Source organism: Tachysurus vachellii, chromosome 3 (genome assembly GCF_030014155.1).
Source record: "Tachysurus vachellii isolate PV-2020 chromosome 3, HZAU_Pvac_v1, whole genome shotgun sequence".
Classification (NCBI taxonomy): domain Eukaryota; kingdom Metazoa; phylum Chordata; class Actinopteri; order Siluriformes; family Bagridae; genus Tachysurus; species Tachysurus vachellii.
In genome coordinates, this window is record NC_083462.1 from 23,960,302 (window position 1) to 24,032,390 (window position 72,089).

Genomic DNA, 72,089 nt, shown 5'->3' on the forward strand with positions numbered 1-72,089 from the left:
TAAAAAACAACAACAATATTTTAACATTTTCTATGTAATAAAACATTGTTCTATAAAAGGTAGATATTTTTATAGGAAAAAAAATAAGAAAACAAACATTTAAATAAATTTCACTGGACATTTGTATATTTTGAAAACATCACCTGGTTGTTTTTCCAATAATCAACTGTATAGTTATGATCATATGTCGAGCTTAGAGAGTCTTGAGTTCTACCAGGCCATGAGGTGCAGCAATCCAGAGAGAAACCTTCCTCACTCAGCATAGTGAGACCTAGAAGCCTGAGCATCAACTGCTAAAGAAGTGGCTATGGTAAGACAATACAATTTGCCTACACACACACACCTAGGGTGCAATACAAATAGAAGACAGATCTGCATATTTTATTTTATACTGCTACAGCTATTTCATACTATATTGTTATTACAGCTACATATCAAATTATATGTTCATACAGTTCATACAAAAACCCTTTGCTGATCAAGCTGTTATTCTGACCAAACGTATTTAATGACGTTTGTGTCCATCAAATACCCACAAAACACGTCTAAGATTAGTTTGTGATTTGTACTATGCTCAGTGGGAAAACCTGTGTGTGTTGAGGTGCTTCGGCCTACTGTTAGCCTTGAGGTGCACTTTTATGCATTCTGTTACCGAGTGAGTCTGAAAGAGATGTCAATAGGGCCACAGTTTTCTGTCAGTAAGGCCTGTTCAGGTGAAGTAGTTGGGATGCAGAGATAATAGTTTGACCTTGAGATGTGCCTCTAAGGATATCAGTGGGGAGAATGTGCAGGAAGAGCGCTGAACCTTGTACGTGTAAGGTGTGCATTATAAATCTAGCTGTACTGACAATAAAAAGAATGACTCATGTAAGCAGGCACATGCCTCGAGATGTCTGGGAAACGCTATTTTGCCATCAGATTCACAATGCAACAGTACCAAGTACCTTCTAGTAGATTGAGTCTCACATAAACACACAATAGTTCATTGTCATTCCCATATATAAGAAAGAGAGAGAGAGAGAACTCACATACATTCATTCATTTTCTACCGCTTATCCGAACTACCTTGGGTCACGGGGAGCCTGTGCCTATCTCAGGCGTCATTGGGCATCAAGGCAGGATACACCCTGGACGGAGTGCCAACCCATCGCAGGGCACACACACACTCTCATTCACTCACACAATCACACACTAGGGACAATTTTCCAGAGATGCCAATCAACCTACCATGCATGTCTTTGGACCGGGGGAGGAAACCGGAGTACCCAGAGGAAACCCCCGAGGCACGGGGAGAACATGCAAACTCCACACACACAAGATGGAGGCAGGAATCGAACCCCGACCCAGGAGGTGTGAGGCAAACGTGCTAACCACTAAGCCACCGTGCCCCCCAACTCACATACATATGGACAGAATTTACATACACACTAATATTTTGTTTATATATTTTTATTATTTATACTTATTATTTATACTGTTTGTTTGTGCTACACTTTATTTTACACATTTCTTGATGTATATGTTTTTCTTTCAACTTGAATTAGCTTAATAAATCTACATTTCTCATCTCACCTCAGTAGATAATTAGTATGTACAGTATATTGTGTGGCCAAGTTTCTCAGAACCTACAACACAAAGCCCATGATGCAAATACTATGTGCACACAGGTCTTAAATCTTCCCTTTGTCTTGTTTTTCCAGTTTTCTTGTTTGTTTTTCAAATATCTGAAGCCAGAGATAGCTCAACTTTCTCACGGGAAATGCAATTTTTACTTCAATTACTATTCTATGGAAAATAGTACAATTAGAGTTGCTTTCATTACTCCTTATGTTTAAATGTTTTGTATTTTTGAATTTTACCTACTACATTTCCATAAGGAAAATCAGCCAATTCTTTTTTGTTTATTGCACACCTGATTTGTATTTTTCCGTGTTCCCTTCTTTGTTTGCTGGAGCATTACATTAATGTTCAGGTGAGTTTACGTTTGTGGTGAGCTTTTGTCATGTGTCCGGTTTGTTTTCATGCTTAAGCTTCTCTAGTCTAACCCTATTCCTTGAGCCTTAGTCGATTTGGTCTTCTCTGAGTATGTTGCTTTGTTTAGTCCTTATTTAAGAAGCTCTGCACTTTGCATCCACCTCCTTGGACTCCTGTTACTCCAACTACATTTCTCAATAACCATATATCTATGGGTGTTAATTGTTCACAAGTTTTGAAAAGAATGATCTGCAGTATCACCTGCTCATAAAACCTTCCAGTCTGCACCATTGTAGTCTTTGCCTGTTCCTGACTGTGTGAATGTCTGATCAAAAACACCTGCAGAGTGTCTTGACAGTGGGCAAGCTGCTTGAGTGGAGCAGTCAAGAAAAGATGTACAATAAGAGTGCCATTCATCTACTACAGCTGAAAGAGTAAGGAATTGTAAAATGGATTTTCATCTAATGTGATATAAATCCAAACAGGTCCACCTCAGGTCCTGGCTCCTATGATGTAAAACAGCAATTTCCTCAATCATAAACCATTGCTATTGCATATAGCTTAACATTCACACAGATGTCACTAAGGTATGCAAATCATCGTATGGGAAAAGGGGCAGGATAAAAAGTTTTGCATACAAGTGTTAATTCCTGCTTGAGATTTACAGTTGTGGCCTTAAGTTTATAAACGCCTTGCAGAATCCTGAAAATGTTATTATTATTTTTTATTTCAGGGATCATATATTGCATTATTGCATTTTTTATTATTTATTTAATACTATTCTACATGCTATAAGCTATTTCATATGACAAATGATTACATATAGTCCACAATTTAATATAATGAGCAAATTTACACCACTCATATGTCTGGACCTTCTGTAACGCTGCTCAGGACAAACAAGGGATTCACGAACATCGAAGGTCACTGATCATCCAGGTTCTACACGCAGTAATAAGAATGAAGTGTATGTAAGCTACATTTGTGTAAATTTAATTATTATTTTGTTTTTTGGAATAAAGGTAAACATCTGTTATATGAAATAGCTTATTCAGGGCTGTAATAAATAAATAACTTTTTTTGTTCTTCATGAAACACATCACCAGTACTAGTACGATATTCCACCTTTGTCGCAGGAGGTTCAAACATCCACAGTGGAGATCCTAGTGATTACAGGTCCTATTATACAGGTTACAGGTCCTAGTATTTCACTGTTTTCTGTGTCATTCAACTCATCAGCTAATTAACAGTTAAGCTGATACTGGGTTGAACTGATTGTGGCAGGTTAGGGACAATGCTAAGCTATAGGACTAAAAACATTATCTAATGTCTTTTAGACATAATTCATAAGTAAATGTGAAGGGAATGTGCCTTGCATTCAGTCTGACCAAAAATTAAGAAATGTACAATTAATTAAGAAAGATTAGTGTATGCACATATTGATGTCTAATGTATTTTAGCAAATGACAAAAAGGTTGGCCATACTTGATTTTCATGAATAACAAAACAATTATATAACACTAAGATACACAAAAATCAATGCATTTAATGCATCAAAAAATGGTTTAATATTACTGAATGACTTACTGAGATGTATGTTGTATATTATTGCTGCTTTTTTTCTTATGCCTACTCTTAAGGTGTATTGCTGCCATCTGCTGTGCACATTTGTATTTTTCATGGATAATGAATCCTACAGGATCACAATCTTTCCCGAGTCCCAGAGATGGACAACTGAACATAACCTTAATGGTTCTGGGTCGTAAGACCTCTGTTTATTTTATTTGTGTATGTGTATGTGTCAACAACATCACAGAGGCTATACAGCAAAAAGGATGCACAGTTAACACAAATGTATAAGGCAGTTAAACACAAAGCCAGGCATTGTGAACATCTTTGTAAAAACATCTGCTTTTTCACAATGCTTAAGCTTTTTTTTTTTCTTGACCAATAATATTAGGTGCCAGTGAGCAAAAGTTCAGATTAGTGTTAGTGTGTTTGACTTCAGTGGATAGCCCTTTTAAGACTGTCCTAATTAACCTGATCCATGCTGTATTAGTAATCTTTGACTTCTTGTAAATAATTTATTAATAATATATATGACCTGAACTGTATTCTTATTTACAGTACTACATCATATGCATTTATGCAACATAGGTATAAAATATTAGTTATTGGAAGAAAAAAAATCAATCATCTCATGCTGTTAAATTAAACTATCTAGGATTAAAATGTCTGGATTTTGTTTACATACAATCCCCCTTCCACTTCGAGTGCCTGCTGGTCAGCGCATGCGCATTTGATACAATAAACTTTTCTGGCTAATATGTGTAATTTTTTGACTACTTCGTTATCTGTATCTATATGTCATGCTATTTTAAACAACGATTTTCTACATCAAATACACTACCTGTACCGTCAGTGTAAAATCTTTGTTTTTTTTGTGTGTGTGTTTGTTTGTTTGTTTGTTTTGTTTTTCTTTGCTCTCACGTGCGCCTACAGTCGCGGTTGTTTACTGCATATTCCCAGACAGAGATAATTAAGACACGCACTATATACACCATATAATACCGAAGGTTCTGGCAATGAGCCGTATTGCTGAAATAAAATAGAAGTTCTGGAAACGCCTGTGTCTTAGTTTACGTAAGGAGTCCTTTGGCAAAGTCATACTGCGCATGCGTGAACTCTAGAAATCTCTCCATTGAACCACCTGTTCTCAAACTTGCACCATTCTTCTTGAACCTTAAGCCATAACATGTAGCATGGTTAATTCTTTAGTAACAGCAGTTATTACAGTCTTTTATTCCTCAATTTTTCAATTATGATCTTTCAAAATAACCCACCCGTAGAAAATATCACATGTAGTAACATTTAATGTTATAAAGCCACATGTTCCTGTCACACTTTCATTATAACAGCTATAATCATTAGCTATAAACATTCAGAGATAACAGCTGCATTCATTCCCTCACCTTTTTTTATCCCTTTGTCTTTTTTTTTTTTTTGAAGTAAAAAAATCAGCTCAGCATGTTACAGAGAATTCACAATCCATGTTAGAATGAACACATTGCTATAAATCTTGTAGACAGAACTTCTGACTGAGCCATGCTGTTATTGAACATTATTCTGAATGCTAGTTATAATACATTCTGTATTATACCATAGATGTGGTGTTTGATATAATTTATCTGATATAATGTAAAACTTCTATCGGCTATTATTTTTAACTATAATTAAAAATATAGATATATTTTTTCTTGTCAATATATACATCTTAAACAAATTGAATAATTCAAAGTTCTCAAAGTGTATGTTTGTGTATGTGAACGAGAGAGAGAGAGAGAGAGAGAGAGAGAGAGAGAGAGAGATCTATTTAATTGTAGAAAAACATCATTTTGCATTTCACTAAATTCTGTTGTTCAAAGGCCTCATCTGTCTTGTGTAGAGGAAAAAGGTCCTTGCTAAATGCTTTCTCGTTGTTGGCCCAAAGAATAAATATAGTAAAAAGACTGATTTTTAAAAACGTATTAAACAAGATTGACGTAGCAATTTAGCCAATAATGTGGTCACGAAGTAAGCTCTGCCTACAGCTGTGTCCCTCACAGGTCCATGTGCCACCAACTGTCATGAAAGTGCTTGCTGTGACTGACAGACACCCCCTGCAACTGCTTGACCCTAAATGGACACATGGTGTATGGACAGAGACCTCCCTCACACCTAAACCATTCAGTGCCTTCACTATCTACTACGGGGGTATAACTTCTGGAACTTTCGGGATGGGAGTTTCGAGAAACATTTCCGCGGTGTATAAAAAGACCAAAGCGGGCCTCCAGACTTGCAGATAGCACTCAAGAGAGAGCACAGAAAAGACAAGACACTAGAAGATACGCTACAAGCCGAGTGTACCTCCATACTCAAGAGGGTTCATATACCAAATCATATAGAAGACATTTACAAAGGTAAGAAGCTAAAGCAAGCTAAACTACAGTCCTCTGCATGTGTTTTAAGGTTATTTCATTAATGATCTATAGACCATTTTTAGATTTATCATAATCAAGAATGTATCAGATAATCAATTTAAATGATGTGGTTAGATTTGAATTCATTGAAATTTAAAGATTCAATATTGTAGTTAATATTTAACAGATTTCAGGTATTTTCTTATTTATTGTACTGAAAAAGACTTGTAAAAGACTTGAATTGTAGACTTTGGTATTAATAGAATGCTTTGTATTTTGGAATGCAATGGTGATGCAGTGTTTCTAACATATAATTAGAAACTTGTAATAATTAAATGGCTAAGGTCAGTCAGAGAGCACATGGCAGGGACCGTATGGCAAGATGGCTGCCTGACAGCTGCATCCAGTGTTGAAAAACTATAAAATGTGGATAAGACAAAATAGATGGATTGAATTACGGCATCTAGTAAATACATTTTGACACAAATGGTAGGTAATTCACATAATTTATAACTTTATTGCTGTTTAAGGAACTTTAGACACTTATCCTATATTCATAGGTGTTACATGCAAGTTGGTGTCAGATTTCTAGAGGAAATGTAACAGCTGCTTCTTTATTCCTCATTATCCTCTTCCTTCAACTTCTTTAAATAGAAATTTTATTTAAAGAAATGTTCAAATTTTTTTTATTTCATTTAAAAAGAACAATAACTATTGTAAACATGTTAAAATATTTTAGAAACAACATTTTATGTAATTATGAAATAATGAGGTAACTGAAATAGGTGAAAGCTATTTTTGAAACATATCTTCATAATAAAAGATGTCAAACAGAAATAATGTAAAACAATAACTGAATTACATGTTTGGTAGATTTTTAATAGTGATATATATTGTACATAATTTTATTGTTAGAATTGTTTCATGTATTACCATAGATGCCTGAGAAAGCTGCCCAACCCATGATGGAGGAGGATGTAGAGACTTTTGCCTTTCAGGCAGAAATTGCTCAGCTGATGTCACTGATCATCAATACCTTCTATTCTAACAAGGAAATCTTCCTCAGGGAACTTATCTCTAACTCCTCTGATGTAGGTTTAACACATACCAAACTTCAGATAAATGGTAGATGAAACAGATTAAATTTATTGGGGCACTTGACTGATTGTCTGAATTGATTGCAATTCTTTTGGGTTGTTTCATATTTACAGGCTTTGGACAAGATCAGATATGAGAGCTTGACAGATCCAAGCAAACTTGATACCTGCAAGGACCTGAAGATTGAAATCATTCCTGACCAGAAGGATCGTTCTCTGACCATCATTGACACTGGCATCGGTATGACCAAGGCTGATCTCATCAACAACCTGGGAACCATCGCCAAGTCTGGAACCAAGGCATTCATGGAGGCCCTGCAGGCTGGAGCTGACATCTCTATGATTGGCCAGTTTGGTGTGGGTTTCTACTCAGCCTACCTGGTAGCTGAGAAAGTCACAGTCATCACCAAACACAATGATGATGAGCAGTATATCTGGGAGTCAGCAGCAGGGGGTTCCTTTACAGTTAAGCCTGATAATGGTATGGCTTCATAAAATGTCACATAGTGTGTATATATATGTATATATATATATATATATATATATATATATATATATATATATATATATATATATATATAAACTCTGCAATGTAGAAACAAGAAACATTTCATTAAATTATATGTGATTTTTAAAACAAATTTATAGGCGAGCCTCTCGGCCGTGGCACAAAGGTGATTCTTCATTTGAAGGAGGACCAGTCAGAATACACTGAGGAGAAACGTATCAAGGAAGTTGTTAAGAAGCACTCTCAGTTCATTGGCTACCCAATCACTCTCTACGTAAGTGCTTCTTCATACTATAATGGTGTACTTTTGTTAGTACGTTTGTGTCCCTCCATTCACATTTCAGATGGATTTAATGCTGATCATTCGAATTATCCTTTGGTAGATTGAGAAGCAGAGAGAAAAGGAAGTTGATCTAGAAGAAGGAGAGAAGGAAGAGGAGGTTCCAGTTGGTGATGACAAAGATAAGCCAAAAATTGAGGATGTAGGATCTGATGAGGATGAAGACAGCAAAGATGGCAAAAACAAAAGGAAGAAGAAGGTCAAGGAAAAGTACATTGATGCTCAAGAGCTGAACAAGACCAAGCCTATCTGGACCCGTAACCCGGATGATATCACCAACGAGGAATATGGAGAGTTCTACAAAAGCCTTACTAATGACTGGGAAGATCACCTTGCAGTCAAGGTGATATAAGTTAATATAAATAAAAAACAAGGAATATTATCGGGTGTATTCTTTATATTGTTAGTGATGGTTTGATCAATTCTTGGTATTTTATATAGCACTTTTCAGTAGAGGGCCAACTGGAGTTCCGTGCTTTGCTTTTTGTCCCAAGAAGAGCAGCTTTTGACCTTTTCGAGAACAGGAAGAAGAAAAACAACATTAAGCTCTATGTGCGCAGAGTCTTCATTATGGATAACTGTGAAGAGCTAATGCCTGAATATCTTAGTAAGTGTGCCAATATATCATTTGTCATTTTGTCACAATCAGCATGAAATAACTGTAAGGTGATAACACAGAACATTTAATGACTTAACATTTTAATTAGATTTTATGAAGGGTGTGGTGGACTCTGAGGATCTGCCACTAAACATTTCAAGAGAGATGCTACAACAGAGCAAGATCCTTAAAGTCATCCGAAAGAACCTGGTCAAGAAATGTCTTGAGCTCTTCACTGAAATCTGTGAGGACAAAGACAACTACAAGAAGTTTTATGAGCAGTTCTCCAAAAATATCAAGGTAGATTTACATTAAATTTATGTTTGGAAGAGTTTAACACATAGAACACATTTATGAAATTACAACTTTTTCTATTCTATTTCAGCTCGGTATCCATGAAGATTCTCAGAACCGCAAAAAACTCTCAGAGTTTCTGCGTTACTACACGTCCAACTCTGCAGATGAAATGGTGTCTCTCAAGGACTATGTCTCTCGCATGAAGGAAAACCAGAATCACATCTACTACATCACTGGTTAGTATCATATGTTTATTTATATATAATACATAAACACTGTATCAGAAGTATAACTTATTTAAAAGATATTTTCCCACTTGCCTAAGGTGAGACAAAGGAACAAGTGGCCAATTCTGCCTTTGTGGAACGCCTGCGCAAAGCTGGCTTGGAGGTGATCTACATGATTGAGCCCATTGATGAGTACTGTGTTCAGCAGCTAAAGGAATATGATGGCAAAACCCTGGTGTCAGTGACCAAGGAGGGTCTGGAGCTCCCCGAGGATGAAGAGGAAAAGAAGAAGCAGGAAGAGCTTAAGGCCAAATTTGAGAACCTTTGCAAAATCATGAAGGACATATTAGATAAAAAGATAGAAAAGGTTAAAAAAAACAAAAAAAAACAATGTGATTTCATGTCATTCAAATATAGTGTTCATTATTCAGTTTTTCTCATGATAGATCTTTTTCCCTCCTAACAAGGTTGTTGTATCCAATCGCCTGGTTGCCTCCCCCTGCTGCATTGTGACCAGTACATATGGCTGGACAGCCAACATGGAGAGGATCATGAAGTCTCAGGCACTGAGGGACAACGCCACCATGGGCTACATGACAGCGAAAAAGCACCTGGAGATCAATCCCCTGCACCCAATTGTTGAGACCCTTAGAGAGAAGGCAGAGGCTGACAAGAATGACAAGGCTGTGAAAGACCTTGTGATTCTGCTATTTGAGACTGCCTTGCTGTCTTCTGGATTCACCCTAGAGGACCCACAGACACACGCTAACCGTATCTACAGGATGATCAAACTTGGTCTTGGTGAGTTATGACACTTGTTTAACAATATCCTTTAAAAAAATCCACAAACTGTAACAGTAACGATCAAATAAACAATATATTTTATTTAATATGCTCGTCATGATCTTTTAAAGGCATTGATGATGATGATTCGGCTGTGGAGGACATCGTCCAGCCAACTGAGGAGGACATGCCAGTTCTGGAGGGTGATGATGATGCATCCAGAATGGAAGAAGTTGACTGAGGTTTCGTAGCTCAAAAATATAAATGTATTTACCTGGAAACACACTCTTATGTCAATTGTTCTTTGTTATTTAACTTTGTTATTTTACTATTTTGTGCTTGTTTGACTTAGTCATTGAAAAATGTATTTTTTTCTGCTGTTTTTAATTTTAACCACTTTTTTTAAGAAACGTGGAACTGAATATTTCTAATAAAACATGTTTTATAAAGGAATAAAGTGGGTGTTTGGTATGAAATAATTCTTCATTTGAAACTAAGAAAAGAAACCGTTGGTTTTTTTTAAAAACGCCTGACTGACAGACTTTTAAAAACCCGCCTCGCGCACATAACGCCGCGAAGATTCGAGATGTTTCTCGACCGAGTCCGTTTCTCGAACACTCTGTGGAAGCGCTATATATAAAGCCGCCGCGCGCGCTGTTCCCTCATCATTGTACACGCGCGTCCGTAGAGACAGGCTTAAAGACGGTTGTTATAAAGTCTTTAGCTATTTCACGTTAAAAGACTCCAGTCGAGGTAAGTTGCTAAGATTACTGAGAATCCTGAGAAGAAAATAAAATAAAATATTAACTCGATTAACATTTGTACCTTGATGTTTTAACCATTTACCCATTTATAATGTTGTATTAAGTGACATATTTACACTAATAATAACATCAGTAAGACCTTTAATTCGACGTTAAACTATTAGCATGTAAATGCTGAGGTGATTTTACATGTAAATGTAGCGTTAGCTTCCTAGTTAGCTAACAGGTCTGGCAGTTGTTTTGCAATATCCTGTCATAATATCCTTTACCACAGGGTTATGAATGAAAAAAAAAACTGACTTTATCATCTGTCAAGAAATGGGACACAGGTCCTATGGGATGTCATTGTGCTAATGTTTTGCATTTATTGCATCTTAATGGAGGAAAGAACTGGGTAGAATCAGTATCAGAATCAGAATCGGGTTTATTGTCCAAGTGTGTTGACACACACAAAGAATTTGGTTCCAGCTGTTTGATGATAGTATTCATCATATATTATGTTTCAAAAGTGGTTTTTGATAGATTTCTTTCCTTTCATGGCTATAAAATGCAATTTAAGGAAAATAATAATCTCGAGGGATTAACAGAATACAGTTAATCTGATTATGCTGATTTAAGGTGTCTTGGTGTGTGTGTGTGTGTGTGTGTGTGTGTGTGTGTAGTTGGTTGTAGTCAGGTAGTCGTACTGTTTTTGATAGATTTCTTTCCTTTCATGGGTATAACATGCAGTTTTAGGAAAGACAATAATCTCGAGGGATTAACATAATACACAGTTAATCTGATTATGCTGATTTAAGGTGTCTTGTTGTGTATATATAGTTGGTCAAAGTCAGATAATTATTGTTGCTCAGATCCTGGTTCACCATGTGCTCGCTGCTGCTCATGGTGTTGTTGGCAGATGACGTGAGCCAGTGGAGCTTTCTAGAAGGCTGCAGTTAATCTCGGCATCCGGTTGGTGGCGCATGCGCACCGGTGCATCGCGTAATCATGTAGATTATTCCGGAAAATAATCCAATAATCGTTGGAATACTTAGCACTTCGAAATTAAAACCTTCACTGGACTCTCAGAGCTGTTTCTGTTTGCATTTACCAGTGAATAAACCATACGATCCATATGATTAAGCTGTTAAGTTCATAATGTAATAAGATTTATGGAAGAACAGAGATAAACTCATCTTAATCTGTACTCTATATTCATGCGCAAGAGATTTACAGCTGCATGATTTAGAAAATAGTGTATTGTGTTAAAATCTTGACGGACACATCGTCTTAAACTATATTACAAAATGCATAAAGGTTTTAATCCGTGATGAACAGTAAATACATGTACAATACATAAATACCTGAGTATTGAACCTGGTTCAGTGGTGTGTTGCACCTCAACTGTTGTCCTGTCTTATACAGATGCCAGAAGAACATGACCAACCAATGGAGGAGGAGTCAGAGACTTTTGCCTTCCAGGCAGAAATTGCCCAGTTGATGTCTCTGATCATCAATACCTTCTACTCAAACAAAGAAGTCTTCCTCAGGGAGCTAATCTCTAACTCCTCAGATGTAAGCAATGAGCCAAATATCATCATGTCATAAAATGTATAAATATAAGTTACATACAACTGAGAAGTATGTAGATATAGGTGAAATTATATATTTCGACAAAGTTATTTATTGTGCCTTTTTTTATGTTAATTTAGGCATTGGACAAAATTCGATACGAAAGTCTGACTGACCCAAGTAAGCTAGATTCTGGGAAAGACCTGAAGATTGAAATCATTCCAAACAAAGAGGATCGTACACTGACCATCATTGACACTGGCATCGGTATGACCAAGGCTGATCTCATCAACAACCTGGGAACAATCGCCAAGTCTGGAACCAAGGCGTTCATGGAGGCTCTGCAGGCCGGAGCTGACATCTCTATGATTGGTCAGTTTGGTGTGGGTTTCTACTCAGCCTACCTGGTAGCTGAGAAAGTCACAGTCATCACCAAACACAATGATGATGAGCAGTATGCCTGGGAGTCATCTGCTGGTGGCTCATTCACAGTGAAAGTGGAAAACTGTAAGTATTTAACACCTTATCATAATTATACAGTATATATCAATTATTAACCGCATGTCCTATATCTGGGCTGAAAAACAGTAGTAGGATGTAATTTATAGAAACCTGAGGGTTCAAGGGGAATCGCTACATTTAGCATTTTGTGGTGCAGTAATAATGATATAATAAGATTATTGATGGTTGTATGATTAGTATGATTGTCACATTATTAAATCAATTGTCATGTCTCTATAGCTGAACCAATTAACCGTGGAACAAAAGTTATTCTGCATTTGAAAGAGGATCAGACAGAATACATTGATGTGAAGCGTATTAAGGAGATTGTGAAGAAGCACTCACAGTTCATTGGCTATCCAATCACATTATATGTAAGTAGCTGTTATAATTGACTAAGATTTTTACATTTCATTTGGGGTTTAATTGTACTGGCACTTCTTGTGTCCTGATATTTGAGTTTAGTAGTTTTGTGCTTACCCTTACTTACTTTAATTTTGTGAAGGTGGAGAAAGAACGTGACAAGGAGGTGAGTGATGATGAATGTGAGGAGGAAAAAGAGAAGGACAAAAGTGAGGAGGAAGGAGAGAAAGATGATGATAAGCCAGAGATTGAAGATGTTGGCTCTGATGAAGAAGACCATGACAAGAGCACAGATAAAAAGAAGAAGAAGACAATCAAGGAGAAGTATATTGACCAAGAAGAGCTCAATAAGACCAAGCCTTTGTGGACCCGCAACCCTGATGACATCACTAATGAGGAGTATGGAGAGTTCTACAAGAGCCTGACGAATGATTGGGAGGATCACCTTGCTGTTAAAGTGAGTCTATAAAACAGATCTTTACCATGAAAGGAGTATGCTGGTCATCAAACACAAGGGTGTTTGTTAAATGAATAATTGTTGGAACAGCACTAACTTCTACTTGATCTTCTTTTAGCATTTCTCGGTGGAAGGACAGCTGGAGTTCCGTGCCCTGCTCTTTGTACCCCGCAGAGCTCCTTTTGATCTTTTTGAGAATAAGAAAAAGAAGAACAACATTAAGCTTTATGTGCGCAGAGTCTTTATCATGGACAACTGTGATGAACTTATTCCAGAGTATCTCAGTAAGTGAATCAGTAATCTCTAATTGTATAAATGTACTATTAAATACCCCCAAAGCACCTTGGAGAAGTAGAAATAGGTGCACTTTTTGTTAAAAAATTAATTTGTAATTATTTTTATTAATAATTTAAAATTTTTTTATTTAATTATAATTTTTTTTTTAATTGCTATATTTGAATTACTTTCTTTCAGACTTCATCAAGGGTGTGGTAGACTCTGAGGATTTACCCTTGAACATCTCCAGAGAGATGCTGCAACAGAGTAAGATCCTCAAAGTCATCCGAAAGAACCTGGTGAAGAAGTGCCTTGAGCTCTTCACAGAACTTGCAGAGGACAAGGACAACTACAAGAAGTATTATGAACAGTTTTCCAAGAATATCAAGGTATTTTGCTAGGTTAATCAATTGGATTTCTTTTCTTACGATTGCTAAAATGTGAAACAATGAATTTGTTGATTTAAAATTGTACAGTATATGAAACTCTATAATCTGTGTTCTTTCATCCCTCTGTTATAAAGCACTGTAGAAATATTGTTTATTTACATGATTATGGCGTACCAGTTTCAAAGCATCAAAATATAAACTTTTTTATTGTGTAATAGAAAGATATCAGCTCTAAACCATTCTGCAATTGCTTATAACTAAATGGAGAAGGCTACCATATGCCCCACTCATTGCATGTCATCTGATTGCCATCTGTTTCCTGGTTTGAGCCTGTAAACCTGCCCAAAGCTGATTAGTGTTTGTGCACTCTTCTAATACGCAAAGTGCTTGTGGCATTTTTAAAACATCTAAACAATCCTTAATGTTTGTGTACCTTCTACCCAATAGCTTGGTATCCATGAGGACTCCCAGAATAGGAAAAAACTCTCTGAGCTGCTGCGTTACTACACCTCTGCCTCTGGGGATGAGATGGTGTCCCTTAAAGATTATGTCACCCGCATGAAGGACACTCAGAAGCAAATCTACTACATTACTGGTAAGAACTCTATCAGTAACTTTATAAATAAAATTTAGTTAGTTGGACTGTTTAGATCTTTATTTAAAATATTTGTATCAAATTTGTTGCAGGTGAGACCAAAGAACAGGTGGCCAACTCTGCCTTTGTGGAACGGCTGCGCAAAGCTGGCTTGGAGGTGATCTACATGATTGAGCCTATTGATGAATACTGTGTTCAGCAGCTGAAGGAATTTGAGGGAAAGAACCTGGTGTCGGTGACCAAGGAGGGTCTGGAGCTGCCCGAGGACGAAGAGGAAAAGAAGAAGCAAGAGGAGAAGAAGGCACGGTTTGAGAACCTGTGCAAGATCATGAAGGACATCCTTGAAAAGAAGGTTGAGAAGGTAATAAAAAAATTTTTCATATGGATTTTTAGAACTAAAATCAGTAGGCCTTTCTTGGCACATTCTCTGATTTTTTTTGTTCTTTCCAGGTCACTGTCTCCAATCGCCTGGTTGCCTCCCCCTGCTGCATTGTGACCAGTACATATGGCTGGACAGCCAACATGGAGAGGATCATGAAGGCCCAAGCTCTGAGGGACAACTCCACCATGGGCTACATGGCTGCCAAGAAGCACCTAGAGATCAATCCTGATCACCCTATTGTTGAAACCCTGCGGCAAAAAGCAGAAGCTGACAAGAATGACAAATCAGTAAAGGACCTGGTAATCTTGCTATTTGAGACTGCCCTGCTCTCTTCAGGCTTCACCCTTGATGATCCTCAGACACATTCAAACCGCATCTACAGAATGATCAAGCTGGGCTTGGGTAAGAGTACAGCACATGTCAAAAACACCAGTTTGTTTTCCAGAGAACAAGCAGATAATGGATATGTAGTGTATGGCCTCCTCAAGTTTCTGTTTTTGATCAATTTTTAGGCATTGATGAGGAGGACCTGTCAACCGAAGAGCCTAGTTCTGCTCCCACTGAGGACATGCCACCCTTGGAAGAGGATGATGACGCATCCCGCATGGAGGAGGTTGATTAAAACTGCTGTATATGTATTTCAGTTCATAATTCTGTAAATAGTACAGGTTGTAAATGGGTGGGCTCCTTGAGTTGTGCCTGGGTGACTGCAGTTGTGTAAGCAGTGACTGCCACCAGGAATAAAAAATAAAATGATGCATGTACTTATCAGTAAGACTGTATTTTTTATAAGTTTTCCAGATACAGTTTTTCTGCCACTGTTCTAAATTTAAAACTTTAGAACGGTGTTAGACTTACTCTGTGTCTGGAAACCTACATCTCAGTGTATGTACAATGACCTAGTGATGGTTACATGCAACACTCTAACACTTGGAATACCAAGTTATGTCAGAGACTGCTTCTTAGTTGTGCAGCTGTACCTGGCTAAGTGCCTGGGTGCTAATTGAGCCCACTTGGTATTGATTTTAGTTATTTATGTTCTTGTTCTTTCATGACCTTTCAAATCAGGATTGCTGTGTTAAGTGCGCCTGGTCCCTTTTTTCCCCAGTTATGATTTTTTTTGTATTTTGTGTGGTATATGCATTTTTGTCTTTATTTACATTTCACAAACCTTTATTTTGACAAGTGTAATAAACTTTCTCTGCTACTGTAAGTTTGCTGTTCAAATTTTAAAATAAATTTAAATTAAAATCATGAGTGGTTGATTCTTAAGTCCTGTGAAATCATGTAGATTTGTCTAACTGATGGAATTATTTAATACATTAAAATGATAAGTGCAGCTCACCTTCATGATAATACCATGTTTTATTGCTGTGCTAATAACTACAAAGTGGTGTCCATATGATGGTCCTTTTCCATTAATAGACAGAGTATGGTGGAGATTTAGTCTTGTGAGCCATACTAGTGGTGTACTCTGGGCAGAGCATCTGAGGCTGAGACTGGGGGTGCTACCTCATGCTGCCTAACAGATGGGCTACATTCAGTTCAGTGTATATATAACACAGTCTGCTGATGTGATATGTGGACGGGATTACAGAAGAAAATAAGGGCTGTTGGTATAAACCACATTGATGAACCTAATAAACTGGCAGCTGAGTTTATATCATAGATATATCACTAGATGTCGCCTTGTATACGCAGTACATTGGAACGAATGCATCAACTGAGCCGCCATCTTGGTACAGTGGACCCCCTCCTCTTAATGCATCAGCGTAAATGTAGGCAAAGACATAAAATCACCATAAATCGTCATGAATGCGATTTTCTAGTTTTTTTTTGGTTCCAAAGGTCAGGCATGTATTTATCATTAAGTCCAGAGTAAATTTAAGGTTTTGATATTTAAGATAATCTACTTTTTCACAATATAATGCATAGTGTTAGTATGTGTAAATTTATTACTTACATTCTTCCACTTTAGTAAACTTCAAATGAACAATCACTACTTACCTTATAACCTACTGCATGCAACACTGCTACAATGGTGTGACTATACATGTTCATTTAAACATTTAAAATGTATTGGTTTATTTTTATTGGTTTATATAGTATCCCTGCAACAACACAACCTTACACATTTTCTTCCTGACACGTTTGCTCTGCAGTTACAGAATATGAACCTTTGTGACATGGTGTTGTCTCAACTTATGAAAGTTACAGACAACCAGTGAAATTAAGCTAAAATGATGGTTGTCTATGCCATCTTGAGTCTCAACAGTGTGATCACAAAGACCAAATATGTCCTCAGAGCCTACTTCTGCTTTAGGTTCGGATTCAGATTATTTATTTAATACCATGTCAGCAATCAAAGCTATTTTCATGGCAAAAATTCAATTACGAAAACACAAATATAATATAAATACAATAAAAACAAAACAAATATAAACAGCAAGTAATGTTATACATTTTTTTTTTAATTAACATACGATAAAGAAAAATCCAAGTCCTTTTCAGGTATAATGTTATTAAATATGTCCTTAAGTGAAGTAACTTGATAAAAGAACATTTGTTAAGTCCAGGACAATCTAATAAAATATGTTTGACAGATAAGGGAATCTTACAGAACATACATAAAGTTGGGTCTTCACCTTTAAGCAAAAAAGCATGGGTCAATTTTTAATGTCCTTATTAAGAGCTTCGGAATCTACAAATATTGTCGGTTTTCCTAACTGTCAAAACTAATGGGTAACTAGCATGGATTAGCTGCGGTCGTTAACCAAGGACTAAAACAAACCAACAGAACCAGAAATATAATTTCCTAACGTTCAGTATCATAAAACACATTGTCACGTGTGAAATCTAATCCCTTGCTGTCTGGTTTTTAGATTTCTTTCGTTTGAACATCCAAACGCAACACAGAAGTCCGGCATCGTGCATGCATTTAAAGTACAAGTGCCCTGTACAAAGATGGCTGCGGTTTTGATGCATTTTTAGAACCCCGAGGCGACATCTATGGTATATATCTATGAGTTTATATACCATGTCTAAAGAATAGATGGCATGTCAGGACTTTTAGCAATTATTCTGTTCTTATTTTGAGCAGCAGATGGCACCAGAACACACTCTTATTTTTGTTTCAGTCCTAAGAAGATTTTGTCCAGGTATCATCAGAGCATGGCTATTCTACAGTAGAGATCGATTCTGTTTTTTTGCAGACAGAGGCCACTTTATAAAACAAATTCCATAGTATTTTGTTTAAGATCATGAACATTGTTATCAATCTGTGAGCATTACTTACATGTGTACAATAACATTTTGTATACTTATTTGAGCTGTAAATATTTTTTTATTCCAGAACATGTTCATGAAAGAATGCCTTAGGCCCAAGTAGAGGGCTTACTTATGTTTTAATTTTGGATTAATTCCATTCATTACAAGTGAGAGGTTAAAAATCTAAAAAAATATCACCAATGATTGTGATTTCCACCAGTGAAACTACATTTAGTTAAACATACATTTAGTATGTTTAAAAAAACATGGACCCATCCACTGTCAAAAAGTAATGTTAGTGTCGTGTTAAAGAAAATAACACTTAAAGAAAAGTAAATCATGAATCATTACAGCTTAATAAAATTATAATAAAATTCCTGGGATCCACCATGGACCATAAAACCTGTGAAAAGACTAGGATTGTTTTATCGCGATCACAGTGGAATAAAATAATATACAAATAAACTGAATATTTGAATAGTTGGAGGGAATCCGTGACATTTATTTTACAGTTAAGGTGTTATATTTTGCCTTTTTTACACAAGTTACTGCTGCATACTGTCTGTATCCGTGCGATGAAGATTTTGGACCTCCACTGAGATGAGGCCGACTCTGGGAGAATCCTGAGGCATCTAGAGATCTACTAGCTCCAGTTAGACTCTGCGATACTAAAGAGGAGATGTGAACTCCATGTGGTCTTTTGCATCAATACGACATTTATCAGACTGTATATTTATAATCACACCCTCCAGTGTCACCCATATGAGGATGAGGTTCCCCTTTGAGTCTGGTTCCTCTCAAGGTTTCTTCCTTTACCATTCAAGAGAGTTTTTCCTCCCCACAGTCACCTGAGTCGCCTCAGACTTGCTTATTGGGGATAAATACAAATACTTTTAAATATATTTAATATTAATCTTTATATTATACTTTATAATAACCTTTTGTTCTGTGTTTATGTTCTGTAAAGCTGCTTTAAGATGATGTCCATTGTAAAAAGCACCATACAAATAAATTTGAATTGAACTGATTTAAATGATATTTCACTAGTTTTCGTAATCAGGTTTAATCTTTGCCCAGACATAACTTTTTTGTTCTAATCTTCACTAACTGCTTTATTTGATTATTAAGATTTTTGGTGGACCCGTTGGGCAAAACATCTACAGGTCTAGTAGGTCACTAAACTGATGGAGAGAACCAGAGAACAGGGTAGTAACCCATGCAGAAACAGTCCAAGTAGTAGCCTGAGCTCAGGATTCAGGATTGAACCAAGGACACTGAAGTCTGCTGTAAATACAGTATGCACTAAAAGTACAGTTGAAAATGAAAGAGAGTTGCATGTGGGGGAAAAAAGTGCAGTTCCTCTTTAAGCAAAAGTTTGCTTGCTATGGTCAAGGAAATCAAAAACTTGTTAGTCACAAGGAACCATAATCATTGTGAAGTAGTTTGTGTATTTGTTGTAGAGATGTTTGACAGCACTGACAGTCTGAGGTGAACACGAGCCGCCTATCAGAGGAGATATGAGGGGGAAAGTGTGTGTGTAGCTCCAGTCAGGGATCTGAGTCTGAGGCTTGGGTTGGACATTTGAGTGCGATGCCGAACAAAACAAAAAAAGACAAGGTAATACGTGTTTCTCCTCACGGTTTCATGTTTGTTCCCGAGCTCTTATATCCTCCTTAACATATGTTTACAGAGCTAGAAAAACAAAGGCTCGCGCACTACTAAGCTTCCTGTTATTAATTCGATAGAGTATATGCTAACGCTGGCTAGCTAGACAACGCTAGCAAGATGATTATTTCAAATTAGCATGCCGTTTAAACGAATATTGTAACTTTTTTCTCTTTTAACGTGTTAATGAACTTGTTTGAGTTTATTCCAGATGTTAAAATATAAATTCTATATACAAGAACGTGATATTTCTGAAGCCAATTTAGGGTGGGTAGCTAGTTAGCCTGCGCTAAAACGGCTACATTTGTTTTAGCCGGCTGGTGCTAAATAGTTAGCAAGTGATAATTAGCTAGATAACGTTGTGTTTCTGCAAGAGAACTCTTTTATATGTATGTATAAATCCGAGTTTAGCGCATGCATGGCTTAAAATGATGCTAAATACGCATACTATCATTCAGAACCGAGCCTTGTAGCATTTATAACGTTAGTTATAAGTTTCCGGCTAGCTAGCTAGCTAAGTTAGCTAACCGTTAGCACTGGCTTCTGAAATAAAATGTTCGCCTGGTCTTAACTTTCCACTAAATATCTAGAAACATTTTTTAGATAAGTTGTTGAATAAAATGCAAGTGGGAAATAAATTCCCTATTTATTTATTTATTTATTTTTATTTATTTATTAGGAATCGCCGAAGTCTGGAAAAGTCAGCAAATCTGCAGCACAAGAAAATTCAGATCATGAGGTAACGCAATAGCTAATAAATATCCAGTGCTTCATAGAAACAAAATTTGGCAAACTTGTATACCTATAAATATGTGACTGTTATGACCACAACATCAATGTGCCTTCTTAGAAACAGCCCACTAACCACAGGCTGTATCTGAAATATTGTTAAAAGAAATACCTCGTGTTTTGCTCAATTCTCTATGACCAAATTCACTATATGTGTTAAATTTTGTGTTCATTTTCCTGAACTGTTTAATATTTAAATCTTCTTTGCTAAGTCACATCAAACATGTTATTGACAACCAATCTCATAGGTTTGGTTGGTCAAGTAATTCAAGTATAAAATATCACTCAAACAGTAATGTTATGAGCAAAATCTAGTTCCATTAGAATCATAGTACTGCACTTAAATACCACTGAACTAAAAATAGGTGTTTCAGATCTTTTTCTACATGCTCTTTAGTGTTAGGGACATCGGTATGGTAGTATGTCTAGGACAAAATACTTTTGGAGCTCACTTATTTTTATTTATATATATATATACATACATATATGTATGTGTGTATGTGTGTGTGTGTATATATATATATATATATATATATATATATATATATATATATATATATATATATATAGAGAGAGAGAGAGAGAGAGAGAGAGAGAGAGAGAGAGGTCATCTTTAGTTCCAAGAAAATGATTCACATTTTATAATGTTTTATCACATTTTGATGACTCATAGTAACCTTATGTTTGTCCAATTGAATAATCTCTATCACATATACATCATCAGTAGTTCGTGCTCTACATTAGGAGCTCTTTAACAGCAAGCATGATTTACTAGTGTGTATTTGGCTGTGTTTTCACACACATTGTTCCACTTGTGTACAAAAAAGGTTGTTATACAGAATACATGCATACAGAATCAGATCGTGCCAGACAGACGAGGAGGGGTACAAACTCAGTTAATGTAGGAAAACAGACTATATAATAACTTATGCTGTAAACTGTACAGTAAATACTAAGCTACACAGCAAACTATTTTGCACAGTAGTAATGTATGTGGACACCAGGGGTGTCTGATCTTATCCAGAAATGGCCGGTGTGGGTGCAAGTTTTCATTCCAACCATGCAGAAGCCACACCTCATAGTATTTTAAAAGACAAGGTCAACTGATTAAATGTGTGGAATCAGGTGTGGCTCCTGCTTGATTGGAAGGAAAGCCTGAACCCACACTGGTCCTTTGTGGATAAGCTTGTACACCCCGATGTAAACTGTTAATAGCCTTGAGAAGCAGTATGAACATGTTAAGTGATTTACGTGTAAATTCATTAGAATACAATAGAATACTGCAGTGGGGAGATTATGTAAGGTGGCAGACTGAAATTAAACCAGGTGGGCATTGGGTGGATCTGGTTAGGAGTCCTGTGGGAAGTAGCTGTTCTTGAAACTGGACTCAGCCCAGATTTTCATTATACTTCTTCCTTTGAACAGTGGGAGGGGTGTGAAGAGTCTATGGGAGGTGTGAGTAGGATCCCTCCTGATGTTTCTTTTTACACCGATCAGTATAAATTTCCTTAACAGCCGTAATATGTGATTGTGATCAGTCATCACCAGCTGCAGTGCTTTCCTGTTTGAGAAGAATGTTTCCATAGCAGACAGTAATTCTACAGACCAGAATGCTTTCTATGAAGCGCACGAAGGAACCTACTGTACTGTCCCTCTTCAGGCTTCTTATGATGTGGAGTTGATGTTATGCTTCTTCACCAATCATGAGGTTTTGAGGGACCATGTGAAGTTATCAGTGATGTGCACTCCCAGATAAATTCCATTGAGGAAGTTGCTTACTATTTCTGCTGTCAAACCACAGATGTGTAGAGGCTCGTGAGCTACTCAACGGTGTGAGCTTACTTCTCATTGTCCTTCTTATAATTTTTCTAAGCACAGACATTGGTGAAAAGTTGGTGTTTTTTATTTGTTTTTTTTCTTTCTGAGAATCACTGTTCTTATAAGCTGGAAAATAAAATATTAATCATTTTGGAACGTTAGATAATGGAATTGATGAATCAAATGGGGATGTATTCATATTTTTACAAATGATGTAGGTGTATTATGATGTAGGCCGACCACGTTGAATTCTTAAGTGTATATACTTTGTCTGTGAAGTAGAGAAATTAGGTTAACTGGATGCAAGTGTGGGATGATTATTTTATTTATTTATTTATTTTATCTGGATGACTATTCTTAACACTATTTATTTTAGTCTTTAGGTCAGAATTCAAATCAGTTTGACCTCTGAACTCATATAAAAATATTAAAAAAATATTAATTTGTAGCTTAATTTTTGAACTCTTAACAGTTTCCTGAAATTTCAAATGGTGAGTTAGATGTGAACATGTTAAAAATTTTTATACAAATCATCTTTTTTACTCCCTATAGGGGTCTAACCGGAAGGGCAGCAATAGTGTGCCACCCACCACACAGATGCTGAAGGGGAAACAGTCTGGATCTCAAGCTCCTGTCAAAAAGGAGAAGAGGCAAAGCTCCTCTCGCTTCAGTCTCAGCAATAATCGGGAGCTTCAGAAACTGCCTGCTTTCAAAGGTATGTTTATTTATTTATATATATTTATATTTATATATATATATACACACACACACACACACACACACACACATCAGTTCATGCGAAACATGACTATAACCATCAAATTCATAAAAGATGTTTTCTCAAGTGCTGCTTTTAACTTTTATGCATTTTACATTTAATTTCTCTGTGAACTTGTTGCATTTCAATGATTAAAAAAGTAATGTTACAGATTTAAAATATACTTCCTTAATTGTGCCTAAAATGTATATAAACCCCTTTATTATACTGAACTAATAACTAGCACACTTCTGTTTACTTGTATTCATTTCCATTTTTCATATGTAATGAAAAATATGTACAACTGAAAGCAAGGTAACATATTTCCAGTCAAGGACAGAAGAATAACTTCTGTTATGACAATTTTCTTAAATTATTTAACTTAATAGTTAACCAAATTGAGTTGTATTGGCATTCCTAATAGGGACATTTCTATGCCTTTTAGGAGTGGACAAGTCATAAATTCTGTAGCTAGCTTGCTGGGCAGTTAATGTTCTGCCCAGGCAAATGTTTTGGTTGCGAGGGAATCTAATTGATTAATCCAAAATATGGCAGCTAATTTAATGTAATAATGTATAATGTGCTAGTTGATTATGGAACACATGATGTTTGTGATCTTAAAAAAAATGTTAAGGTTATGAGATGCGATGCGATGCTCTGCTCTTGCAGGAAAACCTGTCTGGTTAACATCATTATGTTTATCTGAAAGTTAACTGGATGATACATTAGTTTAGTGTTATTACAGTTCAGCCTGTGTGTTTCCAAATCTGAAATAAATTCTACCATCACACAGACCACACCTAAGTCAGTGTGTTGACACTGGGTTTATTAAAATAGATAAAGCAATTCTTTGTAATTTGAGCTATATAGTATAAATCAAGAGACATTTCTTCCAGTTTGTCATTTACAACTGTTGGCAACCTACAATGATACACCAGTCATCCATAACATTAAAATCACCTACTGTATAATGTGTAGCTCCCGTTGTGCCATCAAAAATGTCTGTAGAAGCGTGGACTCAAGAAGCAAGACCTTTGAAGGTGTACTGTGGTATCTGGCACTAAGACTTAGTAGTACACTTTAGGTACTGTATGTTGTGAGGTTTGACCTTGACTGATTGGACCTTTTGCCCAGTCCATCCCACAGATGGGAATTTCAAGGCCAAGTCAACAGTTAAACTGTTTTGCTCCTGAAACTGTTCATGAACAATTTCCATCAATTTAACCTTTTCCCCAGTGATTTCTGGTACCATCTCTTCTCCAGGTAAGCAACGCACACACACTCGGACATCACCTTCATCTAGCTGTCCTGATATGGCTGTTCTCAAAGTGCCTCGGATCCTTTTGCTTGCCAATTTGCAACATCAAAATTATGAACTGACTTTTCACTTACTGCCCTTCCTCTGTTACTGTAAAAAAGATTATTAGTGTTAATCATTTCACTGGTCAGTGATTTTTATGTTATGGCAGATTGGTGTATATCTTTTACTAATTCTGCAGTTAAACAGCTTTTCCATCACATTTGCATTGGGGGGTTGTATTGTATCTAACCCTAACCCTCCCCCGGTCCAAAGACATGCATGGTAGGTTGATTGGCATCTCTGGAAAATTGTCTGTAGTGTGTGATTGTGTGAGTGAATGAGAGTGTGTGTGTGTGCCCTGTGATGGGTTGGCATTCCGTCCAGGGTGTATCCTGCCTTGATGCCCGATGACGCCTGAGATAGGCACAGGCTCCCCGTGACCCGAGGTAGTTCGGATAAGCGGTAGAAGATGAATGAATGAATGAATGAATGATTTCTGTAAATGAAAAAATAAATAATTGTGGCAGAAAAAATGATCTTATCTTATGACCTTTAAAAACAAATTAAATATGCAAATTCTGTAGGAAGTCACAGCAACGGGCACTACATGACTGTCTAGATGAGGATTTTCATCCCTGTCTGTGACTGATACTCACACTACATTGCAGAACAGGAACAAAACTATTTCTGTCAGGGACAGTCGTGAGAAATGCTGCACACCACACAAGTGTTTGGAGAAACTGCTACCTAAGGCTGTGTTCACACATAACATCTTTTTTGAAGCGGACAGTGGCTGCTTTACATAATATTCCTAGGAAGTCCAACCTGCTTTCAGAAACACCACGAGCTGCTTTTTGGATGCTCTCATCTGCATTTTGGAACAGGGTTTGTTTTTAATATGGGAGAAAAAGCTTTGACCTGCAGTTTTTATCAGAAAAAGATGTTTAGTAAGGTTAGATACCAAAAAATGTTACACTGTTTGTTTAATCAAAGTATCGTGGAACTAACTATTATTATATATGAATGTGGTATTGTCATTACGATCTCTTAACACAACAATATCTGTGTAAATTAGTTCGGTTAGCAATTTTTGTTTAAAAAAAAAAAAAGCTATATTGCTTCTCTAGCTGATATTGTTACTGTTGACATTCACAAACATTTTCAGATATATATCAACGTTATCGATGACTTTCAACTTGCTTACCCAAGTCTGGTGGTTGTACCTACCATCTCAAGTTGATGGAACAGAGAAATATCCAGTCAGCTGTTTGATCAGCATATAGAAATTTTCCTTTTTTTTTTCCTGTCACATAAATGTATTTTATGCTCATTCAGCTTAAAGTGCTCTGCAAAATCACTTGTGTTGTTTGTCTGAGCCTTTCTAGTGTCAGGGGAAAAAACTGATCATGCTAAATTCAATACTGTTGTAAGCATGCATACTTGCTTATAAACACAGTGAGGAAGTGGTCTCAATACAGAGATTTCCTGGTCTGAATGATGTATATTCACTGTGTTTTCGTTTCATTGTCATATCTTAATTAAATATAAAAATGCTTTGCTTATTTTGAGGTAGTGTAAGAACTCTTTGCACACTTCCATTGAATCTTTTTTGTGCCTCTGAGAGCAGCTCATTTGGTGAAATTGTGGTCAGATAACAGGTGTAGGTGACAACAACAAAAGTCAGATACAGACGTTATGGGCTTGCGTTGCCTCATTTTGTTTCAAGAATTTGTTTTGATAACATAGAGGTAAAAAAAAATTTTACCAATCATTGTTTGATTTTTCAAATAATTCTGCTTTCAGATACTTCTCATAGACTTGGTCGGATTCTACCTGCATGGCACTTAATGTTCTTTTTTTCCCTAAATCTGTTAGCCTCTTCACATTTAGCCATTGCATGTTTTCCAGTGGCAGGAGTGGCTCAACCGTTAAGACTCTGGGTTTGAGTGGTTGGGTTGAAACCCGAATTATCTGCAAATTACAACTGTCTGGCTCCTGAGCAAGGCCCTTAACCATGTCTGCTCCATAGGCACTCTGTTATGGCCCCAACTTTCTAACAAACTGGTAAAGGCAAAGAAAAAATTTCACTTTGCTGTAAATTATATATGACAAATAAAGGTGGCTTCTGCTTGTGAAATTGTGAAAAAAATCTTTTATCTAACTGTAATCACGTCAACGAGTTATTCTGCACGCCCACAGAATTGCTCAAAATGCCTTGTTCCGCAGCTAGTACGATTGCGGAAAGGTCAAAGCTAGCGGTACGGGATTGGGTGCTCGTGATTGTGATACCCAGCATTTGTCATGCAAATATATTGTATTGAGCAAACGTACCAGTGTTCAAACAGAATTTGAATGTTTATTTTTAGTTTTGCTAAATATCTTTCACTTCACTTTCTTACTGATACAGCTGCTGTAAACCTTTGCTACTGAATAGCAAGCTAAATGTTCCTGTGTCTCGTTGGTGATTTATATTGATTATATACACTATACAAAAACAAATTTTTTTTTTTTTTTTTTTTTTTTTTTTTTTGTCTCCTCACTTAGTCTGAGGCTGAAAAATGCCAAATTTTCCAGTGTGAAATAAGTGAAAAATGATTACCGCTTGTTTTGGTATTAAAAGAAATTGACCTGAAGAATAAACATCCAAGTCACAGTCTTGTAAGAGCAATTCCTGACTGTAGTGAGGTGCCTCGATGAACAAAAGCTCTTTTAGACTAAATCACAGCCTAGATGAGTCTTTTACCAGCGGACTTTTTTATTGCTACGCAATCTCTGGTTGTTTACTCTGGGTTGCATCTTCCTTCTTTTGGAGCATTATGACCAGGTCACGTGCTTTGATGCAGATCAGTGTTTTTTATTTTATTATTTTTAACTTCATTTCTCTTGGTGGCATTCTTTATTATCAAAGGAAATTGAACAAACACATGCTATTTATTAAGTAAATCAAACCCATACATACCTGCAATGATGGCATATATTTTTTTTGTAAACAATATATATATTTTTCTAATTAATAATCAGTCCAGTACAAAAAGATCAACAGTTTAGAACATGCAATGTGATGTTCTTTGCTGTAAATTTTCCTTTCCCTCAGTGATTACTATTGGGTGTGTTCCTATTGTCCCAGATCATCTGTGCCTGTTCAGCTGAAGCCTCGCTGCAGCGAGTGAGCTGCTGATATGTGGTTTCCTGTCAGCAATTTGCTGCTTCTGTGTGGTTGCTTGTTTATCGTACATATAAGAAAAATGTGTCAAGGTTGCACCCTGGCAGAATTCTTAAGTCATTCTTTTCCTTTCACAGTCAACAGTAAAAGTGTTGGGGCTAATTTTGGCTGAAGAGGTGACGCATATGGAAGTGGCTTCTCTCTAGTCCTGGCAGGTTCTGTTTAAAAAAAACAACAAAAAAAATACAAAACTGTATCTTGCAGAGCTAAACCTGAACCGTGAAAGGATTAAAAGTGTACTATAATAGGCAGTGTTGCCTGAGTCATCATGTTTCTTCAGTAATGGTGTGAAAGCTGAGTAATAGATGTGATGAAGATTTAGTAGCACCAGTGATAAATAGTTTTTTCTGTCCTTCATGGTTTGCTTGTGTATTTTACAATTGCTTCAGGAGTGTGGGTTTATTGTAGCCATTAAGTATTGTTGTGCATTAGGCACAAATGTTTTGATAGCTGGAGAACTTCTGCTAATTTTCATCTTTATTGTCCTTTGAAAACTGAATGTCTTCCCCTTATAGACAGTGTCCCGCCCTCCTTTAAACATAGCAGCCAATTGCAAGCCTTTTCAGCTTGCAGACGTGAGGAACGGTCACGTGATTCTGGTCAGCCAATGACAGGTGGCGCTTTGTAGATGACATCACTAGCAAGCTGTTTCCCTCCAGCTTGCAGTGGAGCTTCATTTTCTGCTGAGAGTGTTGGTGCTGAAATGGAGGCTAGCTCAAATCGCTGTAGGTGATCCGCCTTCTCCCTCCTACCCTCCATAACTCCCCTCCCTCTTGGACGGACAGATAGGTGTTGACATGCTTTAAGGAGGGGAGCAAGATGGTTTTGGACACACCGAGCTCAAATGGGCCTTTTCAGCCATTGGCCCTGACATATTTCAGAGGTAAGCCGTTCTGCTTCATTGTCCGTGGATGGGGGTAGGGATGAGACTACGGCTCTGAAGAATGCAGCGTCTGCGTTTGCTGTAGCTTAAAAAAACCAAACCCAAGATTTTTTTTTTTTTTTTTAATCTTTTGCGAAGGATCTCAATAAAATGTTAGATTAGGTTTTAATCGGTAGTTTGCCATTTCCCAATTTCATGCTTTTTTCTTTTTGTAAGAAAGGGTTGGGAGGCTGCTGACTGTAGCAAATGAATAGACGAAGAAAGCTCAGTTGTAATATAGTTTAAAGTGTGCGCTGGGAGGTAGTACACCAAGGGGGTGGTTGGAGCAGTTTTACTGTCTTCTGCCTCTCCCATCCCCCACTGAGACTGTTGATGTCAAAGGAAGTGAGGTCACAGCTTGGGGAAGTGTGTGTTGAACTGGAGCTGCAGAGCTATAGGATTTTCTGTAGACTCTGATGATGGAGGAAAGAGGAAAGTGCTTCTTTCCTGTTTCAAGATCTCTAAATCACCATGCATTCATCTTGAAATTTCCTGTAGCTTATTATTTCAAGTTGATCTGGCTTTGTTTTTAGATCACTCATGCATGCATTTACCTTTCTCGTTATTGTTTGACCTGCTCAAGCTTTGATAACTGTGGTTCAGGATTTCTTTGTTTTGATATGAAACCAGTTGTGTTGATGCTCTGAGTCTTATCTGTCATAGGGAAGGGTGTTTTGTATTTATTTGACCTGATTGTGAACACCTGTCACTTCAATTCTACCTTCAGTTATTTTCTTTCTTTTTTTTATTGTAAAACATTCCTGGCAGAACTATGAGCTCTGTCTCATTTATTTGAGGCGTTCAGTACTTCTGGTAGTTTGGTATGCAGCCCACACCCTGCAGTAGTTTGTAACTATACCCCTTCATCAATCCTGCACATACATTAGCGCAAAAACGTGCAAAAACAAGCCCAGCTGCTGTACGAAGGTGAGGTGAGCCGTCAGGCATGTTAACAAGGTAGAAGTGTTATTTCTGTTAAGCCCGTAATCCCTAAAGTAGTCCGGTCATACTCAAAATATTAGGTCAGACATATAACTACATTCCAAGATTAATTCAACTAAATAGCCCTGTTTTATTTATTGATTTTGGAGGTTTTGTATATTTTGTACGCATGATACATTCCGGCTTCACAAAGTTGATTTCAGCGTTTTGAGTAATGAACATTTAGCATGATAAAAGACAAAAGTTAAGAAGGATAACCATCATAAAGGCTGTTTGCTTTATTCAGCACAACTAATTGAAGTGCTTTGGGTTCCCGTTCTAGTCCAGGAGTTCTTGGACTGAGTATTTCAGCAGAAAGGAAGGCCACTGCTTATTAATCTTGATTTAAAGCCAGACGCTACATCAAGCGGCCATCGTATATTTATGGTGATGTAAAGTAGCTTTTAAGTCTGCTTCACCTTGCTAGCTCATCTGCCTGATTTGAGGGTGTCAGTGTGTGAATTCATCAGTCTGGTTGACCATAAAATTTTGAGACCAGTGGGAATTGGGAGCATAAAAAGCAGAGAAGATGCATCCAGTAAAATCATTTGAAGCCTGGTTTCTTTCAGTTAATTAATGCAACCACAGTTTTTTTTAATGGGGTATTCTTACTTTACCAATGACTTCAAAATATTGATGTAAATACATTTCCATCCATGCATGTCTGCATGTGACTAACCAAAAGCCTCTCCCTCTGGATTTCCCTTAAATAACACTACAGCAGCCTCTGCTTCTAGATGATGGAAATGTAGACTGTGTGTAAATTTGGCTTTGGCAGTGTAATACCCGTTACATTTCCTGATTACTGCCTCAGGGGAGCTTTTCTTGTGATGAGCTCCAGGGTTGGAGTGGGGTTAAACTTACTGCAGCTTCATGGTAATTCTCATGGTAATTTTTTTTTTTTTTTTTTTTACAAATTTAAGTCAGGAAGGGATTATAAATTTGTGTGAATTTTAATTAACAGCCATTTGCTTCCAACAGAAAAACAACAAAAGTAAAGATAAGAAGAGGAGGGACACCACTCTCTACTGTGCATAAACAAATATTTGTACTTCAGTAACCACAATGCAGTGCATCAAACCCTTAACTCTTTCATTATTTCACTACCCACTACTATTATAAATGTATCACATTGCTACCTCTACTATCATTAGGATGTTTTTAATGCACAAAAGACCAATAAAAACACGAAAAACTATAGCCGAATGAAACTGTCTAACTTTTTGATAATCAGTGCTGTAAATTTACTGCTTTTTTTTCCCCCTTAACATTTAAAACTCATCTGTACCTTTCTGCACTGTTGGTGTAGATGTGCCCCCAGCGGAGCAGGAGAATCTGTTCGTACAGAAGCTGCGGCAGTGCTGCGTGCTCTTTGACTTCGTATCAGACCCACTGAGCGACCTGAAATGGAAGGAGGTGAAGCGGGCGGCGCTCAGTGAGATGGTGGAATACATCACACACAACAGGAATGTCATCACTGAGCCCATTTACCCAGAAGTGGTGCACATGGTGAGTTTATTTATTCATAATCAATATTAACATTGTATAATATAACTCAACAAGCACATTGATACCCACTAGTAGAATAACAAAGTAAATAGAAAACAGTATTATAAGCTCCCAGTAAGTCAGTAATGTGTAATTCCAGCAGCTCCCTGGGTTTCTAGCTAGCGACAACATGTATACTTAATTAAGCCTACTTTTAATATTATTTAGTAGTTTAAAAAACTACTCTGGTATGTGAAAATAAAATGGATCACAAAGCCTACATACAACACTCTTTCTGTAATTGTTGGTCATGGCATGATTAAACATATTTATACTATTGACACACAAATTAGTTTATACCACCCCAGATAAGCAGCATGGGCAAGCACACCGGACCCAGTGGGTTAAGTTAATGAATTTATCATTTGTCCACTGCAAAAGTTACAGTCTGGTCATGATTAGACATGATTCATGATCATTGATTCATGATGTGCAATGCAAAGCAATAGTTTGTATAAACAAAAAAAGAATGCTACAAACATGTTTAACGTCCCTGTCTTGGGGAAACGATGACTGAAACATGAAATAGTTCCATAGCAACATCTGTGCTAGAGTTCAGTGCCTCAGAACGAGGCCACAAAGGATTGCAGTGAAGCTGCACCGGCGACACATTAAATCTACGGAAGCACTCTTTTTAACTGTGTGGTTTACATGGTTATGAGACTGTATAACCTGTGTGTGTTGTGTTGGGGAGGGTGTTTTTTCTTCTGGTTGAGCTATTGCTCAGTGGGCTCTTAATATATAATATGGCTTGTGCAGATTTGGGACCTCTGGTGTTCAAACAGTGCAGTTGCATTAGATGCATAAATAACAGAATACATGATGTGAATCGCACATTCCCATGTTGCACACAGATTTCTGTGTCACGGTGTACCAAAGCACTTCTAGGTTTATAAGTGATTAGTTCAGCAAAATAACATTTTTAAAATGTTCTTTCAGAGAATGGTGCCCTGAGTGTTATTAGTGGAAATACTTGCAGAATGTAGAAAAGCAGCCACCAAAAAAGTACAGAACTATAATTTTTGTCTTATTTAAGCCATAAAAAATGTGAAATTTGAACAGTTTAAGATTATAACCAGTTGTTATGTTTAAACATAATATATAACCGCATTAGCATAGTAAGGTATGCATCATAATTACAAGTTCCTGTGTGTTAGACTTCCCCTGGTGAGATGAAACATGGTTTCTTTTCAGATTACTACCTCTTAGCATGGACCGACTTGGCAGTAGATTACTCCTACTTACGGTTCCCATTTAACACAATTTATTATTCATTAATTCATCTTCAGTAACTGCATTACCCTTGTAATATATACTTGCTTATAGTGTGATGAAACTATGTAACCCAATCGTACATGTGTAAAACATCTGACTGAGTAGAGTTCAGGATCAAACTTCTGACCCTGGGGCTGTAAGGTGACAATGTTACCTGCTTGTTGCTTTATAATATATTTTTTAATGTGTTAATGTACGTTAAGGAAACATCATTTTACAATGCTAACTTCAACAGTGACCTGCTTCCCCTATGTTTGTCACCCACTGTGTCCTGTCTGCACACTTTCTATTCTCATAACATGCTTTCTTCAAATCTGCATTGAGTGAGAAACTGAGGTTGCAGATAATCTTTAAATGCTAGAGATTGTGTGAGAAATGAACGAGCACGAGTGGTGCATTGTATTTAAACCTTTGACTACATTATACAACTCCTTTTTTTTTTTCTTTGTCATTTTATGGAGAGCGAAAGACTAGAGCCTGTGTAAAACTGTGCTTGTAACTGTGATAGTAAAAACTATCCTTTTTCCTAGAAGGTTTTGTTTGCTTTGTTGTTCCAGGGCATGTTTAAAAACTTTATATTGACAATAATGGTAAATCAGTGAGCCTTAAAATAATATCTTATTTGAAGTATTTTATGGTCAGGGACTGTTACTTGAGCTAGATTGCTTCAGTTGACCTAGCCACAGGTGCCAGCATTACCTGTGTCTCTGGTGCCAGCATTAACAATTTCTGTGCTGAATAACATCCCTTTGATATTTATCAAACACTGGCTTACATGTTAAGCAGGAAACCACTTTTAATCGAAGTGCAAATTGAATCATTCTGCTCCTGTGCAGCATAAAAACAACACTGTAAAGCTCCTAATATCAGCATGATAATATAGTCGTACACTAGAGTTCCCTTATGCTATCCCTTTCGGAACATGGACACTTTGAAGTTCTTTGCTTTTATCATCAAAGTATAAAGATGCATCCGAACCCTGAAGAGTGCAACTCTTATGCTTATCGTCTTTGTGGGTAGACTGTGTTGCCTTTGTCTGTCCAGACAGTAATTAGGGCTCGGTTTAATGGAGAAGAAGCTATTCATTAAGCACAAGGTCATGTGGCATGTTTGTCCACCATGTGTATAATTTCATAGTAAAGTGATAATGCTGCAGGCTTGAATTCATACTGACAATCCTAGAAAACATCAGGTGCTTCAGCTTCCCAGAAAGCCACTATTCCCCTGACAGAAAGCTAGATAATGTAAGTGTTTTTGCTCGAAATTGCTTTTAGTATAACATGCGAAAATGTTCTGTTTATCATCACAGAAACATGTACAGGCTCTAAACTAGGAGAGGAGATATGGAAAAAAACCAAACATTTTCTGATATATGGGTTACATTGTGTTTGCTTGTGTTGCATTTAAAACAATTTTATAAATAATATCTTTATTATTAGGCAAGTTTAGAATATACATTTAATTTTGTTTAGATTCAAAGAGTAATATATAAAAATCTATTAACTTTTAACACTAACACTTATGTACAAAATATTTGAACAAATTTTTAGTTGCTTCTATCTAGTTTTTTTTTAATAAAATTTTTTTTAGTAAAAATAAAAAAACTAAGTAATACCTTATTAGACCATTATGTTGTCCAGCCCTACTTTTAATGTGTACATTTAAAGTTTACATTTATTCCATACTTAACTCTGTACAGATTTTTGTATTTTAAATTAGACTTCAAATACACAGTTAGATTTCAAATACTTGCTTTTCATGGCCTTTGTTTTGAGCCGTTCTTAGGTTTTACAGCATTTACCTTCAATCTATTTGAGATCTGGTAAGCACACAGCAGTGACCCTCCTTCCTAGACCACCTTATTAATGATCATCAAAAATGAAAGTATCTTCATGCTTGAAAATGTTGAGCACAATTTTGGACTGAGAAATCTAAATGTTTTTCCAAGCAATTGACACCTAAAAGAGAAAGCAGTCATACATAACTTCAAATGTAACTAGTGCTACAGAATCCACATTTCAGCAGAGTAGCATCATTAACTTTGCTGCCTGAACCTGTGCAATGTTTTGGATTTCAGAACTCAGAAAGCCGTGTTCTAAAGGTCATGTATGGTTTCTGTGGTTGGGGGTTTGACGTTGATGAGACAAGGATCTGTAGGCCCTCTGTTCCAGTTCCAGGCATAGTTTCTCGGCTAAAGTTTCACAGAGGAAGATGGTGAACTTGCATACTTGTGTTTTCTGGTGCATTTTGTGTGAACAGCTTGGTTCTTTATAATTGTACAAACTTTATATTTGGACATGTTTCGGGCTTACGAGATAGGACAATGAGAATAATACATGCAACTCATTTGGTCAGTTGTTCAGCCCATGCTGATTAATTTAAAGAATCATAAGATGAGGCTTGTTGTCATGAAGCAAAAACTGAAACACTGAGTGCTAAAATAGAGAAATCAAATGTAGACAAAAATATTATGTGGCTATACATTATACACAAATCTACTTGTGTTAAGCATAGAGCTATTGTTCTCTGCAAAATTGTGGAACCTAGGCCTGTTACGGTTGTTTGTTTGCCTTTTTCCCTTCATTTAATAATTGAGTAGTCGAAATAGGTTGAGATATATAAATGTTTGCATTTTCTTAATAAAAACTTGTTCACGTATCTAAAATACCAAAGTATTGATTTTTATGATCTGTATTCCAATTAATTTAACTATGTTCTAAATGATTGTTTAGTTATTATTTCTACAATAATTCTTCACCTTTTCTCTTCAGTTTGCAATCAACATGTTCAGGACATTACCGCCCTCATCGAACCCAACAGGGGCAGAATTTGACCCAGAGGAGGATGAGCCCACGTTAGAGGCTGCCTGGCCACACCTGCAGGTACACACACATGCATATACACACACATGCACACACTTGGACATACATGTGGCATTAAAAACATGCAACACCTATCAACACAACATGACCCACTTATTCTTTTTTTTGTTTTGTTTTGTTTTTTTCCCCTTCATCCTCAGCTCGTCTATGAGTTCTTCCTTCGGTTTTTAGAGTCTCCAGACTTCCAACCAAACATAGCCAAAAAGTACATTGACCAGAGGTTTGTCATGCAGGTATGGACCTACAGAGGATGTTTTCAGTAATAGGTATTGTTAAATAAATTGTAATTTGGCTGTAATTATGGCTTTATTTTCAGCTCTTAGAACTCTTTGACAGCGAAGACCCTCGAGAAAGAGACTTCCTGAAAACCACTCTGCACCGCATTTATGGCAAATTTCTAGGCCTCAGGGCCTACATCAGGAAGCAGATTAATAACATATTTTATAGGTTGGTATTGTACATGTATCTGTATCTATATGTCTTTAAGCACTGTTTGTGTTTTGTATATGTATTATCTAATAATGCTACTGAACATTTATATAAAATTTGATTTCAGGTTCATTTATGAAACGGAGCATCATAACGGAATAGCAGAGTTACTTGAAATATTAGGAAGGTACGTGTCTACTGTCAAGTCTTTTCAGGAGGATTCAATGAGAGATTTTGTCTCAGTCCAGCCGTCTTTCAGGCTAATTTTTTTGCTTTTGTTATTTCTGTGACTTTATAAAAGCTATAAAAATGGTCTATTTGACGGACTGATTTAATACGTCTTTCTTTTTCAGCATAATCAATGGGTTCGCCTTACCACTTAAAGAAGAGCACAAGATATTCTTGTTGAAAGTTTTGTTGCCTTTGCATAAAGTCAAATCTCTCAGTGTTTATCACCCACAGGTATGGACTGGCGTAGTTTTGCCTGTGTTTTTGTTTGTTTTTCCTTCCTTTTTTCACTGTAACTTGTAATTTTCAGTTTAATTGTATTGTGTAACTGTATCTTCAGTTTTTCAGTGTGAATAATAAATATTAAATTGTAAATGCGAACGCTTTGCATAAAATATGTACTGATTAGTGGCTGTGCTTGATAGGAATAGCTTTTTCTTTTTTTAGGCATATGATATTATCCCACATAAATCTGGCACATGAAGAAAGTATCACAGAAGACAAAACCTATAAGACAGGCATTTAAAGTTACGCTATATACTGTATGTATAAAAAAAACAGAAATGTGGTACTGCATTTACCTGTAAATTTGCAGGAATGCAGACATTGCCTAAATATTTATGCTAAAATATTAAGCCTCCTCCAAAGTATAACACGGGGGTATTAAAAGTATTTTACCAATTTTATTTTATTTTGTGCTTTTTACATGGATCACCTAAAAGAAAATTCCATGACTTAAGTGTCATAATGTGTGACCTTTCATCCACATCAGTAATACTGTTCATTTTGTGCATTATGCTGAGACAAGTCTATTTGCAAATGAAAGTGGCAGTAAATACATATGGTTTTGCATTAGTATGGAATAATATACAATTACTCTAATTATGCTTTTAATAGCACTAAATGTGTGCTCTTTTTTTCTTTGTTTTTCCCCATAGCTGGCTTATTGTGTTGTACAGTTTTTGGAGAAGGACAGCACTCTGACTGAGCCGGTAAGTTTAGCCGATTTTCTGACACTTGATTAATAACCAGAACGCATGGCTTGTCTACAGCCAAACACACCTACAGACACAGACATATTTAGGGAATGAAAACTTGACATGACACTTGTTTATGCAGTATAGTTTCTTACGTTTGTGCTGACTCATTTTTGGTCTTTTTGCGTTATGTGAAATGCAGCCTTTTTTTTGGTGGGGTTTTTTGTCGGACATACTGCATTAATTAATAATTTTTTTTTTAATTGACATTTTGGGACTTCATTTTTAATAGGTGGTCATGGCTCTTTTGAAGTACTGGCCGAAGACACACAGCCCAAAAGAGGTGATGTTCCTCAATGAGCTTGAGGAGATCCTGGATGTAATTGAGCCCTCTGAGTTTGTCAAGGTCATGGAGCCTCTGTTCAGGCAGTTGGCAAAGTGCGTCTCCAGCCCACACTTTCAGGTGAGTGCAACATAGTTATTGATCCATCCAGGAGATCTTTGAAATTGTCAAAAAAAAAAAAAATTTCGTCTGCTCACATGAAGCTTATTGCTTAAGACTTGAAACGGGTCGTTTATATGTGCTAAATATGTAGAGGCATCCATTGTATCTGCCATGACCAGCATTTAACATTTGTTCTGACTAATGCAGAGGGTTTTATTACAAAGTATCACAGGTGGATTTGTTTTTCTGAAGTGGGCTTATAAAATACATTACACTGACACTGAGTGTTAATATAGAATTGGTGGTGATTTAAGTTATTGCCCATAGTATTAGGAGAATTTACTTTTTAATTTTTTTTTTTTTTTTTTTTTTTTTTAAACAAAGTGTTTTTAAATTGCTATGGTAATAAGATTTGTTCATTAGGACCACACTGCAATTTTGAGGTTGTGTAACTTGCTGTGTTACAATAGGTTGCAGAGCGGGCCCTGTATTACTGGAACAATGAGTACATCATGAGTCTGATCAGTGACAATGCAGCCAGAATATTGCCCATCATGTTTCCGTCCCTTTACCGAAACTCCAAAACCCATTGGAACAAGTGAGTCACGTTCTGTTACAGTAGACCTTTTCTGCCTTCTTTCAAAAAAATTCCCTGTTGAGTTATGCAAGTAGTTTCAAAGTAAAGTACTACATTCTCCCACTGTGCTATAATAAATAAATAAATAAATGCCCATGTTTCATTGTTCCATGTAGTTGCATGCAGTTTTCTTTTGCTATTGTATCATGGAAGCTTGGACAGACATTAAATCATCTTGTTTTCCCTTCCTCAGGACAATCCATGGTTTGATCTACAATGCTTTGAAGCTATTTATGGAGATGAATCAGAAACTCTTCGATGACTGCACACAGCAGTTCAGAGCAGAGAAAAACAAGTATGAAAGCACTGATCAACTTCTCCAATGATACCTTTTTTTTGCTTATTTGCTTAAAAACCTTCTTTCTTTTAGAGAGAAGCTAAAGTGGAAAGAGCGTGAGGAAGCCTGGATAAAGATAGAAAACCTTGCCAAGTCAAACCCCCAGGTGACTGACATCTCTTTGTTTTCCTTATTTGTAAATACAAAATACATTGTAGTGAATGACAGTTGGTTGATGTGGTTTCTCACAGAGGTATTAAAACAGCTCAGTGCTCCTCCTAACATCAAAGGCTACTTTGCAACCCGTGATTTTATAATGCAGTCCTATTTTAGACAAACTGTGTATAGTGGCAGTATGTCTGATGCTTTGAAACACTTGACAGGCCACGCCATTACCTTAACTAGTAATTGAGCTGTTGGCTTATTTCATTCTGTCTGTCTGATACAAATATGAAATCTATTGCTAACGAGAGATCACCGAAAATTAGGCCTCATAAATGTATAGTAAAAAATCTAGATGATTTGACTGGTGTTTTACTGCCACATCAGTGTTACCTTCAGGAGCGTTGTTGGTATATTCCTATTTGTGTTTGTTTTGCAGTTCCTCTTGTATATTGACTCAACCAACTTAGGTAGCCCAATGGAGATTGAAACAGACAGCATAGGGATAGATGATGTCACAGCACTCAAAAAGACAGTAGAAGAAGAAGCAACACAGGTACATACCACCATTGTTGAGAATTTTTTAATTCTTAATAATTGCCACAGTTTTACGCTACCAGAAGTCAAGCTGTAGTCGTTTTTTAACACATTACTGCATTTTGCCTACCTGAGAGTCCAGGGCCGTCATTCAGTGACCTCTGGAGCTACTAGATAATAAACTTCACATATTATACTATTAAGTATTGATGCCACACTTAACAGCCTAGACAGATAACCCATTTCTATGGTCTTACAACCAACCTTCTTGTGTTTGTGATGTAGATTCAGAGGGAGCAGCGGAAAGAGCGGCCACTAATGCGTCGCAAATCAGAGCTTCCTCACGACATGTCCACCGTAAAGGCCCTGGAAACCCACCGGCGTGCAGACGACATGATAACCACCCGTGATGGCCACTAAAGGTGCAGAGCAGCTCAGAGGCAAAGGCCGAGAACAGCGCGCCCAGTGCACAGCAGCAGAGGCAGCAGCAGCAGCACACGATGGCCTGGTGTGACCCGGAAATCTGGACACACGCTTAGCTCTGCTCCCATAAAGAGCCACAGTGACCCTCCCTTGGCCAGTGCCCCTACGCTGGAGTTTATTTTATTTTAGACCTTCTCAGGTGTACATTTTTTTGTGGACTTTTTCCCACAGATCTCTCCCTTTCTTGTCACATGCATCTGCACTGATTTCCCCCTCCCCAACACTTACCATTAATTGTTATTAAAAGAGTAGGTGCTAAGGCGAAAACAGTGAATGGGTCATTTTCAGCACAGGAGCACTTGCAGTTTGACTGCTGACCATTGTGTTTTAATTGAGCAAAAGCCTCTTGACCCACAGGAATATGGGAGAGTGCAGATTTTGGGTGAAAATGTGTATACAGCTCTAACCTTTGTTTTCAGGACATAGCTGCTATTGCCTCAGACTGGTAGTTCATGTCCGTGTATGTGTGATGTTTGTTTCTTGTGTTATCTGGTCCAGCAGTGGGGACTGTCAGCCAAGTGTCACTGTTTGGCAAATGGAGCAGATATATATATATATATATATATATATATATATATATATATATATATATATATATATATAAAAACAAGCTTGCCAGACTTTTGGAAGCTCATAATCTTGGTGAACATCTAAAAGAAAATATTCCTCTGTAGAAATTAGGTCCTGTGCCAATTTATTTTGTTGTAATATATTTTTAGATGCTATTCAGTACACCTGGCTATAAGTTCACCCAGACTGTGTGGATGTTCAAACAATGGTAAATGATTTGCTTCCATATTTCATTGACAGTGATGGCTGTTTCAAGGAGTTACTTTTGGAAGAACTGCCTGGCACTGCCCTCATTGTGAGAACTTTAACCTAAGACTTCATTCTGAACAATTTGAATATATATATCTATTAAATTTTTTGCATGATGCTTGGTCGAGACTTTAATGGTTCCCTTTATATTTTTCTCTAACAGAGTCGGAACAAGCTGTGCACGCTTGTTTAGTTCATATCCACTGACTGTAAGTTAATGGATATGTAGAAGTATCAGTTTGTTAAAACATAGTTAAACAAAGCCTTTATTTACATTGAGTGCCTTTTAGCTGATGGACAACTTTGCTGAAATGCATATATAAGGCCACAAAGTTTTCTAATTTAGAACTTATTTTCTGTTAGAAAATATCTCCAAATTAGAGGATGGAGATCATGATGGTCATATTCAGTGACCGTTAATAAAATGTGCACTAAGGGTGAAATTAAACCACTCAACTGGTGGCTGGAAGAGTCACCATGTGACTGTTTGCGTAACCTAATGAACAATAGAGATCAGGCCACATTTACCTAGTATGGTCCATATTGTGTCCAACAGAAGACAAAAGATTTTGGCATGTTTTATTTGTCTTTCTTTTTCTTTTTTTCTTTATTATTTCTTTTTTTTAATACTTTTTTTTTTTGTTAATTGGTTAAAGACCTAGGCCATTGTTTGAACTTCCATTAGATGCTGAGCAGAGGCTCATAACATTCTGGGGGTCTTGTATGTCTTTCGGAATTGTTCAAAATGATAAAGTATTTTTGTTTGTTATTTTTGCTTGCATTAGCTTGTTCGATTTGAATGTGCAAGTTTGTAAATAGGACTACAGTGATCAGTCTTTTTAATTGTCAAAGAATAGCAATCACCAACAATTTGTTCCACACTTCTGGTATGTTCAAATGTTTCAAAAGGCCAATGCATTTAAATTTCTTTTCTTCACCATCCATATACTCGTGCTCAACAAGAGGTAAGTAGTGCATTAGAGCACTGCTACTGTGTGTCATTTTCTTTCTCTGCAAATCGGAGCTTGTTTTCAGCATTAAATGGCTTTAAATGAACATTTCTGGAGGCTTTTTCTCTTGATGAAACCGAACCATTGCAAAGTGTCCTTTAGTATGCAACCCCGCTCAATGGCTTCATTCAATATTGTATATATTATGTATTATTATTTTATCTTCTATCTATTATTAAATGGTAGATCTCTTACTTTGTACAATTCTCATGTACAGATGAAAATGTTATTAGCAACTACATACAGTTGATAAAGTGGCACACACATCTGTACATGTTACTATTTGCATTAGAAATGTTTAGAGGTTAAAGGCTATTTTTATCAATTTGTAACTCAGAACTTTTCATTTCAGAATTCTGTCATCTGTGATGCAATCTGTCCTACATTTAGCCTTTGTGTGTGCTCTTAACCATTCTCAACTGGTGTACATCTATAGTAAATAAAGAAAATTGGTCAGTTTTATATTTTCATGCAGAGATCCAATGCAATTGTTTATATTTGTCTCATTGGTGTGAGAGAGGGTGTGGGTGTGTGAGGGTGTGGGTGTGCGTGTTTGTGTGTGTGTGTGAGAGTGAGGGTGTGTGTGTGTGAGAGTGGGGGTGTGTGTGTGAGCGAGTGAGCGTGTATGAGCGAGAATGTGAGCGTGAGTGAGTGCGTGTGTGTGTGAGAGAGAGACCCTGAGTGAGCTGGTACTGCAGCAATCCATTAGGACACATTTCATTCCAACCAAGCAGGAGTCACACTTGATTCTGTCTGTTTAATTAATTGATCAAGACATTCAAATAGACTGAAAAGCATGGATTTTTCTTGGTTGGAATGAAATCCTTTACATTGACCTCTTCTGGATAAGCTACATGGCACCATTGTCTTAACGTATACATAAGTCATGGTATGAATTGAGAATAACTTTTAATGTCTTTAGAAAATGTCTCTTCATGATATTGCCAAAGATCCATTATGATAAATAATTTATTATGCCTTTGCCTCGATATTGGGGAGCCATTAAGTTTGTATGTTTTATAGGGAATTATCATAACCAGTGGATGAACTGATTTTGGAATTGACCCAAACAAGGTCAAGATCAGATTTCTGGAAGGACAAGACTTGTTAGCAGCGAAGGCCATGCTGATATTGGTATGGCATTCTATTTATAGATAATAATGTAAAGAATATACAAAGAAAGATATACAGTATTATAACTAGGAACAGATTTTAGATGATTTTGGTTTAAAATGACTCTGTTAATATGAGCCATAAGAGGTGCAAAGATGTATTCTCATAATGTGGCGAAGGATTTCATGGTTTAACCAAAAATAAAATGGAAACATTATGGTGTCTATATTTAAGAAATATTCTGTTTTAAACATACAAGATCCATGTAAACCAAATATCAAGGCCTAGAAACTACTGAAAACTACAAGATGCGCGCAGTATGTGGTCGATTACAGGGAGAGGTATTGGGTCTCATTCTTGCTCTGACTTCAGTTAAACTTCAGATTAAACTCCTTGAATGTTTTGAAATGCAAGCCAAATATTTTACAAGAATGGACAACTTAAGTAAATAATAGATACTAAAAAAGCAGTCTTCAGTGTGCTACCGATGAACTTTCCACCTCTGCAGTTTAAACTTGATTATGGCAGTGACCATATGAACCTCATTAAACCCAAGCCGCATGTCAATACCAGGTAAATGTGCTTGAGTAGCCAGCCGTCAAAGCTGTGACCTTAATCCTTCTGAAAATCTGTGGAGTGACTTAGACTTTAATCCACCAACTGTCTGCATCTTGTGCACCTAACAGTAATTAAACTCTTTAAGATTACAGTATGATTATTAGAATAGTGCTGGTTCACATAACTGATCAAACAGAGTTGTTAAAGGAACTATTACACACTTCCTGTAAGAAACAAGTAACTGATGACTGTGCAAACAACAGAGAATAATAACACACTCATACAGATTGGCAAAGGAAAAAGTACACAACCCTGAGGTACCTCAGTAAAAAAGATGTCACCTATATAAACATGCATGTCAACATTCACTCAGAGGGAAAGCATTGGGGGTTTTTCTTCACTATATTTGACCATAAATAATTTAAGATCCTCTGTAACGTCAAATAGCATCATCTTACTCAACTGCACTGGGCGCGTTGATATTATATCCTTGTTACATATATTTCAGAGTTTTGGAATATTCTGATAGCATTTACTTTTCTATACTAGTGTATTTATGACATGGATGCACTTATGATTGTATAATGATCTTGATTTAATGTTATTTATTTATCCCTACCAGAATCATATACTGTCACTAAAGGGCTAAATAAAATGACAATGATTATAAAATATTTTACATGATATATTCTGCCCTATGCTGCCATCCAGTGGTCTTCATCATTCTGTAAGATTCTATTTTTCATGACATCCCATATAAACTGATATGCATATAGCTGCTTTGCTGCTCTATTGAATAATAAGCAATTCAGAATACATGAGGCTTTGGTTGCAATAGCACTGAACCAGATGCAAACAAAAATGTGGAAATAAAAAGTGTGGAAATAACATGGTGGAAATACATTAAAGATGGTAGCATGTGTATTTAACCAGCACATGGAACATTCAATGAATGTAATGCATTTTGTAGAAGCATTCATGTTAAGTTGTGAAGGCTTCTTAGTTGTATAAGGAAAATAAGCAAGAGTGGATCCGGGCTGTTGGAGAGGGAGGGAGTCAGTATAAGAGCCGACTTTCAACTGGGTAAAAAAAAAAAACAATACTTATTTGTTATATCCTGCAAAATGGATGTGTTGATTTTATAATCCATATCCATATCCACATTTTCATCTAATTATTAATATTTTAGGTTTTGAATATATTTTATATTTTATATATATTTTATATATATTTTGTATATATTTTATATGTATATATTAAACACAGGTCTAAATCTAGATGGGGATTGAACTGTAGTGCTATAGAGTAGCAAGATCTCATTGTACATGCTTGTTTGTACTCATAATCAAATATCCTAATCTGCCCTACATTAGAGTGACTTATCCTGGGAACACTGTGGGTGAGGCAGGAATATTCCTTGAATGGGATACCAGAAAATCAAAGGGTACCATGCACACACATTCACACACTCATTCTCTTATAGAGGCAATTTTGAGAAGCCAATCAAGCAACCGGCATGGAAACCAGAGAACCCGCAGCAACCGAAGCCAGTTCACATGTATTGTGTGGATTAAAGTTTGGCCTGAAATTTTATCCCTAGCTAAATACATTCCCATGATTAGCTTTATGAAGCAAAGGGAAAACACTGTAGTCATTTAGAAGTGACTGCTGGGGATATAATTTGCCACTCGAAGGTTTTTTGAAAACAGTATATTAGCAATTTTAGCAACTTGTTGTCTTGTTGTTTATTCTAACTTCAAGCTTGAAATAGGCAAAGTTTCTATTTTTAAGAATTTATTTCTAGAAAGAAGCAAAATTATATGTCATCATAAGAATAAAAAGTTTGAAATGTATAAAAACATCTAATATAGCTGAATATTCTTATATTTGATTTATATTAATGGTAACAGAAAAAGCTTAATAAAAACAGTACATTTCTTATAGGCAAAACTTTTGTATGTAAAACAGTAAGAAGTTCCTAGGATCTAAAGTCCTAATCAATACTATGTACAATCAATACATGTACTGTAGATGCACTAATCACAGATCAATATTCTTAGTTACTTTATACATCTGAGCCTTGAACTAATAAGTCACTGAAAAGGAAGGCACAAGGTTCTTCAATAGGAATTTCTTCCAAATTATATAATCATTGTGGTGTGACTCAAAACCAAATAACCTGCACTGTGCTCTGTATTTAGTGTTTAGTGCAGCACTTGTTTGCAATTTTCACAGTCCAGTGTTCCTTTGCCATGTACCATGATCCTGGAGACAAAATAATTGACCCTATTGTATGTACATATGTAAGTGAACTTAAGGCTTAATCATCACAATATAATAAAACTTCAGGATAATAAAGTTACTATCCAGTTAGGAAGGATATGTGATTGTTTATCAGTTTCACCTACTCACTTTGGTGCAAATTTAAGTGACAATATGTTCACTGGAGATCCAACAGCAAGACAACCACCTAAACAAGACTGGTTCTGCAGGTGGTGGCCATAGACAATTTCTCACTCACTCTTTCCTGACTGATTTGTCTCTTGTTTTGTGGCTTGCTAACTTAGCATAATGCACTGCATGAAACCCAATCTGGTTGCACAGATAGTCCAGATCACCCAGGAGGCATATCTATACATCCCCTTGCAAGGATGTTTGGTGTGTCTCCGAGCCCAGGTTTAAGAACATGGATGAGATCCTGGAAGAGAAACCATTATATGATCCCATTACTCAGTAATGATTTCATGAGCCATGCTTACATTACTCATACTCATTACTCATAACATACTGGTTATGGTGGACTGCTAATCGGAAGGTTGTAAGTCCAAATCCCAGGACACTAAGCTACCAGCCCTTGACCCTCAATTGCTCAGTTGTGTAAATGAGATAAATGTAAGTCACTCTAGATAAGGGCATCTGCCAAATGCCATAAATGTAAATGAGGAGAGCTGAACAGGGCTGTAGAAGGGCAAAAAAATTAGCCATAAATAATTACCTCAAAAAGGCTACTGGTGTGAATGTTTCTAACAAAACTATCGGAAGAAGATTTCATGAGGGTGGCATGAAGGCCCAACATCCTCTAATAGGACCTGTGTAAACAGGACATCGTCAGAAAACATCAGAATTGGCAGTTTTATCATTAATGCCCCGTTTTCTTCACAGATGAGAGCAAGTTCACACGGAGCACATGTAAATGACATGAAAGAGTCCGGAGATGCTGTCAGGAAAATTATATTGCCTGCTGGTTTGGCTGTGAGCAGTGATGATCTAAAGAGGAACATACTTGGAGGGATGCACAGACCTCCACATGCTAGCCAACGGTACCCTTAATGCCGATGAAATCCTCAGAACCATTGTTAGAAATCTACATCGGTGCAGTGGGCCCTGGGCTTATGTGGCCAGAGTTTCAGGCAGTTTCAGGATAATAAAGGCTGTAATGCCATTGACTGGACTTCATGTTCCCCAGACCTGAAACTAAGAACCTCTTTGATGTTATGTATAGGAGCATCTGAAGCCACTATGTAGTACTACAGACAGGCACAGTCCAGGAGCTTACTGATGCCCTGATCCAGGTCTGAGAGGAGATCCCATCAGGAGCATGCAGGAGTGCATATTAGTTGCTCTGATGAAATTCATTGAATTTGGATTAGCCTGTAATTTAAATCTTTTACGTTTTTTTGGTGTGATTTTTTTTTGGTTGGACTCTATTGCATTGAATATTACCACATCATTTTGTTCTCAATGAATTACACAATGCATATAAGTAAACATTTTCAACTTGAATATTTCACACACGTTCGAATGTGTGATTTAAGTGAGATGACAATATAAGATTTCCTGTACAGTTGATGTGTCACAAACCTGTACCTCACTTATAAGACAATAATTAAACACGGATACAATACCTACTGTGAAATTATATATATATATATATATATATATATATATATATATATATATATATATATATATATATATATATATATATATACGTATATATATATACGTATATATATATATATATATATATACGTATATATATATATATACGTATATATATATATATATATATATATATATATATATATATATATATATATATATATATATATATATATATATATATATATATACACGTGGACAAAATTGTTGGCCTGTTCCATGAGTTTATTTTTTTAAATAATTCCGTTGAAGCATGGTTGAAAAGCAATGTCTGACTTTCATTGGTTAATATTCATAGAATTTTTATTTATTATTACTTTTGTCATATTAAAGTTTTTTCTGTGACCATTGTGAGTTTTTCTTTCATTGACTGAAGGGTACCAACAATTTTGTCCACGTGTGTATATAAAAATATCTTGAATATACACAGATTTGGGTGCATGGTGTCTATGAGGTTATTACATTTGCCTTGCACATCTGTGTGTAGCGTTTGCATGTTCTTCTTGTGCTTTGTGAGTTTCTCTGGGACCTGAAATGGGTTGGCACCTTGTTCTGAGAAAGGAATACAATTAAACTTAGCCAATCTACCTTCTAGTATTTTCTGAGGTGAAACCTGTCTAGATATAAAGAGAATGTACACAGATACCTGTAATCCACACAAAGCTCAGCATCAAACTGGGTACCCTGGAGCCATAAGGTGGAACTTTACCAACATGCCACAATGCCACACTAGACAAAATGATCTAATATATTTCATTAAGAGATTACAGTAAAATGAATTAATCTTATGTCTAGACATTTTCAAGTTAGGATTCTCTTCTTTCTAAACGTAAATGTTAAAAACATGCACAATAATCTGCCAAAAAGTAAAGTACTTTTTGCATTGTCTAGTTAGAAGATCTGTTAGCAGATCTGACTCATGATAAATCCCGGATCAAGCTCTTTTCAATAGATAAATGCATTAGAAGGCATGTTTACAGTTATGAGTTGAATTGTCTTCATATGCATGGAACAAAATTAAGATGAAAGGGAATAACATTCCTAACAAACAAGGTCTTTAGAAAAAAAAAAAAAAACAGTTCATTTGCATAAGCAAATTAATCCCACCTTTTGACAGCTTTTAAGTATTTTTCTTCAATAAATTACATTAAACCTATTTATATGCAAGATAGACACATGCTATTTGTTATGAAATATGGATGTCACGTAGAAAGAGCAAGAGAGTGTGTGTGCGAGAGAGAGAGAACGAGGTCATATGAGTTTAAGTGTGTATCTTTATAGTCTTCCATTCTCCTTTATCTGTTTCATTCTGTGATTGTCTTTTCTCTTACTCGTTTTTAAACAACCCCTTCATGTTCCATGTGCTGGTTAAATATACATGCTAACATCTATAATGTATTTTTTCACCATGTTATATACACATTTGTACACTTTTTTTTTTCATCTGGTTCAGTGCTATTGCAACCAAAGCCTCATGCCCTCTGGATTAAAAGAACGCCAGAAAAAGATGGTGTCAGCTCTTATTTCCATGGTAACAAGCTTCAGAACTTTTAAGCTTCAACCTCACCATGAACACGTCCAATCATTTTGAAGCAAAAACAAAATCCACCAACACATATCAGCTGTTTGGTTCTCTCTCTCTCTCTCTCTCTCTCTCTCTCTCTCTCTCTCTCTCTCTCTCTCTCTCTCTCTCTCTCTGAGTTCCACCCCCACCGTTCTGTGACTCAGCTTCTTGCACTTCACATCCGGATGAAACAGAAAGGGTAGGGAGAAATGGAGGGAGGGTTTCCACTCCCCGAGATAGAAAGGCAGAGTAGAAGAATGGAGAGATGAGCAGAAGAGAGAGCAAAGGGATTCTGAGTCACACTAGCCCTGGGGAAGGCTAGGCTTCACCAGCGTGGTCATATCCGTACCCCATCCTCCTTTTTCATCTCTCCTCATCTCTTCACACGCACCAGTCCCATGTGGTCTGGACCTACACACCTACCAGGAGCTCTTCTACCAGACCATGTGCCTCACATCCAGTTCAGTTCATGCTGGCCTACTTTCTGCTTGTTGCTTATGTAATAAGGCTCCTAGATTTGGTTATTTGGGCCTGACACTGACGCAGTTCTTCTGAGGTGAATGCAGCGAGGGAAGGAGGAGGGAGAGGAAAAAGAAGAAAGCAAGTGACTTTTCTGAAAGAGCAAGCCAACAAGCTGCTGCCACAATATTCTCTCATTTACTTACAAATGTTGCACAGTTATTTTGTGCTTGATGTCAGACATTTTATTTCTAATCATATGTGTTTGATCATTTCTGCATTTCGATCTAAATCTTTACATCTTAAATTTATCTGTTATAAATATTTTTTGTACTTTGTTCTTATGAATCACTATAATGTGACAATATAGGAAAATACATGCTTTATTTCTCCTCATAACCAAGATCATCTTGATATATTAAGCAGATGAATAAGATGAATTTGAAATTACACCTTACAATAACCATACAAAGAGGCAGCAAAGTTATTCTTAAACAGAAAACCCGCAGGACACAACAGCTAGCAGACTGGACTCCCACACACCACCCTGTTTCTTTCCTCATGACGAGCCTACAATTTAGGACACGATTGTCGGTTCCAGTTATGTAAAATAATGTTAATACAAAAAATTAATAAAATATAAATTACGACTGTATATAATGCTTGCATAAAGATGCTTTCAGCTGTTAAGTTGGCCCAAAAGTTTCTGGTAAAGATGTATGCAGTTTGCTGAATCAGTTTGTCAAATGAATTCAGTTATCTATATTTTATAGAGGTCCTTGTTGTGTATACACAGTGTCATGGATTATGATTTTTAGTATATTTAAACATGTATATATAATTATACAGCATTTTTTTGTTATGGATATTCTGTACAATACGTTCTGGTGAATACTATAAAATCAAGCTATCCCTTTTATCGGATATATCATTGTTGCTAGAAACTTACTTACCTTTAACCTAGGATTTGAGGATGTGACCAGTTGAATTCTCAGATCAAGATCTGTTTTACTGTTCAACTGGTTTGTGAACCATAATCCCAATAGCACATTTGTAATATTTATAATTATAAAATCAGTTTCATAGACAGATAAACCAGCTTGTTGGTGGTCCTGCTGAGGTCAGGAATGGCTAAGTGCAGGCAAGCTAGAAGAGATAAGAACACTGAAGCTCCTTCAGTTTCCCCTTCACTAATCCAATCATGAGGAGAGGTTGGAGCACTCAGGTTAGGCCAAGTAAAATGAAACTGAGTGACACAGATACTCTTTACTTTCAGCCTTGCCCAACAACAAAACAAGGACTTGCTAATAATTTTGTGGACCAAGAGGACCTAATTGGTTTGAGAGATTCTGAGTGCATAATCATGCTTATTTTGATTAATGTTCTTCTGTCAGCGTAGGAAGAGAAATGAATAACAACCAGCACAATTAGCTGAATGTCATGTCAGAACATAATTAGTACACAATCTTTATTTTCTATTTTTCTCTTGCTCTTTCTTAATACATACCGACAATCAGTTTCTATCATTTACAGGACAGCAGATCTTTTTTGTCTGATGTGAATTTAATTCTCATTTAATTCTAAATGATATCCCATTTTCTTCTATTCATTTCATACATTTGGATTAAAATCATCATCATGATACAGGTCCCAGCTTACCTGTAGTCTGGGGTATGTTTTTTGCCTAATATGATGAATCATGTGTGAAATTATTGTAATATGCTTGCTATTGATGCCTGTTACTGGTGTTCTCAGCAGATCCAGCAATAAATCAACATAGCCAAACTGACCACAGTTTTGCAACTGGCACACCGGGCTTTCCTGAACTACATGTCTTGTTAAAATCTCAGCACAGAAAATTACTGCTGTGTTGTAAGTCCCCTCTTTGGCTGAGGCAAAATGGATATGGTAAAAGGTAGAAAAGGCACACAATTCATTAGCACAAGGCTCAATTTACAGCATCTTTTATGCTAATGATATGTTTATTAATCAGGTTTGAGACTGATGATCAGTGCAGAACTGATGAAGTAGTCCTGACCTTTGGCTTACAGCTGGACCCTAAATGCCACAGACAGAAATGTGTTCTCAGGAAATGGGTTAAACTGGCTTGCTGGAGAACATTTCTAACAAAAAGAGTCCTGCTGGTAGTGATGACCAATTTGGAAGACATAATCACAATGGTGAACCTCTTTACAGACTGAAAAGCAGGGTGATGCCAGAGAGGTGCAGGGAGTTTGTGGCCCTGGGTGTAAGGTCATAACACATCAAGCTGTAATTGTGACTGTGGTCTAGCAGTTTAGAAAACACCTCCCCTTACACTGAGGTCCAATAAAGAACCGATGTGAGATTCTGCCATTGAGAAAAGACATGAGGACTGTTTTGTCTAAACAGAGGATGGCCCTTGGGAGAGTGGACATTATCATTATATACTATGTTATACTATATTACTATGCTATGTTATACTATACTATACACATACAGGACACTCAGCCCCTACCATTACATGTTATTCTATGTAAAGCCTTTATACTTCATCTGTGTTATTAAGGTAGGACACTCCAGAAATTGTTTGCTGTTGTTACTTGGGCATCACCATGCAGCTCTCATTGTTCTACAAGGTTAGCACCCCTGTTTGTTGAATGAGTGCAGTGACAATCTCTAACAACCAGCAGTCTTTGACATTCAGAACTAGTGTTGTCTTTGCAAGAAGATTCTATGGAAAGGTGACAACATGATACTATAGGAAATTGAATGTGAATTGGCAATGAGCCTATTACTAATACTCACATTAAGCTTAAGATGTACTGTTATTTTTAAATAAAAAAACAATTTAATTATCTAAATGAATACTTCACCACAAGGAAGTAATGGATTATCCTTAGCTGAGAGTAAGAAGAACAGCCACAGATTGAGTCACCAGAGGCACAGGGTCATATCCAGGGCATGCCAGGTAAGCTCATTTTGTTCATGAATGGAATTAATGAAAACCCTTTTAGTACAGTGAGAACAAACATGAAGAATAATGCGACCTCAGTAATTTGATGAATGATAAAGAATAATGAGACTTCACATATGAAGAATAACGTGACCTATAAAAGACAAGATCAAGGAACCAACTATTTTTTAAATAAAGTAGGCAACACGTTTCATTGAAACCTTCTTGATACTTTGTGTTGCCTTCTTGTTGCCTTCAGAAACTGCTAATGTCTTGGGATTTTCCCACAGTCCCTAGAGTTTGCACAGAATGATTCAAAAACCAAACTAAAGCAAAATAAAATAAAAATATATCCACTGAGCAGCTGTTCTTTTGGTAGAAATGGCTTGTTGATGATAGCCTCTCATTGAGAGGGATAGGATGAGAATGAGCAGGCTGGTTTGAGCTGACATGAATGCTAACTCTAATCACTCCTTACAATGGTGGTGAGCAGAAAAGCATCTTAGAATGCATGATCCATCAAACTTGTGCATACAATATATAATTGTGGCCCTGGTGTTTTTTGGGACACACAGGTCTGTTATTAAAGTATATATCTGTGTGTATCTTTTTTCATCTATAGGTGTGGCCTTCTTTTAAATTCACAGTAGCAATGTCTGCTAGTAAATGATATAAAAGAGTTCATTTCTATAAGATAACACAATTATATACCTCCTTTGAAATGAACATGAAAATGACATGTATATTATGATTAGTTACCAGACAAATGCATCTATTTTGTTTTTAAAAAAAAAAAAGGAACCTTAGAATTTAATGTAGAATATTTTATAGATTTAGAAGACAATGTGACAAATATCAAATTGAACAACTGTGCTCACCTCCTCCCTGTATTTCACTGAAAGTGCAAACCAACTTTAATAGAAAAACCGCCACTGTGAACCAAAAGGAAGGCTGTAAAAAAAAGGAGAATTAATAAGAACACAATGGAGTTAAAGGTAGTGTATTATTGGAAGTGTATTATTAGGCTAGACAATACATATAATAGATTCAAATCATGAAAGAATTCGTATTGTGGGTTAAAATTGGAATCACTCAGATTCTGAGTGAATAATCAGTTTTGTGACCAAAAATGGCTGACATTATGGACCAAAATCTATAAAGCCAAAACACAGTGCAGTAACTAATGTTATTAGTCATTGTCTCATATAAAATCAGACATAAAATAATAGCAGCATGCTTAGTACTAATGTCCTTTAAACTGCTCAAATTGACCAAAAATAAGAGCATGATTACCTCAAATAATTCAGATAAACCACAAGAAGGAACTTATATGGTTACATCTGAGAAATTAAAAAATGAAAGAGAATAAAAGCAAGTACCACTAACCAGACTCACTGCCACCCACTGCTTTCACAAAGGCACTCAGTGCCATCCACGGTGGCACAAATAGATTGATCTCATAGCAACATGGTCCCCATGGCAACATGAGATGCAGATGTCAGACCAGAGTGGTCCAGAAGGGATTAGATGGGCAGTCTCTCTCTCTCTCTCTCTCTCTCTCTCTCTCTCTCTCTCTCTCTCTCTCTCTCTCCCCTCTGAGCCCTCGTCACCTAATAATCTACCTTTACCTTCTGCAAGACGGAGGCCACAGCCTTTCATAGAATAAGGTAAAGAATACATAAGAGTTTATTTGTTAAACAACGCCATGGATTTGAATCATGAAAATAAATTCCCATGGTTTTCACATAAGTTATTGATTGATCAGTAATGTGCAAACTAGTCCCAGAAATATGAAAGAGATAGTGTTGCATATAGTTTTTAGTTGTTATTTAAAACTTGCTTCTGTACAGGCATGCAGTATTGAGAAGGATTTCAGTATTTCTCTTGAAAGAGAGCATCTGACTGCTTAATGCCAGAGTAGAGAGATTCCAAAGTACAATCTTAAGGACCTCCTGGCACTGCAGGGACTCAAATCTCATTCCTGTAATAAGCCTTATTTTTCCAAACCTAATTTCTCATTACATTAACACAACATATAGCAGGAATTATGGGGACATTTTCTGCATTTAATTGATATGGAAAAATATTTGCAGTTGTTCAAGTTTGGATGCTGGCATTAGCAGTTACCTAGTTAACTAGCTTTAGACTTTTGAATTTGCTCAGCAAAATATACTTTCCACTAATTTGCTAATGCCTCCGGTAAATTCACATCGTTCAGATAACAAATCCTGCTCATGTATTCTTTGTGTAATATGTTTATTCATGCTATAGTTAGTTATAGACCTCCACATCCAAAAAAAAAAAAGATAGGAAGGATCAGGGATTATTCATTGCATAGCACTTACTTTAGTAATTTATTTTTTACCCCATTCTTTAAGACCTATTGTTCTGGATCCTGACATCTCTATAGACTGAAACAAAATGTGTTGTTGTATGAACACTTTGATTTCTGATAATGCCTTTAGTACGCTTTAGGACTCAACTGCAATCTTCAGTGGCAGCTTACATGAAACAGTTAGACAGCTACATTCAATTGGATGTTTAAGCTTTACAGTGTACAGTGTGTGCTCAATTATATTTACAGCACCTATAATGCATATGTGCAGCTTCCAACAGCACATCACCTTTGTTACCTGTATTTAAGGAAATAATAATTTGTAAATTATAAATAGGCTGGCAGAAAAGAATTAAGTATCTAAGGAAGAATTAGGTATTTATTGCGGGAAAAGTAACCGTTTGCTTTGAAAATGTATTGAAGTAAAAACAGAAAGATTAGTTCCAAAGAAGGATAAACAACCCTTTCAACTAGGTTAGGAAAGGGCGACCCTGTTTAAATATGCTTGTACAAGAGTAGTTTAGTTTGATCTGAAATAATCTTTTAAAATGAAATCGTTGTTTAACAAATAAGTTTAGTTTGGTAGCTAAAAGAATTCTTACCAAAACCATGCCCCCTCTCAGCCAGTCCTAGTTTATTCCCATTTCCAATCTGTCATAAAGTGATGGTGATAATACAGTGGACTGGATACAGAGCCCATAAAACAAAAGAAGATCTCACATTGCTAAATCCTGTTTGCCCTCAAGTCTTCTTCATTACTAAGCCTCTTTTGTCCATAAAGATCTGCCAGCTCTAATTACCATTCAGTTAAAAACTTAAGATGAGACTGTGGGGCAATGAATAACCAGTGTGTATTTATATTTAATAGTATAATATATACCACATTTGTGGACCTCATTAAACACCCTTGGTTTACATTATATGGTGTCGTGGTGTTACTTTGGGTGGAAGTGATGAAAATTGCTTATGTAAATGAAATTGAATGAGGTCTACAAATGTGTTTTATTTTTGTAGTGGCGTCTGATCGTCAAGAACAACATACAGTACTAAAACTGTAGTTACCTGTTGTCTGTACAGTAGTGTGACAATATAGGTTGTCAGTATTGGCGCATCTTTTACGAGTATGCATAAATTTGCATCAGGCAGATACCAACACCAATTTTGTTATTGATGTGCTAATAGTTTTAACACTGTGGTTAATATGTTTGAAATTTTGGAAAGAAAGTAATGCATTCCAGAGAATTGTAGAGACATAAAGCATTCTTTGTTCGCTGTCTGTCATGTAGGAGATTGTTCAGAGTGGAAGGAGATTATATGAATTATTATGATAAAAGGTCATCAGACTAAAATAAAATGTCATCGCTCCACAAAAGCTGTACTCTTTAAGCCCAGTTCCAGTTCTGCCTAGGGTTTTGTCATTTGACTGTGTGTGTCACTGATTTTTAGTTTATTTTTGTATACACGGTATGTGGGTGATCAATATCTCAGATAAACTCTTTGAACTCTGTAGTCATTTAGCGCTTACTTCAAAAACACTAAGGACAATTTATTTGCTCATAGTAGTAGTACAGTGCATGCAGAGAGCGTGCAATGCTATTACAAAATACGTGTGTGCCTACTGCAATCAATATAATTATATAAAAATAAACAGTGCTAAACAATTAGCATGTAAACCAGATTAAAATATTTGTGTAAATTCATGCCTTGGGTGATATAAAAAATAAAACTGACATCGTGAAGTGACCTCTAGTTCTACCTTTCCTCAAGAAAAAGGACTTTTAAAAGATTTGGATCACGACTTAAAAACTGAAAAAGTTTTTTGTGGAGAATAAACCCTCTATAGAAAACTGCAAATTGGCCAAAAGAGCTAAACCATTTAAAAGCAGCAAACAAGCAGATGACTTGACTGTTTAAAGATGCGTTTGTGTGTTCCAGAGCTGTGATGAGCTCTGTTCCTGGAGTTCCAGATTTGCTTCACATTATCTTATTATGGCTTCAGAGAAGACATGATAAAATGCAAATTGAATAAATACCTAGTGCTGAATGAATTCTTTAAGAATTTGTTTCCAGCTGAACTTATTTAAACACTCTGGGTGTTTGGGCTGAACTAAGTGGTGATTTTTTTGTGGCCCTTTCCACATTTTTTAGTACATAATGACCAGCATCAATGTGTGAAGAGTTCTGTTATTAGAAAGAGGATTTTCTTATTCACCAAGGCCATGCAGTGTCTTGTAGAAATCATCCTACTTTTGCACAGGAAATATCAACATATTAGTGAACCCAAAGACAATCACGAAAGGTAGCTAGTAAGCATTGTATATTTCTGGACAAAGACACTTATTACATCCACCAACATCCTTCCATCATTTATTCGGTTGCATTAACCTGACATGTATACAAAATGGCTATAATTTAGTATATCGCATATGCAAATAAATACAGAAATAAGATGCACTTCAAAGTACATTATCAGATTTATATTGAATGAAAGCTTCCAAAACAATGCCTGTATCACCATCTGTATCTGTTTTATGCCCTAAATATCCATATTTGTATCTGTATGTCGATTTAACTAGGATAAATAACATAAACTAATTTTTTAAACCACAACGGATATATCTCCCTGAAAACAAATAATTATATATAGAGAGTATAACTTGTAAAGGTAAGACGAGTGTTGAATGGAAGAAAATGTTTGAGTGTTATAAATAAATATTGTTTACTTCTGTGCATAGCCATGTTTATTTGACATCGCTCAGTAAATGGACTCATAGTCGAGAAGGCAACCTCAAGTGGCTATGAGTGAAAGATAGTATAAGATCTCCTGCTTATATGACATTTTTGTTGTGTTTGAAGTGATCTCAGTTCAGTGAATATTCCTTTTAAGCTTTCTTTTTCCTTTTTTCCACTTGAAATTTAGTTTAATTCAGGTTGGAGTTATGGACCTTGTTAAAGTTTAGTGTAATGTCAGTGTCTTTACTGTAATGTTAAATATTATTGGAGTATTAATTTTCTTCCTAAAACCCCCACAACCTCATGCCTCAAGCATACTCACCCCTGGTTTCCTATTACTCACTCCCTGTATGTTTTTTTACCCTTATGTCCTGTCAGCAGGATGTACATCATGCATGGATGTTGTACCATGGATCCAGTTGAAATTTCATCTCACTGTGTACTACATAGTTGAGATGACACTAAAGATCTGCTAGACTTCACTTCAAAATAGAGCCCAACAGAACACCTCCCAACCGAATCAGTATTTTATATACAAAACACATTACTTATTATCCGAAGAGTATATTTGTATATCTCTGATATAAACATTGTATAGTCCATGCCCTTAATTTAAGTGTAAAATATGTCTAGATTGGTGTAGTATTATATAACACAGTGTTCAAATAACATTACAGCCTTTCCAAGAATAAATCTGGCAGTGGCATTTGTGCTGTGAATCTGACCTTTGTCCTATGTCTCAAAGGATTTTTTTCAATATTGTGCAATTTAAGAAAGATAATGGGATCAGAAGAAAGATAAAGATGTCACTGATCATATGTTAATATAGAATCCGGAACAGGTATATGTTCCTGATAATGTTGAAATACTGGTTATGCAGCAATCACCATATGCTCATATGATAATACATTTGAAACGTTTGCTCATTTAGATCTATGATATTGTGTATTCGTTTGCTGTGTCATATCATCTTTCATCAAAATGTACGAGCTACAAATTAAACAAAAGACTTATATCCTCATTTTTCTTTACAATTTATAATATACGTATTTCTTTCATCCATACATTAGTCTCTTAATCTATATTACTGTTGTGTTGTGGATCTGTACCAAGGTGCACAAGGTGGGAGGATTCACCCGAGATAGGATACCAATCCACTGCAAGATGACATGCACACACAAATACACACCCGGGGCAATTTATTATAGAGAACCAGAGGACCGAGAGCAATCTAATGTGAGCACTAGGAGAACATGTAGAATTCCGCACAAGCTGACAGGGAAGGCCACAGAAGAACGTTTAACTCATGAGATGACTTTTTTTGTGACATGATGCATTATCATGCTTGAAGTAGCATTCAAACAATACTTTGGTATTAACCAAGCAAAAGTGTGTCAAGAAAACAATCCTTACACTATTACACCACCTCCACCAGCCTGGACTGTTAACACTAGCCAGGTTGAGTCCATGGATTCATACTGTCTGTGCCAAATTCTGACCCTACCATCTGTGTGTCTCAGCTGAAATCAAGAATAATCAGACCAGGCTACATTTTTCCAGTCTTCAACTGTCCAGTTTTGGTGACCTGTGCCAAAAGGAGCTTTCTGTTCTTGGCTGACAAAAGTTGAACCCGATTTGGTCTTCTGCTGTTGTAGCCAGTCCAACTCAAGGTCTTATTTGGTATTCATTCAAAGATGCATTTCTGCTCACCACAATGGTACAAAATGGTTATTTGAGTTATTGTTATCTGTCAGCCTGAATCTGTTTGGTCGTTCTCTTTTGACCTCTCTCATCAACAAGGTAATTCCATCAGTTTTCATTATTGCACCATTCTCAGTAAACATTGTGAGCATTGCATTGCTGCCACACCACTAGCTGATTAGTTAATCGTATGAATGAGGTGTACAGGTTTTCCTTATAAAGTTTTGAGAGTACAGAAATACCTTTTGCATTCAGGATTATCTGATGTTATGTTGATTAAGTGTAGAAAGCTATTTGTATACTGTTTGGTGAATCCTTATGAAAAGTTTTGTGATATTTGAAAGAATTTGTAACGAGTAAGGAAGTCAAATAAGGTCATAATAAAAAGTATGAATGCTAAGTGTGTTTCCTGTTACAGATTTACAGTTTTTATTGTTCTAATTGTACAAATTGTTTGAAAGCTGTTCATGCAGAATTTGCTTTTTTTGTAGAATTGGACAATGCTTGTATGAAAAAGATAACCATTTGATATGTTGTAGGAAAGAAGGAGAGAATCCCTACTGTATATCAGCTTTGTACAGTATATGGTATATTCATTTGTACCCCTTCACAAAACTTTAGTTAACTTTAGGTGTGTGAAATCCACTGTACTTTGAATAATATAAAATGACTTCTAAGAAGCTAAAATAGCTGTGTGCATTTCACTTTTTTGTTTGGCACACTGTTAAACTTACAAAATCTTTTATGGAATACAGAAGAAGGTCAAGAAATATGTTTTGTAATTCCTATGTCCTGTCATTTGATCTGCGAAGAAGGTCCTTGAAGTGTATGAACAGTGACAGACCTCATAGAACTGTTCCACTCCCTGTGTAGTAGTGTGGCTTCAGCCTGTACACTGCAGCATCTTCACAGCAAGCAGCCAGGCTGATCACGCTGCTCCCTGAGAAAAGGCTGAAGGGAATACACATTGATAACACTGCACACAGATTAAAGGGCTACTCACCCAGCACTGAATACATTAAACCAAGCAGCAAGGAAGGCTGCCACGTGGGACCCAATCACATTGCCTGCTGCTTGAATCACACACATACACACCACACACATACACACACGCACACACACACACACACACACACACACACACACACACACACACACACACACACACACACAGAGAGGGAGATAGATAGATAGATAGAGAGAGAGAGAGAGAGAGAGAGAGAGAGAGAGAGAGAGAGAGAGAGAGAGAGAGAGAGACTTTTCAATCAAAGGGCATTTCTTAGGTTTGATAGGTAATTTTAGGAAAACCACCAGTAAATGACACTTTGGGCCATTTTCATAATAAGCAATAATTCTGGCTATATAAATCCCTTAAACGTAATTACATATTCTTGTATATGACACAGGTTTGGCATCTGACCTCCTCAAGCTTAAAAAAAAACCCTGAAAGCAACAGTCATGTGGGAAATGAACACATTGTAATTCACTGTTTTCTCTCAAATTATAAACGCAATTCAGCTTAAACAGGTTGGGAAGTAAAATATATTAAACATTCTGAATTTTAAGTCAAAGACCATATAGCCTTTATATATTGTTTATATCACCCCAGTTTCATATTTTGATTAATATTTAGAAGTTTTCAAAAGACATGAATGATGTGAAGAGATTGTATGGTTATAGCTCTCATATTTTTCTATGCGTATTTAAAAAGATTTATAGTCTGTTTTATAGATTGTATTTTTATAGCTTAGTTGTCTTAGTTGTAGTTCAATGTACAATGTACATCTACTCATTTTTAAACTGTTTCATAATATCAAACTGTTTTATTCAGATAAAATGCCTATGTTTAAACCTATGAGCCAACAACAAAAGAAAACTTAGGTGGCAACACACGTAAAAGGCTAATATAAACACACAATAATAATAATAATAATAATAATAATAATAATAATAATAATAATAATAATAATAATAAATAGCATCAGTCTGTGTTCTATCATTTATTTAAAAAATATTTGTTCAATAAAATATACACATTTTACAAAACAATGTTTGGCAATTACATTAAAGGCCGTTCTTCTGTTGTCAAGTACTCAAGTGTCAGAATACATCAGAATCGGTTTTCTGGATCAAATCCTTTTAAAAACCGAACTTCATGACAACACCAGAATACAATAAAACAGTTCTACGGCCACACACACACACACACACACACACACACACACACACACACACACACACACACACACACACTCACACAAAGACGATATGCAAACAAAAGAGAATAATCCATATCACCAAATAAAAAGTGAAAACACCTTCAACAACAAAACTATTAAAGGGCAAAACAGATACAATTATCATGCAGTTTGCATCACTGAACAACACACACACACACACACACACACACACACACACACACACAACTCTTCCAAGATGCGCGTTGGAATACAAAAGTTAACGTGTGTAGTGTTGCTTCCAGCTCATAGCAGCTTCCAGGACACCCGTTTTCTTGGTTCTTCATGGCACACACAGTGACTGGCATCTAATTATTAATATTCATTTTTTTAATTATTATTATTTATAATTTTTTTTACATCTAGACCTGAACCACTACCGGTGTGGAGCCTTGGAGCTCATGGCGATATTGTTCGAGCCAGTTCCTCAGTTCAGAGATGCGGTAACCCTCGGGTCCTCTGCCTCCCTGATAAACCACCTTCTCGTCCTTGACTACGTAGAGGCGCTCGAAGTAAGCACCGTACGCCGTGTTGGAGGAATTGTCCATGGTGTCCACGACCACGGCACTGCCAGGTACTATGGCGTTCATGAGACGCGCCGCTCGGATTCTGTCCTTTATACACCGGTGGCGCGGGATCTGGTACGGGGCGTCCGTGCTCACCCAGCCGTCGGAGGGATGCGCCTCCTCGATGTATATAAGCAACGAGTCGGCGATATCGGCGTACTGGTCAGCAACGCGCCGGAACGCGGCCAAGCGCGTCATAAACGGCGGTCATGAGCAGCTGCCGAAGTTAAGGATGAGTGGTCGTGCGCCGCGGGCGTAGTCCAATATACGCGCGCGTTTCCGTTCGCCGAGCGGCATAACCTCGCTGTTGGGTGCCTCCAGTCCCAGATGCGCTGTTTTACAGAAGTCCAACTTCTGGCTGTACCACACAGCGCGCAGTGACTCCAGCGTGAACATCCGGTTCGAGTCTGACACGGTCACCGGCGGGTCGTCTGGAGTCGAATCCTCCCGTTCACGCATCACCAGCACCTTCCTTCGGATGCAAACAAAGTCCAGAAGCCACAACAGCACCGCAGCCAACAGAAAGCGGGGCAGCAGCATCAGGGACACCAGCGCGTTTTTGAGTGCATTCACAAAGTCCTGCATCCTCTGAGCGGGTGCGCACAGACAACTATCACCTCCCTCCATCTGTCTTCCTGTCTTCAGCCTTCTGCTCCGAGTTCGCCGCTTTTATACGACTTGTAAGGATTTGAATATGGAAAAAAAAAAAGCCTCCACGCCTCCACACCCGTGCCGCCTCCTCACATGGAGGGGATTTACCTCCCGGCACCTCGGCCGCCTGGATGTGACAAACAGAACGGTACATAAAAAGACAGAAAAGGAGGAGGGAGGAAAAGAGAGATGCGTTTGGAGCATGCATTCATTACATCACATTATACTGTCAGATGTAATTAATTGCACTATACAATGCAAAATTAGTTAGGAAAAAAAATCACGTGGATTTCATTCCTTACCCTTCCTTTGCGACGTCACATCCACATTTGCCTTCTAAATATACAAGTCGATCCGAAGAGCTGCGGCGAAGCTTCACAGCGCACTGAAGATCGTGCCAGTGACGCTGAACACATCACAGAGGAGCTTATTAAAGCAGAGCGTGTGGAGAAATGGGAAGCGAATGAAGCTCCCAAGTGGGTCATCCAAGTTTGATCAGACTGAAGAAGTTCTTGGATGACAAGCTTATGGCAACTTTATGATGTATTCACTGGTTAGACAAATAAGAAGCACTGCACAGACCACAAGAAGTTCTTACATCATGATTTTCACAAAACACCGTACAGGTCTGTTTGGGTTGCTTTAGGCTGCTTCTAACTCAAGCCTGGAAATCACCCACCAGGCGGCGCTCGCGCTCCCCAAATAAGAGACAAGGACTTCTATAAAGATTAATCACTGGATCACACTATATTAATATTTGGACATATTTGGCCGTATATATCGCATGATATCATATCTTATAATAACGTTTTGACTTACATAGACACACTAGCTATTCTCAGCACGTTTTACTACATTCCATGTATATAAACTGTTCTAGAATTATATTATAATACATACATATATATATATACGTATATATATGTATATATATATGTATATATATATATATATATATATATATATATATATATATATATATATATATATATATATATATATATATATATATATATGTATTATAATATAATTCTAGAACAATAATCCTAGTGTTTTATATATATAAAACACTTCTACTTGCAGGCACAGTGATTGTAAATGTGCTTTTGTGTTCTAGATTATTCAGACGTGTGTGTGCCCTATGATGAGTTGGCACTCCGTCCAGGGTGTATCCTGTCTTGATGCCCGATGACGCCTGAGATATGCACAGGCTCCCCGTGACCCGAGATAGTTCGGATAAGCGGTAGAAAATGAGTGAGTGAGTGAGTGAGTGAGTGAGTGAGTGATTATTCAGACTACTCCTAATTAATCCTTTCTTATTTTTCGTCTGCTATTTTTTTTTTTATTTTTTTTTTAATTAAGTTGTGATTGTTCATTTTGCCCTTGACTTAATAACAATAAGAAGTGAACAAAATAAAACCAAGTGGACCCATTGAGGAGAATTATTATTTCTTTATTTTTGCTGTATATTAACTTAACAAAGAAAATTTGCTACTTAAAATACACTGGGAAATACACTGCTAACCCTGTTACCTCCTATAAACTCTGCTATGAGTTTGGCACACAATTACAGGTCACACAAGGACAGCTGAGAATGGGAAAACAGCCCAGATTCAGCTTCAGCAACAGCTATCTAGCACATAGAAATCATGTCAATAGTGTGTAGAGCACGCATGTTCTTCATAGATCCTTTTGCTTCAGCCCACTTAAGCTTGAGTTATATTTTTGTCTGTCATCTGCAACTACAAGCATCTTATGGTCCAAAAATGCCTATACAGCCCTCACCTTCAGTTTACTAAGCTTTTAGTTACTAAGCAACCTTCATCTATGCCCACTCTGGATAATACTGTTATCAAGGCCAGTGTTTAGCACTGCAGGATTTTTCCTAGACAACTTTAATGTGCAGATGGTGTATAGATGTATTAGATCTATTATATATTATTAGAAATTAGATTACATGTATGGTATATATCTGGCATTCCTATTAATCATTATATATCATTGTTGCATTAAAAGGTTTGTCTCTACTACTCTTACTGTGCGATAATGAGACAATTTAATAGGACTGAGAATAAGGTCATTTCTGTTGTGACCTTGCTACAAACATTGTTTTGGGTGAGATAAATGAAGCAGTACCCCTTCAAAACCTTGGCATTGGTTCATTACTCATGAGCACAGTGGCATATGCCAGTAAAAGAGGAGTTTAACCTGCAAAAACAACTATACACTAGTGACAACTTACATGCAAACAAATCTGAAATGTTCATTTTCCATGATGCTTGGCTCCATAACTGCTGTTACAAATGTTTATGGGAAAATCTATATTGCTTTTATTTTCTCACATTGCCTTCTCCCTTTCAAGTATTTACCTCGAATTACAATAGCGCTTACATAAGCCATTCACTAATTTATTTGTCTTACTAAATGGACATGACACTAGGTTTTTGCTTATATTCTACCATTTTATATTTGCCTATTTTAAATTGCTTTAAATTGCGTTAAGCAATTTTTAAGATATTAATTTACTGTGTGCTTTTTTGACCCTAAGGTTGTCTGTTATTTGCAGGTTTTCTGTGTCAGCCTGGATAAGAACACATTTTATTTGCTTTTATGTAAATGTTATTATACTGACAGGATATTGGCCAGTGTTAATTTTGTGTAATGAAGAAGTCTTCACAGTTGTGCACAAGAGCCCTACATTAATTATGCATTTCATTTGCATAATCCTTTTTGATCCAGACATCCCAAAGCACCAGGAAGCACTATCACAAAGCCATGCTCATTCACCTCAGCATGGTGTCACACTCACTGTAGCTGAATGGAATTTCAAAGCCATGTCATGACAGTGGTCAGAACTACAGCACAGTACTGATTAATGAAATATGAGGGAGTTGGTGAGGAAAATGTGCTGGTATGAACGGCAGTCTTGTGAATTGTTTCACAAGATGAGAGTTCTCGTTTTCACTTTCAACTTGACGAAAAAAGGAAACAAAGACACAAAATGATCCTGTTGCAATCACAAAAAAGGAGCAAGATTACATCATAGAAATATTTTTTTTGGTTTGCATGAATATAAGTACGTTATGAAAAGGTGTAGTCAGGAGATATCCAGTCAAATCATCTTCTTTTGTTCCCTTTCTAAAATGAGTGTGTGTGTCTTCATCTCAGCACAGTGTCATTGTAATGATTTGATTTCACAGCAGTGCTTTAGTAGCAGAAATATAAGGTTAAATAACATTACTTATAGCAAATGTGTTTTCTGTCTTCTTGTAGGCTTTTTTTTTAAATAATAGAAATACATTTGGTGAGTTTGTTATTTAATGTTACAATTTAATAAGTATTTCATTGCTTTGGTTTATTATATTATGACAATAATATGTTTTCTATGTAATGGTTCATGGAAAGAAATGACCACTGATGATCATTCTTTATTATGGCTGTTGTGTTTGTTTCCTGTTTGATGTCTTTGGAGATGTTAGTGTCTAATAATTTGGCTGAATTAACATTACTGACTGCATGGTTGTTTATTTCTATAGGGTGATATACACATGCATATTTTTTTTTTTTTTTTTTTTTTTTTTTACCTCTAGGTTGTTCTCAGTACACCATGAAGCCAGAGGAGGCCATTCTATCCTGTACTGTAGGTAACCTCACTGCTGTTGCTAATGAGGCCTATAAGGATTGTGTTGCCTGAAATCTTCTATCTGTTTGATGGTAAGCGACGGTATTCCGGGAATACAATCAAAGCGGGGATACACCATCCAGACCAAGGCATCACACACTAGCATCTTGATACCAATTTAGAGTAGCAAATCCACCTATCCATGTTTTTCTGAGGTGGGAGCTAGAAAGCCATTCAGACATTTAGGGAAACATGTGACACCTCACACAGTCCATAAAACCAGTTTAGTAATAAGAGCTGGACCCTGGGGAACTCTGTTCTTAATTATTACTTATAAAATGATTCTGTAAGCTATATTTAGTTAATAGCTGGATAAGGTTGGATAAATGTGGGCTAAAATGAATAGTGTACATGCATAAAACTTTATGTGTTCCTATTTTCACCTTGACATTTGTATCTTGTTTATGTCTATTTGTATTTAAATGAATCTATTGGATTATTTATTTTCTCTATTGCAATAAATATGCAGAGGAAAATTGCTATTTAAAATACACTTAAAATACACTCCTAACCCTGTTACCTCTAATAAACCCTGCTAAGAATTTGGCATGGAGTCCCAGGTCACATGAGGACAGCGAATCGTATGAAATGGGACAGCACTGTGCTGGAGCTCACAAAAAATACCTTTATTACCACCTTCTTTTGTGCTAAGAAAGGGCTCTTTGTGGGGGTATCGTAATTTTGGCCCAAAGTGCACTTGAAAATTTCACTGCGCCAGCTGAATTTGAATATCATACCCCCTATTGCGCCAAACACCAACATCAATGCAGACAATTTCAGTTTTGACCAGAATAGCAGTTAAATCAATACAAGAAAAAATTGTGTTGAGCCCAAAGTAGCAATATGCTTTATAGTACTTTAAAGCTTAGTACTTTGTAGCTTTAAAGTCTTAAAAGATCTTGAAAATAATGTTGCATATTTGCTACAGCAAAGAACCTTTGTTTTATGGCTAGGATAAAGATAAATATCACAATATACATGCATACTGAGAAGTCAGGAGCTGTCAGAAAGCCCACATATTCATATGGTCAGAATTACACAGTTGGCAGTGTTATATACGTATTCAAGTGCACTATGTATGATGCACCTTAAACAAAAGAACACTGTTATTCAAGTGTAAACTGGAAACTGAGCAGACCTTATATGACCAGTTGATTCGGTGTGTGTGCAATACATGTGCTTTGTGAGTCAGAAAGATTCCTGAACATAGGCTGCACTCTGTTTCCCCATGAGGCACAAAAGTGATTTTGCAACTCCCAATATCTAAAACGTACTTTGAGTCACGTATTTTGAACAGCTAGCAATTAAATCCATACAGCAGCATCACTGTGTGAATGTAAGCACTTGCACAAGTTTTCTTTAGCCAGACAACAACTACTGTATAGTCAGCAGTGCTAAATGAACTTGATGAAACTTTCCTATGAATCATTGTCAATATAAGCACAACACAGACATGCAGGGTTTCACTGGGAATAATAATCTTAGCATCATTTTCAGTATCATGTATTATTCATTCATATCCATTTCTACAAAATAAGAAATCTCTTAAAAAAACAACATAATGTTCGGGACAGTATACAGAGTTTATCATACATTTTCAAGCTAACACAATGTAAACAAAAAGGCTGCTGTAATGCTAACCAGTAAACTTATAAAAGTAACCATATAGAACTGGAAAAACATGAAAAGACATACATTCTGTTAAGCAGCACACTCAGCTGAGCATGTCAGAGAACACAAGACCACTGAACAAATAATGTAGGTATTGTAGCTAACGTTGTGCCTTGTGTTTCAGTACATAATTATTTGACTATTATATTTGGAGCCTTTCTCAGTGATGTATGAAAATCTGTGCATTTCAAATCGTACACTGAATATACACACAATTTTTATGGGTGCTGAAATAAAACATAATTAAATCTAGTCAGAACAGATTTTATACGTTTATTAATTTGATTCAGTTTCTTCTCATTTACAGAATTTCGTAGACGTCCTTTTCTCGTCCCTACATACAGTACATACATACACACATACATACACATACACATACATACATACATACATACATACATACATACACACATACACATACATACATACATACATACATACATACATACATACATACATACATACATACATACACACATACATACATACATACATACACACATACACACATACATACACACATACATACATACACATACACACATACATACATACATACATACATACATACATACACACATACACACATACATACATACACACATACATACATACATACATACATACAGTTCAGAACATTTTCAATTCTGGTGAAATAATAATGACCTTTTTAAGTGACATTTTAAAAAAATCACAATTTAAAAAAAAAATTCTATTTGACAGATATTAGCTGAAGGGGGGGGCATGGTGGCTTAGTGGTTAGCACGTTCGCCTCACACCTCCAGGGTTGGGGGTTCGATTCCCGCCTCCACCTTGTGTGTGGAGTTTGCATGTTCTCCCCGTGCCTCGGGGGTTTCCTCCGGGTACTCCGGTTTCCTCCCCGGGTCCAAAGACATGCATGGTAGGTTGATTGGCATCTCTGGAAAATTGTCCGTAGTGTGTGAGTGCGTGAGTGAATGAGAGTCTGTGTGTATGCCCTGTGATGGGTTGGCACTCCGTCCAGGGTGTATCCTGCCTTGATGCCCGATGACGCCTGAGATAGGCACAGGCTCCCCGTGACCCGAGAATAGTTCGGATAAGCGGTAGAAGATGAATGAATGAATGAGATATTAGCTAAGGTTCTCCTAATTTTTTTATTAGCTGACATTCATCTAATTGATTTGTTTACTTTTCTAGATTTGTTAACCTTTACTGCACTTAGTTTTCTGTAACTAACTAGGAATGGACCACTGGGGCAAAAATCACACCGCCCCATGCTCCAGAGAGGAGCAGAGAATTGGCTGATTGTGTAGGTACTTTGTATGTGGTAATTTGAATGTTATGCATGTTGTGAGTAATGATGTCACATCCTGCCTCGGTATGCATGTCATGCAAAGTGGAACTAAATATCTGTGCCTCCATGAAAGCCTGTGAGCTCTTCAGACTATGTAATACATGCAAACAACATTCTGGATTGAAATTGCAGTACAGCAACAACTGCATAAGTAAGTAGCCATAGCAACAAGATAACCAGCTTGTTATAATATGATAAGTATACTGTTCATGATTACCTTATCAAATCAGTGATGAGTATTATCAATGTTCTACATTTATCCAAATTCTGAGACCGTAAATGAATTTATTGAAAGCAAACACTGCTATAACCGCCTTTAAAAGGAGTACTTTACATTTTTCACAGTGTGAGTAGCCAAGATCTGACGTCACTCGGTAGAATGGGGAGGGAAAGGGTAGTTCATAAGAAATATTGTAAAGAGTGGGAGACAGAAAGTGGGATAATGGAGTGGATCATTTCTGTACAGGAGAAAAATATATTAAACACTCACATTTCTCATATAAAGGCAGAGAAAAAGAAGAAAATGTCTCCTTTTTTTGGTCAAGGTTCATTTTGTGCTTTTGTTTGGTTTGTGAGAGTTAGTTGTGCTAATGCAAGATAACTGCATTTTGTTAGCCTGTAAAAAATATATCAGAGCCTATAACATTATTCAGCTGTGACATGTGTCTCATGACTTAGTGTAGTTTGAGAGGAGAGTTTTAGTACAGCAACAAAACAGCACAGAACAGTATTCTGTGTGTTTATGTGGGATTAATTAAATTAGCTGATGCTCAATTATAAAATAAAATTCTAGTACAAAATGACGATGTGTCAAAATGAATTGTGTCACAGGAATCGATCAGATAGATGTTTGGTGTTTTTCTGAAGTTTGGGTTTTAACCAAACCAGGCTCTTTCTTTAACAAGTCTTTGTTGTATATAACAGAATACATTGTGCTGCTATTGTAGAATACAATTTTTATAATTACTTCTCGTTTTATCATGAAATTAACCTTGTTTTTACTTCTTGAGTCACAATCAGGGATCAAATGTTATCTGAAATTATGTTTGATTTGATTTATTTTTTTTTAACCAATCTGTCTTTGTTCTTGTAGTTTTACAAACACAGGACATGATGAAATGAAACTGAACATGATGGTAAGTGCAAAAAGATGGTAAGCTGTAACGTATGGAAGAAATAACCTGCAATAAAATAACCAAGTCATCTCAAATTCACTATCATCTATATTACCCAAAAAAATTCTTTTGAAGTTTCACCATAATTCAAACGTCACCATGTTCATGACATGAATTTAAAGGAATAAATCTATTTGATGATCAGAATGCAATAGCAAACATCACACATTCTTTTTACATGTTTTAAATTAATGGTGACTTCAATGTAAATCTCTCCTGCAAAGCCAAAAGGGCATTTGAGGCCACAGTTTGATGTACATTCCTGGGAATGCTCCAGGCCTCTGCTAAACTGTTACAGCACAGTGCACTGCATCCTCTGAAAAATAGGGGCATTTGAGGCCACTGAGCATTTTTCTTTTTTTTTCTTTCTTTTTATCAGAAGGCATGCGCTCCTAAATCTGTGTGGCTACACACAAACACACACGTTCTGATAAACATGTTGATGCTTTTGAGAAGCAGAACATAGACACAGGGTCAAAAGGGCAGATAATGAGAAACACAAACTGAAATACACTGAAATGTTCAGAATTTATGTAAAATGTGAGAATGAACCTGGGTATTAAATGATTAATTCGTTTTTTAAGCCAATAAAAATACATAACCAATCTTAGCTGGAATTCACTGGTGGAGTTATTCTTACCTGACAGACAGAATCTGACTTGTCAAAAGAAAAATCGCTCTATGTTATGACTGTGTATGTGGTGGAACCTTGACAAAGACAATGAATGTAACCCACATAATTTCTCTACAGGAAATAGCTATCCTGAGGAAAAAAAACAATCAAGTCCTGTCCTGTCCCATTACAGGAACTGTATGTATTAAAGCAGTTAACCGTCATTATTTTAGCTCAAGCTTTCATTACACAACATCTTCTGTATGCTCAGAAATTTGACCCATTTGCCTACATTATGATTTTTATGTTAAAAGTTCTATGAGCAAGGAAAAATTGCTATGTAAATTATAAAGAACCGAAAATGATTAGAAGACATAGAAGTTGTCAGGGAATTCTGAATTTTGAAATTAGCTGGTTAAAAACTGAACCTGAACAGGTATTCAGCTAAAGTTATATCAGAATAAATGTACATACTTTTATACATAATATGTTAATATAATATGACATTGATTGAATGTTATTAAATTACTCTTGAATACAAAATACAGAAACTTATTTTGTTAATTAGCTTTGTCACTTCATTGTCTTGGTATCAATATCCATCCTTTTTCTATTTTAGAAATAGGTAAATCATACAGTAGGTGACTAATTTTGCTGCTGTATTTTACTCATCTATATCAAGGGAGTAGAATGAAAGAGAAATGTTCTCTAACCAGCTATCAGCTTTGTAAACTCTTCAATAATCACAGAATTATGGGTCTGTTGAAAATGTTGAGATGTAAATTAACTACATTGTGGTGCACTGAGAGCAGAAAGGTGTACAAGACAGCAGTGAGACCAGCTATGCTGTATGGGTTAGAGAATTTAGCAGTGAGGAAAAGACACAAGGCAGAGATGGAGGTAGCAGAAATGAGGATGTTGAGGCTCTCTTTAGGAGTGACGAGGATGAACAGGATTAGGAACGAGCACATGGAGGGACGGCTCAGGTTGGCTGTTTTGGGGACAAGATCAGAGAGGATAGATTGAGATGGTTTGGACATGTACAGAGGAGGGAGATGGTTATATTGGTAGAAGGATGTTGGAGATGGTGCTGTCAGGTAAGAGGTCAAGAGAAAGGCCAAAGAGGAGATATATGGATGTGTTAAAAGAGGACATGAAGTTAACTGGTGTGAGAGTAGAGGATGCTAAGGTAGAAACAGATGATTCGTTGTGTCAACCCCTAACGGGATAAGCCAAAAGTACGAGAAGTGGTGCACTGAGAGCCACTGATAAGGAAAGAGATTGATTTAGCTGGCAGTTGTAATGCAACTGCATTTTATATTAATATAT

The 72,089-nt window shown here is 36.6% G+C and overlaps 4 protein-coding genes across 7 annotated transcripts; 3 read left to right on the forward strand and 1 right to left on the reverse strand.

The window, feature by feature from the left end:
- Positions 1 to 5,732: 5,732 nt before the first annotated feature.
- hsp90aa1.1 (heat shock protein 90, alpha (cytosolic), class A member 1, tandem duplicate 1) lies at positions 5,733 to 10,153 on the forward strand. The gene is made up of 11 exons (XM_060866344.1): positions 5,733 to 5,933; positions 6,872 to 7,024; positions 7,145 to 7,511; positions 7,679 to 7,812; positions 7,922 to 8,221; positions 8,320 to 8,485; positions 8,586 to 8,776; positions 8,862 to 9,009; positions 9,099 to 9,367; positions 9,468 to 9,801; positions 9,915 to 10,153. Exons 2-11 carry the CDS (start codon positions 6,872 to 6,874, stop codon positions 10,022 to 10,024), a joined length of 2,172 nt encoding a protein of 723 aa, XP_060722327.1. The 5' UTR covers positions 5,733 to 5,933; the 3' UTR covers positions 10,025 to 10,153.
- Positions 10,154 to 10,381: 228 nt separating this feature from the next.
- hsp90aa1.2 (heat shock protein 90, alpha (cytosolic), class A member 1, tandem duplicate 2) lies at positions 10,382 to 16,315 on the forward strand. The gene is made up of 11 exons (XM_060866345.1): positions 10,382 to 10,536; positions 11,952 to 12,101; positions 12,239 to 12,605; positions 12,840 to 12,973; positions 13,105 to 13,419; positions 13,538 to 13,703; positions 13,894 to 14,084; positions 14,532 to 14,679; positions 14,772 to 15,040; positions 15,130 to 15,463; positions 15,574 to 16,315. Exons 2-11 carry the CDS (start codon positions 11,952 to 11,954, stop codon positions 15,681 to 15,683), a joined length of 2,184 nt encoding a protein of 727 aa, XP_060722328.1. The 5' UTR covers positions 10,382 to 10,536; the 3' UTR covers positions 15,684 to 16,315.
- A 3,412-nt stretch (positions 16,316 to 19,727) lies between these two features.
- Positions 19,728 to 41,954, forward strand: ppp2r5cb (protein phosphatase 2, regulatory subunit B', gamma b). Of its 4 annotated transcripts, none has more exons than XM_060866346.1 (16): positions 19,734 to 19,945; positions 20,673 to 20,732; positions 23,153 to 23,315; positions 31,093 to 31,292; positions 35,378 to 35,488; positions 35,629 to 35,721; positions 35,805 to 35,935; positions 36,045 to 36,104; positions 36,271 to 36,379; positions 37,084 to 37,137; positions 37,415 to 37,585; positions 38,038 to 38,165; positions 38,398 to 38,499; positions 38,575 to 38,647; positions 39,083 to 39,199; positions 39,466 to 41,954. In XM_060866346.1, the coding sequence occupies exons 1-16, from the start codon at positions 19,919 to 19,921 to the stop codon at positions 39,598 to 39,600; spliced, it is 1,734 nt and encodes a 577-aa protein (XP_060722329.1). In that variant the 5' UTR covers positions 19,734 to 19,918; the 3' UTR covers positions 39,601 to 41,954. The 4 variants fall into 4 exon arrangements, with proteins under 4 accessions (XP_060722330.1, XP_060722329.1, XP_060722331.1 ...); XM_060866348.1 differs by lacking the exon at positions 19,734 to 19,945 and adding an exon at positions 22,443 to 22,612 and having other exon boundaries at positions 20,699 to 20,732; XM_060866347.1 differs by lacking the exon at positions 39,083 to 39,199 and having other exon boundaries at positions 19,728 to 19,945.
- An 18,863-nt stretch (positions 41,955 to 60,817) lies between these two features.
- On the reverse strand, positions 60,818 to 62,964 carry dio3b (iodothyronine deiodinase 3b). The gene is made up of 2 exons (XM_060866350.1): positions 62,589 to 62,964; positions 60,818 to 62,413 (listed from the first exon to the last, which is right to left on the reverse strand). Exon 2 carries the CDS (start codon positions 62,260 to 62,262, stop codon positions 61,432 to 61,434), a length of 831 nt encoding a protein of 276 aa, XP_060722333.1. The 5' UTR covers positions 62,263 to 62,413; positions 62,589 to 62,964; the 3' UTR covers positions 60,818 to 61,431.
- Positions 62,965 to 72,089: the final 9,125 nt, after the last annotated feature.

Bases quoted from the DNA above. Each gene is read 5' to 3' on its own strand.
- hsp90aa1.1 (XM_060866344.1), top strand. From the start codon at position 6,872: ATGCCTGAGAAAGCTGCCCAACCCATGATGGAGGAGGATGTAGAGACT. The intron at 7,813-7,921 runs GTAAGTGCTTCT...ATCCTTTGGTAG, and splicing joins GCTACCCAATCACTCTCTAC to ATTGAGAAGCAGAGAGAAAA. The intron at 9,010-9,098 runs GTTAGTATCATA...CACTTGCCTAAG, and splicing joins TCACATCTACTACATCACTG to GTGAGACAAAGGAACAAGTG.
- hsp90aa1.2 (XM_060866345.1), top strand. From the start codon at position 11,952: ATGCCAGAAGAACATGACCAACCAATGGAGGAGGAGTCAGAGACTTTT. The intron at 12,102-12,238 runs GTAAGCAATGAG...ATGTTAATTTAG, and splicing joins TAATCTCTAACTCCTCAGAT to GCATTGGACAAAATTCGATA. The intron at 15,464-15,573 runs GTAAGAGTACAG...ATCAATTTTTAG, and splicing joins AATGATCAAGCTGGGCTTGG to GCATTGATGAGGAGGACCTG.
- ppp2r5cb (XM_060866346.1), top strand. From the start codon at position 19,919: ATGCCGAACAAAACAAAAAAAGACAAG. The intron at 35,722-35,804 runs GTATGGACCTAC...CTTTATTTTCAG, and splicing joins ACCAGAGGTTTGTCATGCAG to CTCTTAGAACTCTTTGACAG. The intron at 36,105-36,270 runs GTACGTGTCTAC...TTTCTTTTTCAG, and splicing joins TTACTTGAAATATTAGGAAG to CATAATCAATGGGTTCGCCT.